At 50.3% G+C, this 68,142-nt stretch overlaps 1 protein-coding gene, 1 long non-coding RNA gene and 1 pseudogene across 2 annotated transcripts; 2 read left to right on the top strand and 1 right to left on the bottom strand.

Annotated features, from left to right (window-relative positions):
• The window catches only part of LOC119093440 (cuticle protein 7-like), a 3,674-nt pseudogene extending 1,653 nt beyond the window's left edge, over positions 1 to 2,021 (top strand).
• Positions 2,022 to 28,148: 26,127 nt separating this feature from the next.
• Positions 28,149 to 30,409, top strand: LOC119094616 (uncharacterized). The gene is made up of 3 exons (XR_005093771.1): positions 28,149 to 28,189; positions 28,639 to 28,833; positions 30,267 to 30,409. It is a non-coding gene; the product is annotated as an uncharacterized LOC119094616 (long non-coding RNA).
• Positions 30,410 to 36,085: 5,676 nt separating this feature from the next.
• LOC119093439 (glutenin, high molecular weight subunit DX5-like) lies at positions 36,086 to 50,289 on the bottom strand. The gene is made up of 4 exons (XM_037216394.1): positions 50,158 to 50,289; positions 38,244 to 38,375; positions 37,304 to 37,924; positions 36,086 to 37,093 (listed from the first exon to the last, which is right to left on the bottom strand). Exons 1-4 carry the CDS (start codon positions 50,287 to 50,289, stop codon positions 36,086 to 36,088), a joined length of 1,893 nt encoding a protein of 630 aa, XP_037072289.1.
• Between the last annotated feature and the right edge of the window lie 17,853 nt (positions 50,290 to 68,142).

Genomic DNA, 68,142 nt, shown 5'->3' with positions numbered 1-68,142 from the left:
AGCTATTTTCCTTGCAGCGCTAAAGGTCTAGAATTTGTTCTACCTAAATATTTCATTTGGGTCAAATGCGTAAAATGTTGTTTTATGCTGCTCTGATTCATTCAGTATTCTTATTTTGGCCAGGAGTTTTCTCTGTAGGTTGCAATTATTCTGTGGATGTGTTGCCTTTGCCAGTATGGCATGTGAGCACGCATAAGTGTGGTATTTCTTATAATGAAAATGCTGTTCTGGCCTTACCATCCATATGTCCATGATGTCCACTTCGTCACGCTCGAAAACAAAGCATGAAGTGTAAATCGTTCAGCCATTTTGGAATGATTTTTTTGGGAACACAACAAAATAGTTAAGGACTTAAAACTGATCGATAATCGCAGAGACGGCACCAAAGCCATGGACTAAGGCGTATCACTTTTGGTCTATGAATACACCCGGCCACAGGTGTAACCGAATGAGGGACAGCTCTGTCCGCAATACGGCTAGGTATCTTGCCGACTTAAACGTTAGGGTACAGCCGAGACAGGTTAACTGCCGCCCACTATCCCATGCCTTGCCACTGCGTTTCTTTCCTGGCTTCCAAGAAGTCCGCATGGGTTGACCGATTTACAACCGACCCGTACCACGCCACGGAACGAGGCGATCCACGGTTACCACAACCCCAGTCTGGCCGACAACGGCCCACAGCGCTGCGGTGAAGGCCTGCAGAGTTCCGGTGTCGCTGACCTGTTGTCTGCTTCAGGTTGTGATCACCCTGGTGCTCGTGGGCACGGCGCTTTCCGTCGACCCGTACCAGCCGGAGCCCGCTTACAAGCCGGAGCCCGCTTACCCAGAGGTAAGCTCGATCGCTGGGTGGATCGCTCGACCCTGACAGTTGGAATGAAGACAGTTCACTGTGATATCATATCTAGCCTTGGCGGTGCCGAGTTGTAAGTTATGCGGCATCAGCGCAAGACGCCAGGCCGGCCACAGCTTCCGAAGACGACTGAGGGACACCTGTTCGCACCGTATGCGTGGAAACTGTGAACTGTCACTCCAGCATCACTTCCTTGTGTGCCACATCAACTCAGCGGTAACTGTGTGCGTGTGGTTCACAAGGGAACTCTGTTTACTAAAACTCGTCTATCCATGTAAACTCCAGTTATCCCGCACACCGATCAAGTAATCACTCATCGCCCGGCAGTTCTCGCCCAGCCGGCGACGTAGCCGCACATTTTCGCATAGCCCTGCCGCTGATGCCCTCCCTCCCCGTGTCACAGTTCCAGCACAACTCCGCCGCTAACACCCCTCCTCTTGTCACAGCTCCAGCACAACTCCACCGCTAATACCCCCCCTCCTCGTGTCACAGTTCCAGCACATTCCCCGCTAACACCCCCTCCCGTGTCACAGTTCCAGCACAACTCCGCCGCTGATGCCCTCCCTCCCCGTGTCACAGTTCCAGCACAACTCCGCCGCTAACACCCCCTCCTCTTGTCACAGTCCCAGCACAACTCCTTCGCTAATACCCCCTCACCGTGTCACAGTTCCAGCACAACTCCGCCGCCAACACCCCCCTACTCGTGTCACAGTTCCAGCACAGCCCCGCCGCTGACGCCCTCCCCCCCCCCCTCCGTGTTGCAGACACCGGCCAAGTACGCCTTCGACTACGCCGTGGCCGACGAGTACTCTGGGTCGGACTTCGCTGCCGACGAGACGCGCGACGGAGCGAGCACGACCGGCTCGTACCGCGTCGCCCTGCCCGACGGCCGCGTCCAGACCGTCACCTACAAGGTGGACGGCGACTCTGGCTTCGTGGCCGAGGTCACGTACGAGGGCGAGGCCCAGTACCCCGAGACGACGCATCAGGCGCCGACCTACAAGCCGGCCCCCGCGCCCTACAAGCCCGCCCCCGCACCCTACAAGCCCACCCCAGCGCCCTACAAGCCCACCCCCGCGCCTACAAGCCGGCCCCCGCGCCCTACAACCCCGCTCCTGTGGCGCCGCAGTACCCGCAGTACCCCGCGCCGTACCTTCCCCACTCCTACTAACAAGCCTAAGTACGCACCGGCATCAGCCTCTACCTCGCTCACAACCCGTCTCACTCAGGCCACTGAGGCCGCTCACATGGCCGCCGCTAAAGGCGTGCCCCCTCCGCTCCGATGCCTGAGGCCTCTGGCCTCTTTCTGTCCCAGAGCGGCTGCGGTCTGCTCGGCCTCCGGGCCGTGTGATCACGAGCAGTCCGGTATATGGATTTACCTTGAGTCTGTTCTAGGTCCTCTTGCCAGTATTTAGTGACAAGTCCGTGAGAACAAATAGAACATAACAGCTGAATCCGGCCGGCATTTGAGTGGGAATTCCTTTGGCTCACGCTTGCACGCGGGAGTGCTGCCGTGGTGAGGGTTACTGGTATGGTCACGTGATCTCAGCGTTCCAGAGTCACGTGATGCCACACTATTGCGATATCGTATGACTTTGTTTAAATAGCTGTGTCCGTGTTTAATACTGTGTCTAAATCAGACCCCCGCATTTGCACAAGCACCACATGATTACACAGGCTCGAACACGGTCCACCCCACTGAAAATCGCCCATATTTCTAAGTACAACACGTGGCGTTGCCGACACTCCCGAGTTAACCCTCCGGTGCCAGAACGCCGCGTGACTTCTGGACTTTCGGACGCCTTTCAATCTAGGGTGAGAGCACGAGCAGCGGAAAGAGCAACTTACACAACCAGAGAATTTGCACGCCGGTCAGAGCGCTCCGAAACGCCCGGGGTCATCGCTGCCGAGGCATCTGAAGGAGGAGCGGTGCACCGGCTGGCTCTTTCTGAGGCTGCCTTGTCCTAAAAACCGCTCGCATGCCCCTGTCGTGTTGCAGGCGATGTATGTACTTGCCGCTACAAGGATTCGTCAATCCTTAAAAGACAGTATGCACGTATCGGCTGAGATGCTGAAGTTCGAGTTTATCAGTCGTTGAACTAGTGTCGCTGCGAACAGCGATTAATCTATTGTTCGGTAGAGCAAATACCCAGATGTCTCTTACGCGAACTCCACATCGTATTCAGCTGCTCAAAATACATTGACAAATACACCGTGAATCTCAGTCAGATGAATTCGCTTAGGGGCTTTTACACTAGTAACGCTTTCAAATCAGCCCTGCCGTGTGGGGTGAAACAGATTAAATCAGCCCAATTGATCAAGAGTCAGATCTACAACACCCGAGCTTTAGAGCGAGCTCGAGACTCACGTTTATGGGGCAGGCTGGTCTTATGCGTTTATTTCGCGTCTAGACCACATTATAGACTAAGTTTTGCCATTTGCAGGAAGTGAGCACCCTGTACCCACCACCAAGGAACGCAAGGACCAGCTTCGCCTGGCACCATTAGCCTGTGAAAAGCGCTTCGGCGGTCACAGCTGTTGGTAACCTGGTGTGTTTATGAAATGTGTTTAAACGCTGGATATACTATGCAACAATACCAGTCACTGCCCTAGGCAGGTGTGCTCCAATACGATGTTCAAATACATCCTGTATCAGGTTTCCAGACAGCTATGTTAAGTTTTAGTTATTGTGTTTTATTTTACTAATTAGGGTTTTCATTATGCTTTCCCAAAGTGCTACGGTTATGGTTCTCAGAGTGTTACGGGGCACTTATACGAATTGAAAAGCTGCTCCCAGAGTGCTACAGCTATGCTTCTCAGAGTGCTACAGGGCACTTGCACGAATGGAAGAGACTTCCGAGCTCTTCTTTTCGGCGGTGGTGTTATTGTGCGTACTGCAAACAATGCAACTGTCGGGAAACAGTCCCAGTAATTGTTGCATGTGTACGTTCGATCAAAGCAAGATCGCGTTTCATCATGCATAGCTGGTAGCTACAACCACACTCTCCGTGCACCCTCGCATGCAGAACTATAATCAGTATTCTTGATTTTGCTCAACGTCATGGTTTTAGTAAATAACGGCATGCTGCTAAAAAAAAAAAACAGTAGCAGCTGCATGTATAGGGACAGCAAAATAGACCCCTGCTTCTTTCCTGAAGCTGTTTATTCAATAACAACGGAATAGCGAGTACGCACGCATTATACCAACTGCAAAACCGAATGCGTGCTGATCGTTTCGCGGTAAGCCCCTACGCAGTGACAAAAGGTACATTGTTGCACTACCACGCACATAATTATGACAACGGCTCATGACGAATAACTTAAACACGCTCGGTTCACATCGCTCAACAAGTGGTATCATATCGAATAAACAAGTTCTCAATTAAATGGGACTCATCTGTCGTATTTTTGATTTCCTAACATCAAACACACCTAATTTCTCAACGCACAAATCAATTGAGCCATATGGGAAAATGTGAGAACATAAGCCAACTCGCCGCCATATTTCGCACAAAATAGTCGGGCAGAGCTTCATCAAACATCGGCTCCGTTCGGCCGCACCGTACGGGACGCAGCCAGAATACGCACTGCAGTTTTGATGGCTGAGCCGAGCGTGACACCATGGCGACAATGAGACAGCAGACTGCAAGCCGCATCGCCTGTGTGCACAATGTTGGTTGCGACAGCATCTTCACGCGGCTGCCTTTGCAGTAGCCGTGCGAGACTCGTCTTTTCGGACACGTGATCCGGGGTCAAGACCTTTGTCACCGGACGCCGACACAGCGCGTACATGCTAGCCAAGACGCCAGCACACAGCGCGTACATCACAGCCAAGACGCCGACACACAGCGCGCACATGTCCGCCCGTGTCGCCTGTCTTCCGGCGTTCGGTACGAGGCGACACCCAGAGACTGGGGTCGGGGAAGGGCTGATTTGGGGTGCTATCCCATGACGGTCACATCTCGGAGTTCAAAGGTCATGAGCCGGATCGCGACGGACGGAACGGAAATGCCTGGAGAGGCAAAGGATGTGAAGGGCTCTGGTTATAGAAACACGTGGTTTTTACTTCACACCGCCTCCTTTACGCTTACCTCATCGCCACCACTTATTTCCGTGTTCACACACTTCCCCTGTTAACGACAAGCCAAACTTTCCAAAGCGCCTGATTTCGCTGGCGAGACGCGCTCATCCCGTCCACCAGTCCTCAGGATTGGACTCACGGCTAGTAACGAGGCGGCGCTCTAGGCCCCGCCCTGCGGCCAGTCTTCTGCTGCCCGAGGGGCTCAGGCTCCGGTTGGAAGTCAGGCTGCGGACCCGCTTGGTAATCAGACTGCGGCTGTGGCAGAGACTGGGGGCCAGGCTGAAAACCAGACTGAGGTTCAGCTTGGTAAACAGCTTGCGGTGGCGTCAGAAAATCACGATGAGGCCTCAGACCAGACTGTGGCAGCGAAGGAGGTTCCGACTGAAATCCAGACAGAGGCCCAGCTTGGTAACCCGCCTGTGGCTGCGGCGGGGTCTGGGGCTCAGGCTGGAACCCAGGCTGAGGCCCAGCTTGGTACCCCGCCTGTGGCTGCGGCGGGGCTTGAGGCCCAGACCGGTACCCAGGCTGAGACCCAGCCTGGTAGTTCGCCTGCGGCTCTGGCAGCGGCTGAGGCTCAGACCCGAAGGTTGGCCGAGGCAGTGTGGGGCCGCCTTGAGAACTGCCAATCGGCTGGTAGATCACCGGACGCCGTGACAAAGATCCGGCGGCAGGGCCACCCTGGTAGCCCGGGCCTCTTCCGCCCTGCGGGTGCTGGGCCTCTCCCTCGTACTGAACATCAGCGATGAAGCCGCTCTGGCCGTTCACGCGGTAGTTGACAGTCTGCCTCCTGGTGTCTGGTAGCTGGACGTAGTAGGTGCCTTCCACCTGGGGCCCGTCTCTGGCCTCTCTGTGGCCGTAGTCGTTGCCGAAGATATCTCTCACGCCCCACTGGAAGTTGTATCTCGCAGGACCCTGCCAAACACACCGGGGCTTCACTTAAGTGGCGCAAAGAGAGACCGCCCGAATTTCCGGGGGTCGAAAATATGAGATTGAATTTGACCAAGGATACATTTGTCGCCTCTCGTCGTCATTCTCACAAACACGCGTCGTCACACCGACAACGGTAAACTTACCTCACCGTAGGCAGCGCCGCTGCCGACTCCTGTTCCCAAGCTGAGCAGCCCAGCCTGCGGACCCGGATAGCTCGGCTCCACCTGCCGTCCAGGGCCAGCCGGGGGAGGCCGGTCCCCGTAGCCCTGGTCGATCTGGGGACCAGGGCCGGGAAGTGTTCCGCCTTGCGCGCCGGGGTGAGGCGAGGGCCTGGTGTGCTGCTGGGGGACAAGACCACCGCTGGGCGGTGGGTAGGAGACGGGACCGGCCTGTGACGGGAACTCAAGCTGAGGTTCGGGCGCTGACGCGTGACCCGGGGGCGGGCCGGGAACTGACGGGAAGCTGAGCTGAGGCTCGGGAGTGGCGCTGTGAGGCTCGGGAGTGGCGCTGTAGCTGGGCTGGGGAGCAATGGTGACACCAGGGGGGCCAAAACCTGCCTGCTGACCAGGCGAAGAGTTGAGGCCGGGCAAAGGGCCGGGTGTCGAGCCATACGCTACTTCCGGATTGGCAGATGTGTCAAATGTCGGCTGCGGGGAGTCCAGCGCCTGCTGGGGGAAGATGGGTGGTTTATATCCCTGCTGAGAGGGAAGAGGAGAGTCATACCCCTGCTGCGGAAGGGAAGGTGAGGTGAACCTCTGTTGTGTGGTGGGAGGAACATCAAATACCTGCTGGGGAGCGGGCGAAAACCCATGTGGCTGCTCTGGGAATGGAGATGAGTCATACCCTTGCTGTTGACGAGGGAAAGAATCAAGCCCTTGCAGCGGGACGGGGAGAGATTCAAATCTCGGCTGTGGGGTAGGATTGGCACCATAGCCCTGCTGGGGCAGATCAGGGGGGCCAAGTGGCTGTTGTGGGCTACGGCCGGACTCGAGCTGCTGTTTGTGGGGGTGGGGGAGCGGATTATACCCCGGCTGTCGGGGAGGAGGGATGTCATTTTCCCGCTGGGTGAAAGCAGGGGAGCCGTATCCCTGCTGCGGGATTGGAGGGGAGTCGTATGCCTGCTGCGGGGTCGGAGGGGAGCCGTATGCCTGCTGCGGGATTGGAGGGGAGTCGTATGCCTGCTGCGGGGTCGGAGGGGAGCCGTATCCCTGCTGCGGGGTCGGAGGGGAGCCGTATGCCTGCTGCGGGATTGGAGGGGAGTCGTATGCCTGCTGCGGGGTCGGAGGGGAGCCGTATCCCTGCTGCGGGGTCGGAGGGGGAGCCGTATGCCTGCTGCGGGATTGGAGGGGGAGTCGTATGCCTGCTGCGGAGTCGGAGGGGGAGTCGTATGCCTGCTGCGGGGGTCGGAGGGGAATCAAAACCTTGCCGCGGGACCGGAAGTGGGTCATATCCTTGCTGCGGTATCGGCCCGTCCTCGAGCCTCTGCGGTCGCCGCGAGCCCGGCACGATGTCGCCAAACGCCGGCCCGTCCTTGGCTCCGATCGGGAGGGGCGTCGGGCTGTAAGGGGTCGGCGCACCCGGGGGGTGGTCCACCTGACGCCGAGGCCGGCTGTCGCTGATAGCGGGCCTGGCGTCCACTGACCACGGCCCAGGCAGCACCCATGTCGCCAACGCAGCTAGGATCACCTGCGAGGGACCGGCCGCCGTGGCGTTAGGCGTCACGAACACGGTTCTCGTGTTCGTAATGAAAGGGCACTGGTCGCTTGGAAACGTAACTGACGGCCGAATACCGGGTCCGAAGATTTTATCGGCGCTGGCTGAGGTCGTCAGGTCGCTGAAGCAAAACACGAACAAGCTGATATACAACAGAGAGACTGACAAAACATCTTCGGCGCCAAATCCCTGTTCCGATCGCATCCCATGCAACATAAAAGTCCAGCCTTGATAATGTGAACTTTTCAAAGCCTCCCCTTTCAAGTGTTTGCACTGCACATGAGGCCCACTTCCAGCGCACGTACCTTCCACATGCTGTTGAGCAGCTGACTCTGGTAAGACAGGATGCTCTAGTCTCGGAGCACCAGGCCTTTATACGTCTGCGCTCGCCCGTCTACTTTCGCAGTTAACCCCGGCGCCTGCGCCGCCAACATGTAATTGCAGGAAGTGAACCTCATTGTAGGTGGAGAACGGGTCGCGGAGCCGCTGCACGTGCGCTCAGGTGTCATTTTGGGCGTCGTCAAGACATCTCGTGGGAGTTTGTGTCAAAACCGTGTTAATGTGCGACATAGTTTTTGATGGGCTTGGGAGAGCGGATTGAGGATCAGGGTTTGCGGACGGGGTAAGGGGCGGAGGGTAAGTGCCCAACATGCCGAGTCCCCGAGAACCAAGCGTGACGTGAACGACTTTGCAGTTTGCTACTGCAAAGTCAGCCTGAGCGTCTTGGATCTGTTCCTGCAAGTGATTGAATTTTTATCGCGCAGCATAATTGGTCATCGTTGCAAGCGGAGCTGCACAGCCCGATACGAAAACCCATTTGGCGCTACGCAGTCCCGTTGACTTAAACACGCCCAGCACGTTGCAAGCGATTCAGCTAAATGCTACCTGATCAGTGTTAATGCTACTGTTGCCATAAGCACATGGTCAATCAAAACCACTGAATTACCCAAGGTCGTGCTCAGTAACGCCTTAAATATACTTGGCTCTTTAGCAATAACATGGTGCTTCCAAGTACCTGCAGATCCACACGCATTTAGCATAGATTATTATTCGCTTAGATATTTGTTTGCAAACACTTCTTGAGAGCAAGCAAAGTTACGTACCATCAGGAAAAATGAGACTCTGTGCTGGTCTCGATGCTCAGTACCAAGTGGCATTTGCTTGCTATGTGGCCGTCTGTGCAGGTCAGGGGAAATTCATACAGATTGCGTTGTGAGAAGTTGATAATGACGTTGATAACGACGCTGATAATGAGGTTGATGGTGGGGTTATGACATGTGCATGACTAATTGAAAGGGATACTTGTAGGCATTTACAACTGCTGTGTTATGTAGTCATTCACCTGGTATTGTGTCTGATACCATGGCAAACGGCATTAATCGACGATAGCTTTCGCGCAAAAAGCATGATACACACCATATTCAACACCGAAGACATTTTTCTGGACCGTCGTTTTTCTGTTTCATCCCCAACTTAGACACTCTGATTTATTGTTGTGGTAGTCCAGGCAACATCCTCGCAGTGGCCAGCTCTTTGTAGACGTTGTAAAGTGGCATTTTATACAAAACATTGCACATGACCAAAGAGCACGAAAGGGGGTGCTGGCAGAAGGCGTAGCCTCATCGCCTACCTCTGTATGAAATACAATGAGACATGTGGAAATGATTAGAAAGATGCAGGCGGCGAGCTTTTCCCACCGTCCTCTTAGAGGATGCGCCGCTGCAGGACATCAGCTTATTTCACGCTTTCCTGCATTTCCAACTATCCATGCGTAAACATTTCACATTCGTCACTCATCCGTCTACAAACAGAGACAACCCCAATGAGAGCGCATGCCTACGGAATCTTGTTTTGGTGTATCGTCGGTCGGTTTAATAACTCGATTAATGAAGTTAAACAGCTCACAACTGCAGCTTAGAACTGCTGGAACTACCTGACGCCGCGCTGGGTTTCAATCTTGGAAAGAGATCGTCCGCGCGTGGGCCGTTTATTGGTGTGGCTCACACTTGGCGGCAACTTTGAAAATTCCCTACGTTTTTCTTGTCTAAACCTCATTCCTCCCACATTGGAATTTGAAATACATGCATCTTTGTGACGTAAGGTTACTCCATGAGGAATGCAACCAAAAGTGTAACTAAATACAAGAGTGTTGAATAAGTGTACTTGTGCAAAAGAGAGGCGAATAAAAGCTGTAAGATCCGGGCACACTCAGTACCACACCTCAGTACCAGAGACCGATTCCAGCGCAAGCACTCGGCTTATGTTCAATATTCGAATACTGAAATCAAAACGTTGGCTTCGGCCATTGAAACCTTGACAACAAAATCAACTTGCATTCAGATCAACACAAGGAGGCCGTTACGCTTCCTCATCTCGTCAATTGCATTGTATGCTCGGGGAGAACGATCGGCACCAAAGGTTAACACGGGAAATCTGTCAGTTTCATGTGCACCTCAGGTGACTTCAAAGCAATAGCACAGGAGGAACGTTATCATGTTCTTGCACATACTTGAACGCAGCGTCAATTCTTTCTCATTCCTACAGAACGTTTTGTTTTGACAGTCGTTAGATCTTTATAGCGCAAGTTGTCCGCCAAGTGTTGTGTTCAACGAAAGTCCTGCCGAACAACATTTCGTCCATCTCCTGTCGGACAACATTTCGTCCATCGGACGACAATATGGACAGCAAGCTCCATCCCAAGCTCTGATCCTATCGGCCACTTATCAAAGGCAACGGCTTGTTCGATGTGCAACTGATGTTTGCTTAGCTACCCGAATATTATCAAATTTTGGAATATGTCCTGGTCGTATAGTACTTGCCGACCTAAGCTTTAAAAAAACTTAAATAGACTGTTCCACATTTGTATGGGGTTTTAACTGAAATAACCAGTTTGAAGGTCATCTGGTGCAGTCGCAGCCCTACCCTTCTAAAGACCTAAGTTTTTCTAGTTTCTGAGCTGCACACCCGCAAAGATGAACAGCCTATATCGTGTAGACTATTTTAGATCATTTAGGCATGCATACACATTTAAAGTCATTAAAATCCTTTCATCACAACTGGTCATGTGGCGTTGAAGACCAAAAAAAAAATGCAATTGTAAGTCCGTTCATATCTGGTGTGCAAGAGCACGGTTTACAGATACAATGCACCTCAATTTCCATCAATGTTGAGCAGGCTGTGCAAGTTTCAATCACGAACCACGTTTTGTGCTACATATTATAAGAAGCTGGACATGGGTGCTAGTACTTGCAGAGATAGGACTTGTTATCGAATAAGTTAGGAATAGCGCCATAAGGGAGTAAGTGAATACCAGTAAACATCTTAAAGTCGCGGATAAATATGCAAGAACACCACGGGAAAACGCCAGCAACAAAACACAAGCACATAACGACATTTGGTTCAGCGAACACCTCCGGTAGCGCCTTTGCCACTTTGCCACCAAGTAAGTGCAATTTCGCCCGGACAATTTGGCAGCACCTGAATATCGTACAAGCGTTCAATGACGTAATCAACCAATGTCATATAGAGGAGCTTCGTTACTAAATACAAAATTATATTGCCTAGAGCAGTCTTTTTTACTTTAAAGTACACCAATACTTGTAAGCGATCTTATTTAATTTTATATGATGGTCGTTTCAATATCTTATATTCTAAACATTCACTTTAATAAACCGAGTCCAAATGGCAGCTCTAAAACACATGAACTATCGACTCCAGTCAAGTGACGGGTAACCACGAGTCTTCGCATAAAATAGGGTGCGAAGCTTCCTCGCAGTGCACGGTCTCCGACTTCCGGTCACAGCCCATCTGCTCATGCAGGTCAGGCGTGCCAGGACACGAGCAATGACCTGACAACCAAGAGATGAAACCACCGCACAAAACTCGGGCGAAAAGAAATTTTAATGTCGCCGAATCCGAGCATCAGTGCGCGATGATCTGTTATCACCGAAGCTGCCATCGAAAACAACCTGGAGAGAGGCACTGCCGGGCCGTGTGAGCCGGCGTCGTTCCCAAACGGATCCCACACACCGCCCCAATATCCTAGCAATCCTGGCCATTGCGCCACGGCGGTCGGGTTCCGGCAGCCGGGCGCCGCCGCCGGCGCGGAGGCGCGCCGCTCGTGACGGGGGTGGAGCGGAAGTGATCCGCAGCGTGCTGGCCGCCTCAGCGGCCCGGCCGACCCCGCCCGGCTGCCGCTCCCAGGGAAGTTGCAACACGACAGCGATCACCGGCACCGGCGACCGCGGCCGCGCCTTCCGTGACCTGAGGTCAGCCGGGCAGGTGGCCGATCTGGAGCGCAGCACGAACCCTCGCCACACACGCCGGCAGACAGACAGGCGGCTCCAGGGTGTGATTTGTTGGGGAAATGAATGTTGGGGGAAATGTGAGACAAAATGTCCATATCCCAGAGATATGGATGTTCTGAAACAGGAACTGGTTAGCTGACAACACAATGCCAGACTGAAGCAGCACTGGAATACACGTGGATGTTGGAAATAACCTAATGACAAACTGATCACGTGGAAGATGATTGTGTGGCAAGAGGATGAATTAGAGGGCGATCGATCTTTTGACAAAGTAAAACGAAATGCATCAACGGGCATATAGACTGAAACCGCCAATGATCACACGTCAGATTATCGACGGGATGCCGTTAAGCAACGGCAACGATTGACTTTGAAACCAAAATGGGCCAAAATTGTTCCGTCCCGATAGTTTGGTTGGTTAGCCTCCCTGTTTTTAGACTCACCCACCCGTGGCAAGGTGGGCTCGAGTCACTTATTAAAGGACTCAAAACGTGCCCCTGACAGGGATGGCCTGTGGTTTTACCTGGCTGCCCACGTCAGCTATTCTCAGCGACTTGCGAAGACAGTGTAATATTTTTAGTAGAGGTTGTCGAAAGCTCCTAATGACGAAACACTTGCTGGCAGTGCACTCATAAACACATAGTAAAACTGCCCCAGCGGGGGCGCTGCCAGACGGTGAGATCGCGAGAGGCGTGACGGCCAGCTATTTTGAGGTCTCACGCCGAGCAGTATACATAATTATGCGGTTTCTGCCGCGTGACCGTGCTCAATGTGTACGCAACGGGTGGTAAAGGTGTATTTTTGACGCCGGCCCAATTTCTGCATGCAAAATTGTTTGGTGTTTGACATAAGAGGGTACTGAAGCCCTTGCCTAGTAGGGCCATAAGGGATCGACCGATCACCGAAAACCTCTTTCATCACCGTAAGTTTCAATATAATGCACACAACCAAAACGTTTGTTTATACATCATTCAACTAATGTCCGGATAACTGCTACTGCTAGGAAACCAGGCACACCGATCCTAGACTATGGGATAGCCCACTCACAAAACAGTCTTCTACCAGCCTCAGAACTTGCCAGGGCCTCACATTTAAACTTGATCTACGGCTGGATTTACTTTTCTTTACCGCGAAAAACAACGAATGGCATTGATAGACAGGGTAGCTGAATACATGGCAGGATTAAGGCTGATGGCAGGCAGCACTGGGAGAGAGCATCCAAGATGTGGGCCTCCCCGAGGCCATCTTCACTTATTAGAAATACGCGTATGATGTGAATCCCGCCTCAACGGTCATCAAGCTCTACACCATACCTTAGGCATGCTCCAAGCCTGGCGCGACATGTGCTGCCTGGCGGGCGCCTTTTGCCGTGTCCCAGCAAGTAAATTGTATTGTAATATGTTAATAGCTTCACGTCAGACTACTAACTCTTTCTGAACAACATGCTAGCGCTGACAGAAGATGGGGGGATGTGACGCAATCCCCCCCCTAAGGTTTTCTGAAGACACCCGTCCGACATATTGTGGAATCGCGCTCAAATCTTTGGTAGCCTCTGGGATATTCGTTGCTCATGCGTTGGCGCAAGTATCCCTAGCTTTCTGGCTCCGGAGAGGCGGCGGCTGTTTACGACCGCTGCAAGACGGTCCAAGGTCGGCGTGGACGATGAGCGGCAAGAAACGATTCCGCTGACCGCGCGTAGAGGGCAGACACTGTTATATTAACGAAGTCTTGCATTACAGATATGGGCTCACAACAGATAAAACTACATACCATCGCACTCATAATCGAACAAAAAACAAACAAACAAACAAACAAATGCCACTCTTTGTTTCAAGCCTTGAGCTGCATGGTTCGCAATATTAACATGCAAAGCTAAACTAGTTTGATTTTAGACAAAAAAGACCTTATACTTGGTTTAGTGCGGTCAGTTATCAACATGAGATTTACTACCAACCACGAGATCTCATTAAGAAAATCCCCTGCCTTTTCCACCCGAGACTCTACCTTGCATTGCTTGCAAACGGCAGCCGGTCGCTCCCTCCCCACTTATCCGTCTGCGACCTGAAAACCGGTAAATAAGCGTAACGGCTTAGATTGTAGCCTTTGTTATTTTTATACATATACTGGTGTAAGCGGCTGCATTTCAGATCATGAAAAATCAGCTGTTACAGCAGAATGACACATTTCGTTACCAACATTCATACATTGGTTCAAATTCCGTCAGCACGCAAAAATTGCTTCTTGCACGACAAGTAGTGTGCAAATGTAAGCTTACCTGTGATAGTTGCCACGTAAAATGTAGGGGTATCAATACGTATTAATTTCTGGGGCCTTATTCAACTCTCATGTTGAATTGGGCCTCCTCAATGCTGTTACACCTCACGTAATACTTCTGGCTGGAAGAATAAGACCAAAATGTGAGAAAAAAGCTAACGGCAACAAAACCTATCTTTTCTCGGCTTTATTCACCGACCGTGACCATTACGCCGCTCAAATGTCAAAAGATAAAACAGAAGAATTAAGAACATAAATTGCCTGTAATCAAGACAAAGCAGACCAAATCTGTTGACGAGCACATTTCAGACAGGGGAGGCTGTGATGCCCATGAGTTGCTACTTCCCTTAAATCATACATAAAAATTGGCATTCCTGTCATCACGCCACCACCAAACAAACAATATCTATCTATAAAGGCTGCATACAAAGTAAGCTGTCCGGCTTTACAATCTGCGCTTAACGCATATCGTGAGTTTGCCTAGGGCTCCGACACGCCAACTTTTTACTACATTGGTGACAAAAACAATAATGAAACATCACATTTGCATCCATGCAAATGTCATGCCCACAAGTGCAAATTACATATGTCTATGAACGAGCACTGCAGAATGAGTCACTTCCAGAGCTTTCCTGTTATAGCAGGGACGCTATGGTCAGCAAAAAGCCAAAATTGTCCTCAGAGAGAACCAAACGCAAATTTATTACTAAACTCCTATGGCAATTAGACCAAAATCCCACAAAACCTTCTACTATTTATAAAAAAAATCTCTCCATACAGCGGAAGGTGGCAATTGAGTCTACCCCTCTCCCCCGTCCTCATTGGCTACATTTTCTACCCCAAATAACTTTTCATTGTCTTCCAATTACATACATCATGGTCCATGATTTAAGTTTCCAGCAACCAATATTAAAATAAAAAGGTTGAACTTTGAATACTTGCTGTTTAAATACTGAAAAGACATTGATGAAAGCATTGCACTTCAAGCACAGGCATAGTCGTTGAAGACAGGATGGGCAAGCATTGAAAAATTATGCAATCTACCCCGAAAATATGAATACCTCCCTCCCAGATTCGCACTCTTCTTCACAAACTGAGGAAGAAGGGCTGAATCCCTGACCTGGATAGGAAACTAGTTACACCCCTGGTTTGTAGGTCTATGTGACTGACAGCCATTATTACTCAGGACAAGGGTAAAAATGGAATAAATTGGCAGTTGAGAACCATTCTCACCTCCTCCCATTGCCTTTCATGAGTGCCATCAGCCTTTGACATCGAACCCACGGTTCTCTTCCAGAGGAAAGAAGGCTAGTCGTCTGCGACTGTTCTAGAGAGTCAACAGCCTACTGCGTGCATTGAAAAGGTGGTCCGGATAATCACAGGTCAATTTCTACCTCGATCGGATCATCTCGCCGACTTGATCTGAGTTTTCAACGCCTCCCGCCGCTGAGGATGGGATCAGTGAATCGCAGCGCCAGCAACGAAGCAAACAAGATCAGAAGCAAAAACTAAACCATAGGCAGGTATTCATGACACTGCACAGCGAATGCACCTTGCAAAGTCGTAATGCATTAAAATTCACCGCCCACCCCATATCAGTTGCATCGCAACGATTGAAAAATGCCTTTGCAGCCAGATAAAGCTCAAAAGCAAGATCTTATTCCATACTTAAACCTGTCTAGTTTGGGACGGTGGGAGTCGGCTGATAAAACAGCGGGTCGGTTGATCGGTCGGGTCAACAGGAAACACACTAATTGTTCGCTGATCTCTCACCGAACCGAGTGAAACACTAAATATCAATAATAAAGTTGTAGAGTACGGTAAAGGGTATTCAGGGAGAGGTTTGTATTGTGTGGGAAATGTACCACCTCGTAGCCATAATATATATATATATATATATATATATATATATATATACGCTTGGTTAACGTTAGGCGGCGACGCCACAACGTCGCAATGGCTCGCGCTGCGGCGTTGCCTGCCAACGTCGACTGCGTCGCGTGGAAAACAGTCGTCACGCGGAAATGCTGTGGTTGGTCTTGTCTATTATCGTTAAGGCCGTGTAATACCAATGTAATGTATCAAATGTAATATTGCGATTATCGTCCAGTATGGCATCAAGTTTGTATTGTTGTGTGGCCTCAGTGCTTGCTATTGTTCGCGGATGGGATAATTTTGAACTGATGTGTGGGCGAGGGGCAAAAGTGAGCATCAAAGGCAGTTTTTTTTTTGGCAGCAAGATGCCATCCTGTGAAGTGGTCCGTTGCAAGGATGTAAAACGACACAATAAAGACATTTTTTACTTTTCCAAAAAACCATCCAACTGTCCTGAAAACATGAGTGCACCGTTGCTCTTGGACTAACGCTATAAATGCGGAGAATGCGGTAATCTGATCCGATCATTTTCAAGATTATGACTATGATCCTGGCCATCTAGTTAAGGCCAGTCTTATCCCCAATGTTAAACCATGCCTTCGACCAAGTGCGGTTCCTTCTATGCGACTGGACATCGCCGGTACGTCGAAGTGAGTACGCGTGCGCTTAAAAGGAAAATTTAGATTAGAAAAGATTAAAAATTAAAAAAAGAAAATAAAAAATTCCCCTGTTTTATGCAGAAATCTTTGAATCCGAATCAGTCACCAATGCATGCGTAATCCGTGCCTCTCTGTGCAGTTTGTAGACTGCAATACGAGATTCAAGCGAGATTTTCCGACCATAATCTTGCTTACAAAGTGGGGCCTGACTACCACACAAGTGGCACAGCCATCCATGCTACACGGGCGAAGTGGGGTGGGGGTCAGGGACGTAGTCAGGGTCTGCGGCGGGGGAGGGTAGGTTTGCACGAGCGGGTCCCAGCCCCATTGACAGTACATCTATGCACTGTGAACTGACCAACAAACCCCACAATCGTTAATAGGTACAGTACCTAGCGCATCAATGAGCTTCTAATATTGGTTTACCCTGGTGCCTTAGTTCTTTCTCCTGCGTACCGTACATGTTCACTCGGCTTTTTGCTAGTCTTGCTACTTAATATCCACTTTTGGGCTCTTCGTGTTGCTGTTCATGGCAGTGTCTGAGATTTCAAATAAAGGCTATTTGCATAGTCACCAAACTCCGGGATTACATCCAGTAATATCGCGATAAAAAACCGCTGCTGTGCCTAAACCATAGGCCTTGAACCTCACGGTCGGAGACGAATGGGGGTGTGTGTGTGTGGGGGGGGGGGGGCTGGAGCCTCGGAGGGCCGTGCTGTTCTCGTGTATTTTTGCGTCGAAAAACAGTAATGGCGGCGCCACCCCCCTGGGGCAGCCGATGCAATGAAGCGGGACCACGAAACGGGTCCATCCAGACAGATTCGTGGTTATGGCCAGGAGCGGGAGATATCAGAGTGGCGCACGCAGTGCAGTACTCGTCGGCCGCTGACCGTCCTCCTTACCCGCTCGGATTATGCCACGCTGGACCACGAAAAAGGTGGTTGTGTATAAAAACAAGCATGCGATAACGAAAGAATGGGCATGTCCAGGTCCAAGACGTTTTGCTGTCGTAATGAAAAAACAAAACTGGTGAGTTGTAAAAGGGTCTGAGTAATGCGCCTCATACGTACGCGGAAATGACTGTTTCGTTGTCTCGCAGATCCAAGATCCAGCTGTGGGAGAAGCGGCAGCATTGCATTGCATGCTTGCGTGTCTGTCTGAGGCATAGACGGTTCCTTCGCACACAAGCATTTGGGTTGTTTCAGATTGCTTATCATGTCGCAAAACTCTGCATTTATGCTGACAAATTTATAGCTGCGTTCTCCGTCCCCCCCCCCCCCTGTTTATTTTGGGTCCTCGCCAGTTGCACACAATGAAGTGCATGCTGGGTGTAAGAATCGTTTAAGTAAAATACGGCGAATTATGAGTCATACGTGTGCTCGATAAATTTGCTGCATGACGTGACGGATATCATCTTGATTGACGCCATGCGCCACGACCTTCAGAGGCTTCGTGGCATAGTTGACGCGATGCGCAATGTCCACAACGTCGTATGTTCTACCAGGCAGCATACTACTTCCGTCGTCTCAAACTGCCTCAATCGCACACCAGTGCAACCCAGCGTGTTATTATGCATAGTGTTGAGGACCAACGCGACAGGTCGGATGATGATCCTGGTGCCGCTCAGTTCTTTCTTTGGCAGTGGCTGGACCTTGGGCAAGTTCGCTAACCTGCATTTGAGTAGCTGTGGGCTGGCCAACTTCAATGCATTGCCACAGACTCAATGTTTGGCATCCTCGGCAAATGGGAGTGCCATGGCACATGGGTTGCTGGTTCCTTGGCCTATGTTTGCTGTTTTACAACAGGTGTGACAAAAATCCCCTTTTATATTTCCCCATAGTACTTCTTGAAGTGCCCTGTGGCGATCACCAGATGCATTTGTTAGTAGGTGCACCGGCGTAGCAGACGCGAAGGTAATGCAAGCGGCGCGGTGATGCCAGGCTGAGACTTTGTGACGTCATTGTAATGGTGAAGGAAAAGTGCCGGAAAAATCCCCGAATGATCATATCTTTTTATATGGCCTTGGCTATACTCAATTTTTTTTAACCGGCTCAGGACCGGTTCAAAGATTTTGGTATCCGATTCAGCTCATGGCTCATAGCTGTTCCAATATTTTTTATTAAGCTCAGCTCATTCATTGCTTGCATTAAACCATTTGATTTATGGATCACGCAGCTTGCGAAACCAAACATCCGATTCAGTTCCAGCTTGTGGCCCTATATGTATATATGAATATTAGTAGCAGGCTTGCCGTTTGAACCTAGCAAATACAATGCAGCAACAAAACCTTTCCTGTAACCTGTTACCAACCAACTCTCTTCAGCCTCATCTTTGGGCTAGCACATTCTACCTGGCACCTACCCCCCGGGTGCATTGTACATTTGTCATATGACATGCAATGTGGACTAGCTGCACTTAACCTCACAGTTGGCCGTCTACACCCGCCAAGTGCCAGCCAAGTGCATTCATACGTAGGTAACCACATTTCCAGTAGCCAGTACTAGCCGCGCCGTTGGCGATGGCATGTCATCAATTAAACATCGGATTGCAGTTCTTGGCACAGCGGTTAGCTAGCATCATTTACATATACATCATAGACTTACCGTGCCCAGATAACAAGTATTACGAATTAAGATTACAATTGTCAGGAATAAGTCCAGCAAAAAAATCCATGTGAGGCCCCCCCCCCTTCTTCCGACCAACAGAAAACTGAACTAAACTGAGCTAAACTGAACTAAACAACTGAACTAGAGCTAGGCTAACGTAGGCGCCCACTGTGGTCTCCACCAGAAGACCTTAAACCTATCTCGTTAGGTCACTCTATGATGAGTAAGGAGACAAAACAGCTTTCCACGCTGCGTAGAAATTAATGATGTACGCTGTTTTATCCGCATTCCAAGACTTCTGAGGTTGGAGGCTAGATTATCACTTCAAGCTGTGTGTTGCGTGATGAAAGTTATCTGTGCAATTCCCGGGACACATTCTGCGACAAGCTATGCGCACATGAGACGAGACAATAATGCCACTATTGCTGTTTATTTGATAAAGCCTCGGCAAAAGTATGCTTACAGCAGTTGTAATAGCAGAGAATTAGTGGTCGGGTATGACTTAGTTCATTGCTATGACAATTATCAATGAAAAGTATGACTCTTCGATTTTATAGGTAACGGTCAATCTTTCACTGATTTTAGCATAGGACATAGGACGGACGGATATAGGAATGTAGGACGTCTGCACCATGTAATATTCCCTGATTCCCGGCTGACTGGCAAAATTCATGTATGCTTAACAATATTTGCGTTGGCTGCTTAGAGATTGCAATAACAAACTTTGGGCGGATTTTGCGACACAACTTTTATAACTAATGTTGCAAGCTGTTTGTTTTAACACTCTGAAATGGTCTGTTAATTTGTCTGGGGCATGCTGTGTTTCCTCCTGTTGCCATTTTCATTCGAACCATGTGACTCACTGGCACAACATTGCTGGAAATGATTGGCTTACGATTCAGGTTATGGAATTCACGAGGAATGTAACTCAGCTTATGACTAAAAGCAGTATTTTTCCTAGTGAGCTGACTCGGCCCACGACTCATCCAAAAACGATTGATCCAAGAACCGATTCACGATTCAGCGCGAGAGAAACTCAAGTCAGTTTCTAACAGCGCTTAGCATTTTTTGCCCTTAAGAGATCTGGCAACGTGAGCGAAGTAGATTGAAAAACATGAATCAGAGGTGAAATTTGCCTTATAAAAGCATAGCTGATACGATACGCCACTTTCACCAAACGGCTGATGTGTACCATTTAAAGTTTTGATGGGTACTTTAACCCAAGCTTTCCGTAACCTATCCTTTAGATACGCTAAACACACGACAGTGCAGCACTTGTTTTCTTTACCTTCCCCCTGGGTGCATCCCTAACCAGACTTTTAAAATTTTAGGTGTCAAAAGAGAGTAAACGTTCAGGCGTGCATTTCAGATTAGCTTGACGACAAACATGGGCCAAAAAATCCACATCTCAAGGGGATGGGAGAGAGAGAGAGAGAGAGAGAGAGAGAGAGAGAGAGAGAGAGAGAGAGAGAGAGAGAGAGAGAGAGAGAGAGAGAGAGAGAGAGAGAGAGAGAGAGAGAGAGAGAGAGAGAGAGAGAGAGAGAGAGAGAGAGAGAGAGAGACCGAGACCGAGACCGGGACCCAGAGACCGAGTATTTGATGCTCCAGCATGAAATTACAGCGAAATTCATGCCACGAAAATCGGTTAAAGCCGATCGTACCCACATGGCTGGTAATACACGTGGAGTATGTGTTCATGTACATATGTGAGTCCTGTAATAATGAATGAAACAACGGTGGGACCGGGCATATTTCAATCCCGCGTGCATCATGTAAACTTGTGCGATGGTCCAGGGCCATTTAGACGTGTCTCATGTGGTCAGGGTGGATGCAGTGAGAGCAACAGACTCTCAAGGCGGCGAAAAGGCATGACCTGATATTACAATGTTTGATGTAAAAATGCATGCTAGCATACATACCTAACATAGATCTATTTCAGGCATTCATATCTGAGTTTAATGCATACACACAAGCCGTGCTCAAAATATATTTTGTGTTAGAATTAGATTTGAGATTAAAAATGTTATGTTTATGTAAGAAAACGCCGGAATGTGCCACTGATTAGAAACTGTTGCGCCGAACTAGAACAGCAGTTATGCACGTAATCGAATCCCACTTGCCACCTGGTGACAGTTCTTCAAACCTTTAGTAGCATGTAGACCTGACTGATGCTGACTATAACTGAGGGGGCCTCCCCCCCCCCCCCACACATGAAGGCTGCGAGCTCCCGGCTCTACTGGCCATCTGGGGGTAGTTTTTTAAAGCTTCAGTTGAAAATCAATTTGTGTGGTGTCGCCTGGGGCAGAGCGGAGGCATACCATAAGCGATGAAAAATCACCAACCTAACAATCTTCTCCGAGCACTCGGGATGCATTTTTCACCTGGCAACTGACCATAAAATTACAGGAAACCCTGGATTTCAGAAAATCTTCAGAAAGCGAGATGATTACGTTTCAAAACACCGAAAGCAAAGTGGCAGAAATACGTCGCCATTTGCATTATTCAGTGTTAATAACATACAGTTTCCATCGGTTCATGTCATCCTCTGTCTTGCTTCATCCTGTGTCCTCGCGACACCCCGCTTGTCCGGGGCAGGCTGCACACGCGCCAGCCCTGAGTGGGCCGAGAGCCCCGTGGGAAGGAGGACCCCGATCGGGTACCCAGCGCACATGCGCATGTTAAAGCTAGGCGGTTGGCCCTCCGGGCGCATGCAAATCTGCCCCATCGTTAACCATTTTCCTTCATCCCATAGCCCTGTAATGATGAGATCTGGTCGAAAAGGCTTCAGTACAAACAACCAAATATGCAGTTCTATTTTACCCGCGGTCCCGGGGTTCATACTCTTCTAAATTTTACTAAAGCAGCCCGCATTGATGTCTTTGGGCTCAGACCTCAGCTTGAGATGTGCCTCTACTTATCCCTCAGCGAACTGCCCATTTATGCGCTAGACATTAAATGCATGATACAAATTGCAAGTTACTCATACCTACCTTGTTTGACACTAACGTATCGAAGCCGAACACATGGAAGCGGTTAGGCACTAATTCCTAATTAATTGTTATGCTTCTCCGGACCGGATCAGGTTTAATTCACAAATTTGTTACAATTGGACCGTCTGGTGGATGCTTGCTCGGTTGATGCAATCCCTAGAAGTGCCGCCTTGTTTGTGTAACGCAGCGTGTAATGGGCCTTCCCTGCATACGTCTCCGCTCCAGCGTTCTCCCCCCTCTTCATGCTTCCCTGCCCTGCCAGGCGGCGCTCTGACGTCCACGCCGGGCAATGCGGCCGCGCTCGTCGCCGCCGCTTTCGTTCCCGAACTACCGAATTGCAACGATGACGTCACGCGGAAGCCGCAGGTCGCGACTGGCAAGCCGGCAGCACCGCTACAAAGGCGGGTCCAGGGGTGGGTCACGGGGGCCAGAGGAACTCACGTCATGGGCCCGGGTGTGTGCTAAGATCACCTAAATTCAGACTGTTAAGTTGGACTGTAGTGCAACTTGCATCAAATGATAGCACCAAATAGTATGAGCAACACGATCTATACAGCCTAATCCCCTCCCAAAATTATATGCTGAATCCGCCTCTGAGTCGCCGTGAGGCGCGAAAGCCGGAGGCGTCCGTTGCGAAAAGCAAAGCGGGAAAGGACACAGTGGATATTTAAGGAAAAGCATGCGCCAATAAAATTTCAAGGGGATGGAGAAGTCGGAACACCTACATTATGACAAGGATTTGGGAGCAATACAGCAGTCGTCACACAAACATGACGCAGCAAAATTCAGCATACATGAGCATCAAGTCTGAGGTCACAGGGCAACGCTTCCGAAAAGCGGATATAGTCGCTGGTGGCGGCTGAAACGGCATGGTGGATAGGTAGTTCCCTCACAGCTTTGAGAAACTCGGCCATCCGGGGGACATAAGCCGTTTGGGGAGGGGAGGGGCGTTCTAAAGTCCTAACATTTCTCAAAGTCCCTCCCCCACTGCATCCGGGCAGCCTGGCCTTTCATCGGGACTGGCTTTGCTTCTGGCCTCAATGCATGGCGCCGCCGCTCTTCCGTTGCATTACGACCGCCACAAAACAGCGGGCAGCATGTGGCGCACGTGCAGGGATTGCCATTGAGGTCAGCTGGCGGCGATAGCAGTTGCACAGCAGCTGCGGCGAGACGAGCGTCCGTGCATTGCTGTGCAGGCGGGCTTAAGGGTCGCCCTACGGACAAGGGAAGGCGGGTGGGCAGTAGCATGGTGGGTGCCACGTCGAAGTCGTTTGTGTGGGGCTGAGTAAGCACATGGTCTGAATTTTCTACCACCCCTATCCCCCCGAAATTTAGTGGCGTGGAATGGGATTTCTTATCGCTGGGCGCTGACCATGTTTCGAAGGTGTTTGAATACCACTGAGCCTATCGTTGTGAGATAGAATAGTTCTTTTCCCATGTTCTTCATCGATAGGGAAGTTTTTGGTGGTCATGCAAATACACGAGGATAACACAAAAAGGTGCCCACGATTATTCGCATCCGTCAGCTGCATGGAAGACAGCCATTTCACCCCAAATTCAGGAATGTAACCGCTCGAATCAAAAACTTGTCCGGGAATCCACTCCGGCCCGGTCAGTTTTGTGCATGAACCACTGGCTTCAGTATTAGTATGCCAAGACCGCAGCAATAACTGGTTCAGGCGGGCGTCCAGTGCAGCTTAGGTGATCACAACGAACCATCGTCCGTGGGCGAGACATTTTCCTAATACTGCGCAAGACATCCTGAACTGCATTTCATTTACGTGCGGACCGATATGATCCTGTACTGCGGCTCACAAGGATGCTAATGGTAGTTTGAATGCTCGTCTATTGCGCATCCAACAGAACGTGGTGAAAGTGCTTCAGTTCAGTGGAAAACCATGGGTGCTCTCTACCAGCCGAGTAGCGGACGTTACCAACGGGATGACGTCAGAAGGAAGTGTCATTGGAGCTTTGCGACGGACTCAGCTGCTAAGGCTGTAGGCTGAGGCATCTCCCGCCTCTCACCCTGGCGGGAAGGGCGTGCACCGCCGGGATCGGCGGCCAGTAAAACAATGCATGATGCACGATAGCATGACTTGATGCAATATGAGACGAGTTGGCTTCTTCCGTCTTATTTTAGCCCGTCGCTGGGAATCTGGACGTTGTACAGTCGTCAGCGGTCAGTGGCGCAACCAAAGGCACGGGGCTTGTGAGGCTTAGCCCGCCTCCAGCCGTCAGGATCGGGCGCAGTATTTCACCGCAACGCTATGGAACATGATGACAATGTGGCGATCAGGAATCTGATGATGTCTTAAAATCTCATTTGTAACCATGGCCAATGGCATGTCGCACCCAGCAGCCGTAATTTAGTGACCAGGTCTGCGATGGGACGAATGGATATGCATGCGGCATGCATTGAGGCAATTCTTTTCGGCGCTAGGGCAAGCCAAAATTGATAGCATACTGACGCGTTAAGTACTGCTTCTGGCAGTGTCTGTGAGGGTGATGATAGTTTAAGAGCATCTTGGTCTACTCACAGTGCACGTGCATTGCAAAGAGGGCATAGACTGGCTCGCCAAAATTAGCCTCTCCCCCCCCCCTTCGCTGATCCTGTCAGTGATAACGTGACCTTGTGCTGAACAAGATGTGCCAATCTCGTATGCACGGCACTATATTTTGTAGGACGCGTGGCATAAAAAACCAGCATGGGCTGCATTCAAAACAAGTTCGTTGAGCACGTACTCGTTAAGCATACTAAATAATCTTCCCGAAGTGATAAATAAGCAGGCAGCCGTAAGAGCTCATGCCTGCCTGTTTCGAAGGATTGGACAGAGTTGCAGAGTCTGTTAGCTGTTCTGTCCGACCTGCTTTTTTCTTTCTGCTCTTATGCTCTTTACTTTCCTTCTTTCCTTTCTCTACTCTGCTCTCTCCTGTCCTGTCTTGTTGGCTGTCGCAATCATGCGAATTGATGCGACAGCCATCCCCCTATACGCGCGCATGAGCGGAGCAGACCTGGCTTCAGTCCGTATGCCCGTGCCGCGACTCCCTGTCCGATAACCGCAAGCTACAATGCCACAATCAATGGTCATAAGTCACAATTCCCTGAAGGGATTAAACAGGTGCTATCGAGAGACAAGGAAAGATCCTTATCTGCAAAAGCGGCACTGTCTTGACACGCGCGCTTCATTCGTGTTTGCACTTACTCGGCGGGGTCAGAGGTCGCGCGGCCACCTGCATCGGCCGGCGGTCGGCCCGCTTTGTCCTGGTTTGCTGCGCCGAGCCCCGCATGTGGCCTCCGCCCTGAGCGAGCGCTTCTGCTGACTCACGGCGGCGGGCGTTCCAGCTGCACGGGAGATCCCCTACCCCTCCCCCCTCCCCCGACCGCGCCGCGCCAGCTAACAAGCGTCGGCGCCGGGTCACGCGTCTGGACTAGAGGTGCGCATTTATATCGCCTTGCGGGCGCCCTGGCACCCTTCCAGTGGGCGAGGGTATTAGTTTTCCACACGAGAGGTGCACCAAGCCGGCCTGCCCTACCCATCACTATCTAGCACGAGGTCCGCGCAGAGATGAGAGAGACCTTGAGGAACGGACGGTTCACCGTACTAGAACGGACGATAGCGTTGGATCGGCCGCGTGAGCTTTCTCGTCACATCGGGCCGAAGGCAAGATTGGGGATTAGAAAACATGTGTGCATCTGGACAGCAGTCATTTGCACTAAGTCGCACATGTGATACGGGCGTCGCAGTGTTCGAACAAAAAGTCGAATGGGGAACTCGAGAGCGAAAAATGTCGGCAGGGAGAAATGCCGGCAGAGATGACAGCCGAATCGGTAAAAACTCGGAGGGCAAAAAACGACCGGGCCATACAAGTCCATGGAGACAAAAGTGGAGTTGAAAAGGCGCTGAAGGGTTAAAAGTCGACGGGGATAAAGCATCGAAAAACACATAACCATGAGAACCACAGCACCAGCGGTAACTATGAACCTTTTGCCCTGGTGTTTGTAAACCTAGTGGTTGTTTGGTGGTGTTACCTGGTGTTCATATAGAAACCAGACAGGTGAGGGAAATAAATATCGTGGTATGTGGGGGGAGAGATCAGGCCCCCCTTTCCCCGATACAGTTGAGAAAATTCAACACAGGAGATGGAAAGCTTGGCAAGACACTCTATGGGTACCTACTATGGGTATCTACTACTAGGTATGGGTACCTACTATGGGTACCTACTACTAGGTATGGGTACCTACTATGGGTACCTACTACTAGGTATGGGTACCTACTATGGGTACCCTCCTTGTAGGGTACCCATAGCAGATCGGCCACCTGGTGGTCACCTTAGCAGGGTACCCATAGCAGATCGACCACCTGACAGCTTTGGGGCGTGTTGTGGCTTCCTGCCAGGGGCGTTTACCGGGTGAGTGCAGGCGGGCCCACACTGGAGGACCCAGGGATGCGAGGTAGCGGAATCACCGAGTCCGCGGGCGGACTCGAGTGCAGTCGGTAACATCCTCATTCACGCCCAGGGCGGATCTGAGTGCAGTCGGTAACATCCTCCTTCACGCCCGGGGCGGATCTGAGTGCAGTCGGTAACATCCTCCTTTACGCCCGGGGCGGATCTGAGTGCAGTCGGTAACATCCTCATTCACGCCCGGGGCGGATCTGAGTGCAGTCGGTAACATCCTCCTTTACGCCCGGGGCGGATCTGAGTGCAGTCGGCAACATCCTCATTCATGCTCGGGGCGGATCTGAGTGCAGTCGGTAACATCCTCCTTCACGCCCGGGGCGGATCTGAGTGCAGTCGGTAACACCCTCCTTCACGCCCGGGGCGGATCTGAGTGCAGTCGGTAACATCCTCGTTCATGCCTGGCGTCAAATTATTTAGGCTCTCTTGCCTCAAATTCTCTTCCCTTAGTTAAATTCTCCTGTCTGTTTGTTTTTATCCCAACCGACGTTTTTCGGCTGCATTTTTTCAATATTTCTCCCAACTCGTATTCTGTCGACTTCTATCCTTTACGACTTTCTGATTCGACTTTTACCCCTGCCGGATGTTTGCTTTATAAGGAAGGTTTTTACTTCTCCCACTGTTAACTTTTATCCCTTTCGACTTCTTCCGATTCGACTTCTATCCCTGCCGACTTTGTTTCAGTCAATTTTTGGTCGATGGACTTCTTCAGATTCGACTTTTATCTCTGTCGACCTAAATCCCAGTAGTAGATAAGACAGTAATAATAGCCTTATTCCTCGTAGAAAGCCAGCAGAATGGAAAACATAGATGTTTTGATATTTTGGCAAAATGGTTTAATCGAAATAAATGTCAGCAGCATATTTGGAATTACCTGCCGATCAAACTTGATTTTTGAATTTTTTAACAGCGAGCCACAGTCTTTACATGCCACCAACATACAGGGCATTAAAGAAGGAGCAATGCTAACCATAATATATGCACTGTATTACTACGATACAGTACATATATAACTTGATATTGGAATGCAAGAAAAATACGTGAACGTGCAAACGAATTCAATCAAACAGGCGTCACACAGCACCCTTTTTCAAACATGCAAGTGATTTCGTCAATAGGCATCACGCATCACACATCGATTATGCATGCAAACGACATAAATTAGACGGGCATCGCGCATCACATGTGCATGCATACATGTTTGAAGGAAGCGTGATGCGTGGTGCCCGTTTACTTTAATTCGTTGCATGTTCACGTATTTTTCGCGCATTGTTATTATTAGGTGTGCACTGTATCGTAGAAACAGCTAACAATTGCTCCTTGTTTAATCTCCTGAATGTTGGTCACTTGTAAAGACTGTGCTTGCCGTTTTAAAAACAAAACTGACAAATCGAGCAGGATCAGCAGGCAATTTTGAATCTTCTACTGGTCTTCGTTTCGATAAAGGTATGCTGCCGAAATATCAACGCATTTATCTCGCTATTCTCTTGGGTTTTCTACGAGGATTAAGGTTGTTACTACTGTCATATCTACATGCATAATGTTCCTCGCAAAAGCACTTAGTAAGACTGTTCGCTTTCCTTGTTCGGCTTCTTCCATTTTCTCCTCCACATTTTGTACGGAAACCTGGTTCTTCTTCGTCTGCTGGTCACAGCAGACATGTGAGCAAAAGAAAAACTGTCTCGGACCAGACCGGCGGGGCGCAGCGGCCGGCGCCCACCTACCGCGCCGACTTCAAACACCGCCGGCGGAAACGGCGCCGGTAAACTCGCCGGCGCCTGCGGGCTCGGTCGCCGCCGACGAAGGTCAACAGCGCACGTGACGTCACTCATGGCGAGACGCAGATTCGCCGCGTGCGGCACGTGACGCGTCCGCGGGGACTTTTCGAACTGCAGGAAAGCTGATGCAACCCTGAGCGGTCGGCGCCGGCGTATGAGGCAGCGGCTGCGTCAGCGCCGCGGGCGTACCCCGGGTCTCGCCGCTGCCGGAGCTCGGCCTCAGAGCTGCACGAGCCTCCACCGCTGCTGACGGCACCCTCACCCGGACAGGCGCACTTCGCAACAGGAGCTGAACGTCTCGAACCGCAACAGGTGGGTAGATGTCTTCTTCGGTTGAAGACGAAATGTGAGGAATTTTATCGCGGCCAGTGAGCAGAAAGGCGCGATTGGAAATGAACAGTGGTTCGGTGTTTGAGGAGACATCAGGCATTGGTTGATGACACCTAGGTCCGGTATTTAGCGTTTCGTCTAAAACAAACACTGAATGGATACGTCATCTGATGAAAATGCAGTACAATGTCGTTGATACGAAGGTGCTTGCGACTCTGAAGCAGCGTCCCGGTTGCCTGCACTGATTTGTGGGAGCGCGTCGTTCAAGCAGAGATAATTCAACTTTAACTATTCAGCTTTTACATAACTAGAAATAGCGTGAGTTGTGTCCACCAAATGTTCTGTGGGTCCAAGTTTGTGCCTCTAACATATGTGGCCTTGCTGCTGGTCTTTGTCGATGAGCGACGTACTGGTTCCCAACTGGAAGGTTACGCGAATATGCATTGTAAGCACGGGGAAATTAGCACGGCGACAGGGCATAAACAACTGCCCAAGCCGGGACAGCTTTTCAAACCACAACATACGCAAGGCTCTGGTCCCCATGCCGTCCCGCCCATGCCGCCCACCAACAGACGAAGCAGCGCAGTTCATCGATCCACCGCCCTCATATCAGGCCAACCCAGGGAATCGATTCGGTCTGGACACGCTGAACCTCTGGAGGTGATTATGACGAGTGGCTGCTGCTACCTGCGACGTGCTGAACTCCGCAGGGAGCGTCTGCAGACGAGCATGCAGATGCTGGATCGGTCATGGAAATTGCACACTGATTTAGGTGCTCTGCACGTTGTATTGTAATGTATGCGCATTTTCGTCTTCTCTGATTGCCACTTGGTCATATCGCCGATCGTTGTATCAGGTTAGATAGAGCATTAGGCACCTCCGCGCGACCCTGCTCATTGCGTGCCCATGTTCTTCAACGGCCACATCATGCCGTCGGTGATGCAATACCGGACACCCAGCCTGATTAGCTAACTGGGCTGGGACGGCGAACGCAGCCACATCCCGGCGGTGCAGGCCGATGGCCGCGCCCCTGTCGAGCGTCCGCGGTTCAAGCACCGGTCAAACACGCGCGCTGTTCAGGCGCGCACTGAAGACGGACGGGAACGGACGTGACGGCGGGACTCTCCCGTTCCGTCGCCGTCGAATCTGTGAAAGACTGCGGACTGTCAACAGGCAGGGCTACGGGCGATGAGACATGCGGTGTTCTGGCATATCCAATAGCGGCGGTTGGTGGGTAAGGGTGGGCAGCGTTCGGGCGGTGAAATAGGCGCTGCTTTGGAGTGTAAAGTTGACAGTGCTTGGGTATGTACAAATTGGCAGCGTTCAGGTTGCCCAAAGCATGCAACGTTCTCAAAAGAGGCTCAGGGATTCACTTTCACGATGACCTGCCTTATCACTCGATCTGTTGATTTCAGCCCGCCGTTGACCATGACGAAGTCTCCCCGCTCGCCCCTGTTCAGCATGGCGACGATGAAGAAGAACCCGGCGCTGATCCCGTTGGCCACACTCGTGGGCCTGGCCGTGCTGGGTGACTCGCTGTTCGCTCTGCGCACGCTCATCAAAGTGCCCGAGGTGCAGTACAGGAAGCGCGACACTGAGCCCTGGGAGGACTACCGCAACAAGGAGTACAGCCTCTACAACCCGCGCGGACTGGAGCGCGACAAGTGCCCGGCGCCCGACTTCTAGACGGGCGGGCGGGACGGCGGCGTCGAGTGTCAATGTAGTCCGTTCGCCTTGTTGTTTTGGTGGGAAGGCTCGACCAAGTTAGATGGATTTCGTCGAGCTTTGACTCGCCCACTGTGGCACAGTGAGGTGAAGGGTGACGTGTACAAAGAGCGAATGCTTGCGGGTTATGCCGGTGATGTGTTTCGGCTGTGCTTTCAGACTGTTTTAATCGCACCCTACATTGTTTGTGTTTCGCAAGTATTTCGTATGGACTTCTTCGCGTGAATGCGATAAATTGAATTGCTGAGCTGCTATATCTTAATGCTGAAGTGCTCTTTTCTTTGCTGAACGCAGGAAACGTGCTTACGTGTGGTTTTTGCTGCACCTTAAGCCACCTTTATTCTGTGATTACGTGGAAACGGCTCGCATTTTGTGTAACAAGAAACGAAAAAAGGCTAAGCATGATATAGCCGCTGGGGAAGCAGCGTTGAGTGTCCGTTGGCAGTTAGCACAAGAAACATAACATTGTGCGTTGGTAGTCCTGTTGGGCGTTACGGCGTGCGCTGTACTGTGTGTCGTGTTGTAGCACTACGGCATGGCACACGATGGTTATTAGCGTAAAATAACTTCCTCAAAGCCACAAAACAAGGCAAGCCAGGGTGCGCACAACCAGTCGAAACATGTGAACGAACGGTGCGCCTCGAAGCCAAAACTATTTTCAGCACTTCACGCCCGCGCGGCGCCTCGCTTGGTAAGGGACGAAGCACGTGACGACATAGGCAATGCTATTACCATGCAGATGATAGCATGCAGCCCAGATTGGATCACACCTGTCTGGGAGCTTTACAAATGTATCCTGAAATTAGCCACATGGTCTGCTAATCTATTGGCCTACTGGGGAGCTCATCAGAAAAAGACGGTCATTTATTTGTATTTCTATTACACCACTTAACACATAGCATGGTCCCAGACTTGTTCGACGATGACACAGACTATTTCGATTAAAGAAATGGATAAAGTTGCGTTGTTTGTATTAGTTGGTTATTACAAACGTATTCATGAAAGCCCAGCATGTTTAGTGGATATTGGCCACAACTGATTGTGTCATACGTTCGTACGCTTTACATGGCCTATCGCTCTCGGTTTATACCACGTAGCAGCTTGCATCGAGACCGTTTTACTAAAAAAGAACAGGAGTGGCTTCTCGGGAGATTCGCTTCTCGGGAGATTGGTTTTCTGTTAGCTTCTGGTTCACCTCCGGTCGAATAATGTGGAACTGACTAAATCGCGACCGATAGATGTGTTGTCAACGCATCGCTTGGATCCCAGTCTGCGGCCCTGTAGCAATGTGAAATGGCTGCAATGGCATTGTTTTATGTTCTAGCGTTCATTCTGATGCTTGAAATCGTTCACCCATTCTATATGCTAACCATCACGAAAAATTCCGTCTGGCGCTAAGGATGCCCCGGAGTACTGGGCACGAGTCTTAGGCGGGGGGGGGGGGGCTGTCCCATCGCGGGGGCTGTCCCATCGCGGGGCTACCCCACCGACCGTCATCGAGAGGTCAGCTGGTAGCTTCGTAGCTATGTTCACGGTCATGGGCGAGCAAGGTAAGCACAACAATATGACTGAGTACTAAGGCACGTGAAATGTAGAAAATTTTCGAATCTGTAGCTAGTCAGCAGCAAAATACCCAACTAATGAAGCAGTTGAGCTCCAATATCCTAATAGGAGTTGATCCAGATAGGTGATAATCCAGATGTGAGGGCTCAACCAAGGCTTAACTTGAGTCCTCACATCTGGGCATAATGTCCAAACGTGAGAGCTCAAATTACTTATTATTATCATATATTTCTACAGGAAATACCGGCACAAGATACATCATTGCCTCTCACATGACCTGGTTTTCTGAACCTTACTTTTCGCGAAGCCTTGTTCATCTGAGATCGTGGATACATACAGCATTACGTCACATTTTCTCAGCATAACCAACGCTTGTTTGACAACGCTATTGAACCCGTAGCTCCCGGTATATTGAAGGCTGGCTGTTTTCAGTACACAGGCTGCCATTCCATCGCCTCAAGGTAATTCAAGCCTGGTAATGCATGATTTCTATTCGTTGGCAGGTGACCTGCTGACCAGACCCACACTGACGTGACCCACACTAAAGTCATCACGATCGTCCTCTCTTTCTCCGGTTCAATCGTGTTGATTCTGCGTTGTTAGGAGCGCGGGGTGCAAACATAAGTGCCCAGTTACAGTTTGTGCTGTATAGTTTTTCAAATAACCAAATTTTATGTTGCCATTGCTGATCGAATGGAAGTTTCGTTTGTGGTCACATTGGAGCACTTCAGAAAATCACGCCAGACAAAATAATTTGTAACTAGTTGTCTTGACAATATTGGACCAAAACTTGCAAAAAATCGATCTGTTCCCCGCTCAAAATTGTTAGACACGATAAACAGTATGTGGAAAGGCATTCAACTGTTAGAAAGATGGTCAGGTTCTAGTCGGGCTGCACCGCCGAAACGGCACGATTTGCCGTTTGTGAATTGGTGTTTAGATAAACTCCGCGCTCATAACTACACATGCAATCTACCAGCATTCTTGCTTATCATCGTCAAGGCCAACCAGTGGCTTCGCGGCAGCATTCCAGATTGCCCGTAGTTTCATGCATACCCCTGTGCGTCACGTTCTCGGACGGACTGTTCCGTCTTCCAACCGGATCGATTAGTCACTTTATTATGGTACTGTGCGCTAGGTGGTACTGTGCGCTAGGTGGTACTGTGCGCTAGGTGGTACTGTGCGCTAGGCGCTGGCGTCGCGTGGTATCTGGACCCGAAAAGTATGCAGACATGAAGGTATCGGAAGAAAAGGGCGTTGCATTTTTGTTTTTGTGTGTACGACCATAGCATTTTTGCCCTTGCTCTCGCAGTGAGCAAAATTATACATCGCCCTGGCAGGCGCCGCATTCGGTGCATCGAAAGCTCCAATGCTGATGTTGACGCACAGACGGTCATACCAGGTCAGACTTGGTACAGCTTCTTGGTGTTACGGCCGGGCGAACGGGGTGATTTAGGTGCGCTTTGGTGAGCGGCGTATATGTTGTTCCAGCTGATTGCTGCCATCGTGGCAACTGGGTGCGGCCAGACTGGCTGCGATTGGCTAGCCTGTCAGCGACCAGGTCACCCTATCACGTGACGAGCCGAGTGGTGCTAGCTCGCGGATGGGAGCGTACATCATGAACCCACCCCAGTCAATGGACCCTATGAACTGGAATGGTCCCAATGGAGCTTCAGTCCATGTCGATGCTATCTGATGCAGCAGGTGAATAATGGGCGTATTCCAACATCAGCTATCTGTCCTTCACTGGCACCGGTCCAAATCGTCCGCATGGAAATGTGATGGGCAACGGCTCGATTACTTCCGCAGACTTTTGGGTCACCACCTCACGGCTTCAGTCACTCACGTGAGCCTGATCAATCGCTCATCGCCGGTCAGGTGATGTTGAAGCGGCGTAGCGTTGGTCACACCCCAGGAACCCACCGTTGTGCAGAAGCCAAGCTCGTGTGCAAACATGCACATTCCGCTGAGCTGTTGGGCGTGCTGCCCTCGCTAAGCCGACCAGAGCCGTCTGGTCTCGTCTGCAGTTTGGACGGGATGTGACGTCACAGCCGGTCGATGATACTACGCCATGCAGGTGATTAGTGCGTTCAGTGCGGCGCATGGGGTTACATCAGGCGTGTTGCGTCATCTTGTGCTGCGTGCTTGTTGATATCGCGCTGAGCTTCCTGTTACTCCACAAAAGTCTCGGAAAATGCTATCTTACACGATGATCTGCCATGTCAAACCACAGTTGCGCAAGGCCACATTCCCCGCTGCTGGAGCCGGGTCTGGTCAAAAGGAGCATCTGCAAACACGTGCGCTGTATCGAGCATCCGCACCTACTAGATGCCGCGCCATGCCAGAATGCCAAATTCCGTCAGACACTTGCACTTTCAATGAGCCAGATTTCAGAGACACGTGAAACAGATGTTGTGACTCCGAAATCACATTCTATCCCGGGCACCGCAAAACAATTACGTGCTTATTTCATGTTACTGTCATTCCTTTTTGTCAACAGGAACAATAGATAACAGAGACCACCTTTGGGCATGTTCAGACTCCGGTGTCCGAGGTGGAAATCCCGTGCAATGTGAACCCATGAACCATTTCTGTATTCAACCGCCAAGGGCTCATCCCTCCGCATGATGATAGTGATAAATGAATCACTATCATCCTCCGCATACCTTATGTTTGAGCAAGTCACCGGCGCCCTCCGTCTCCACCGACCCATTGCGTATCCCCCAGCCCGCAGACGCACCTCCACGGCGTGGCATCTCTGTCACCGATCCATCATCGACAGGCGCGCAACCGACAGACTGATCGCACCGCCCCTCTGCGGCTCTAGCCCGGCGCGCTCTCACTCGAACCTCGCGACCGAGGCTTCCCGCCGGCGCGAGAAAGGCTGGTGGTCGTCAGCGGTCAGACCGGCGGCGTCGCGCACCAGCGGGCAGCTGATGCGTGTCACGTGACTAACCAGCTGAAGGACTATTGGTGGATCAAAGTGACGGGCGGTGTTGGTTGAGGGGTTCTCACGCGCGTTAGAGAAGTCGGCAGCTTGCGGGTTATGGGTGGTGGAGAAGCTGGCGCGAGACTGCTGGGAATGTTTCAAAGTGAGCGAAGCATTTGAAAACCTTGAAATCTGGCTTGTCTTGCGCGTTTCCAGCGCTATTTTATGACGACCAACACCTAGACATTAGGCAGTTATGTGAGTAAATAAGAATATAATGCTTCACAGAAGACGACATTCGGCAAAGCTTTTGACTTGTCTGCTTCAATGTGTCACTGAAGGCTTAACAAACCAATAGAAAGTTTTTAACATCGCACATTAGCACATCGGGAGGTGTATATCCAGCGCTTCCCAGTCGGCCGTAAGTAATGTGACGTTCGCACAACTTCCATTGAAGGTACCTTACGAAGGTACCCTTACGACTGAGCCGGGGCAGGATGCAGCAAACATCTTATAAAAAACATGTATTCGTGACAAATGCGTACTCGTACATAACGCACGCACCATCATGCCTCGTTAACCATGTTCCCTGGCGAATCCTAAAATTCCCAGGATCTCGAAGGAATATCGGCCGTTGAGCTTTTACGTTGAGCACCTCACCGATCAAATAAATGCAGTGGGTATCAGGGCGTAACTCTCTCAGGATCAGCAGAGCACAGCGCCCCATGAGTAAGCCATCGGCGAAAATAACAACGACAAAAGGTCATCTAGGTACAGTACCGCCACAAGACACCAGGGACTAGACACCCTCCGGAAGCCGGAGGCGCCCGTCCGGCCTGGCTTAAGGCAAACACGGTGACTTAGAATACACTGAAACAACGGAGGCAGCACAGCGACAGGCACATAGCACTCACACAGCGCCGCGACTCCTTCCTCAACCACTAGACGAACATAACACTGCTCGTGTGTATGGCATCACAACCGCACTCGCCAAGCTGTCGCTGCCTCTCCGCCTGCTCACAACAGTGACGACGGCTTCGGGGCCGCGTAACCGCTGTTGTCCTCGATTGGCTGGAAGCCTCTCTCGGCCTCCGGAAAGCTGTACCTTTGTCCAGACGGAGGCTGGGCAGAGGGTGGCGGACCAGACTGGTAGCCCTGCTGCTGCTGCTGTTGAGGAGCAGGCTGGTAGCCCTGTTGCTGCGGCTGCTGCTGTTGCTGCTGCTGGGGAGCAGGCTCATAACCCTGCTGCTGCTGCTGCTGCTGCTGTGAAGCAGGCTGATAGTCTTGCTGCTGCTGTTGCGGCTCGGGAGCAGGTTCATAACTCTGTTGCTGGGGCTGAGGAGCAGGCTCATAGCTCTGCTGTGGGGGCTGAGGAGCAGGCTCATAGCTCTGCTGTGGGGGCTGGGGAGCAGACCCATAGCTCTGCTGCTGTTGTTGCTGTTGTTGCTGCTGCTGCTGCTGCTGAGGTGCAGGTTGATAGTTTTGCTGCTGTGGCTGGGGAGCAGCTTCATAGCTCTGCTGCTGCGGCTGGGGTGCAGGTTCAAAGCTTTGCTGCTGAGGCTGGGGACCAGGCCTATACCCCTGCTGCTGCTGCTCTTGCTGTGGATCAGGCCCATAGCCCTGCTGCTGCTGCTGTTGCTGGGGAGCCGGCTGATAGTTTTGCTGCTGCGGCTGGGAAGGAGCTTCGTAGCTCTGCTGCTGCGGCTGAGAAGGAGCCTCATAGCCCTGCTGTTGCGGCTGGGGAGCAGGCTCATAGCCCTGCTGTTGCGGCTGGGGAGCAGGCTCATAACCCTGCTGCTGCTGCTGCTGTTCGAAAGCAGGCTGGAAGTTCTGCGGCTGAGGTCGGGGACCAGGTTGGTAGTTCTGTTCCTGAGGCTGAGGACCAGACTCATAACTCTGCTGCTGAGCTTGAGGGGGAGATTCGTAGCCCTGCTGCTGCGGCTCGGGAGCAGGCTCATAGCCTTGCTGCTGCTGCTGAGGCTGGGGAGGAGGCTCATAGCCTTGCTGCTGCTGCTGCTGCTGCTGCTGCGGTCGTGGCTGAGGCTGGGGACCAGGCTGGTAATTCTGCTCCTGGGGCTGAGGAGCAGGCTCATAGCTCTGCTGCTGAGGCTGAGGTGCAGATTCGTAGCTCTGCTGCTGCGGCTGAGGTGCGGGTTCATAGCGCTGCTGCTGCTGCTGGAGCTGAGGAGCCGGCTGGTAGTTCTGCTGCTGCTGCTGCTGCTGCTGCTGCGGAGCCGGTTCATAGTTCTGCTGCTGTTGCTGCTGCTGCGGAGCCGGTCCATAGTTTTCCTGCTGCTGCTGCTGCTGCTGCGGAGCCGGCCCGTAGTTCTGCTGCTGCTGCTGCTGCTGCTGCGGAGCCGGTTCGTAGTTCTGCTGCTGCTGCTGCTGCTGGGAAGCCGGCTGGTAGCTCTGCTGCTGCTGCGGAACCGATTCATAGCTCTGCTGCTGCTGCTGCTGCGGAGCCGGTCCATAGCTCTGCTGCTGCTGCTGCTGCGGAGCCGGTCCATAGCTCTGCTGCTGCTGCTGCTGCTGCTGCTGCGGAGCCGGTTCATATCTCTGCTGCTGAGGAGCCGGCTGGTAGCGCGCCTGGTCATTGGACGCCGTTCCAGCGGCCGGCCCGGCCTGGTAGCCCTTTCCTCCGCTCGCTTGCGGGTACTGCGCCTCACCTTCGTACTGCACATCCGCGATGAAGCCGCTCTGACCGTCCACGTGGTAGTTGACGGTCTGCTTCCTGGTGTCGGGCAGCTGGACGTAGTAGGTGCCCTGCACCTTGTTTCCATCCCTGGACTCCTTGTGGCCGTAGTCGTTACCGTAGTCGTCCTTCACTCCCCATTGGAAGTCGTATTTGGCTGGCTCCTTGGAACGACCCAGGCAAACAAATTAGACCAACACAGGTATCTGGACTTAATTCTCAACTCGAAATTCGTGCAATTATGTTAAAACTGAATGATGAACCACAATAAAGCGCAGGGTGCTTACACAATGGAAAAATCGTACAAAATTACACTTTCAAATGCAACATTTTAAGCTTCTGCGATGCAATTTATTAGGTCAGCATATTATCGACTTTCTAAGTCCTGTACAAGCCTGTCTGATCTTTGTGCGCACTCATCATTCCTACCACCATAGTTGTCCAACCGATGCTTGTCGAGCTGGCATGCGTCAAGTCACTTACATCACTGTATGCCGCGGCGTTGTATTCCACAGGCTCATCGTAGTCTACCTCAGCCGCTGGAGCGTAGCTCGGCTCAGGAGCGGGGGCTGGGGAAAAACGCGGCTGAGTAGCAGGAGCTGGGGCGTAGCTTGGCTGGGGAGCAGGAGCTGGGGCGTAGCTCGGCGGAGGGGACGAGGATGGTGCGTAGCTCGGTTGGGGAGCAGGAGCTGGCGAGTAGCTCGGCTGCGGAGCAGGATCTGGGGCGTAGCTCGGCTGAGGAGAGGGGGGTGGGGCGTAGCTCGGTTGAGGAGCTGGAGATGGGGCGTAGCTCGGCTGAGGGGAGGGGGCTGGGGCGTAGCTTGGCTGGGTAGCAGGAGCTGGGGCATAGCTCGGTTGAGGGGCAGGAGCTGGGGCGGAGTACTGTTGCCGCCTCCGCCGAAGCAATTGCAGGTGTGTGCCGTTTGTCCGCGACTGGGCCATCGCCCCCGCGGCCAGGTAGACTATAAGCAGCTGAAACGATCACAAAATAGTCTATGAATTACAGCCACCCGTTAGGTTAAATGAAAAACATGGGCTGCTAGAAAAAGAGCAAACATATACTAACATGTCAACCATGCTACGATGTCAACACAATGCTATGCAAAGTTCCATGCAGTTTTAAGGGGTAGAATTGAGCATCGTTTGCCTGTTGCGTGTTTAAGATACCCATTGGCACGCATGACCGGTTGTGTGCATGTTGCGACGATACTCGTGGAAGTCTCTCGAACCGAGAATATCAAGAAAAGCTCAGCATCCTCCGGGCGGGTTTGTCTGGCTGGCTGCTTACATTGATGCATCTTAAAGTAATGCTAAAACAAAGACTTTACTTCACTCACTTTACTAGTACTTTACCCACAAACCGCCGCGCAGCAACCGCGAGTATCAGCAAGACGAAGATAGTATAGTCGTTGCCAACACAAAATGCTTCGACAGCATGCGTGGGGAGCATGGAAGGGGGCGACACTCGTAGTAAGTGTCCATACACACCTAAATCAGGCCCGAGATGTTGCTTGGGAACAGACCAAGCGGTTCAGTCCCCTCCCCTCATCGCCTCCCCTCGTCATCGCGAGGCACTTCCATGGTACTTGATCCCTGATTCACGAAGCAGTGAAAGTGAGCGCAACGCAACGCTTGGCGAGCCAAGATAGATACATCCTGGATATCGTCACGACTTCCGCGCTGGCTGGCAGACCGTGCCTCCGCCCAGCCGTGCCCGAAGCCAGAGCCGGAGTCGGAGCCGAGTGGCGCGTCATGCCCGCGGGGGGCAGCTGCCGTCATAGGCTCAACAGGCTCCAGCGGCGCCGTGGGAAACAGACACCATCGATTGGAAGTGTCCAAGAAATAGTCCACCGGCAAGTACTGAAACTTAACAGTTCGATCGCTTAACGACTGATGGCTTCACGAATGTTGCCGCGGCCTCGTCTGCTTGCTTTCTGCCATCTCCCCATCCACCTCGCTTTCTCACCGGGTCGAGCCGCGGACCGCTGGGTAACAAGCCCGGCGCGCCACCAACTGCGCCAATTTCGTCGTCTCAAATGAGAAAAGCGTGTGTCACACCCTGGTCAAATCGTGCACGCGATGTCTTCAGTTAGAATAGTGGGGAGTTACACGACACCTAAAGAGAAATAATTTGAAGAGAGCTTGTCGAAGCGCATTACCTCTGTCGCCTAAACGGAGAGAAGGTTGAGAGCAAACTTCACACCTGCTTGAGCCATAGCAACTTTCGTTCGGAGACAGATCTTACAGATATCACGTAAGGTTTCTTGAGTGGGTAGGTGACTTACACGCTTTCCCCCTTTTGGAACAAATCTGCCAATTTTCTAGCATCCAGAGTCGTTACATTGTTGTAATTTGGCCGATATCGTCATAAACATGCCCCCGTAGTTTTTTGCCCTGCTGAACTGGAACCTTATAATACTATTTCATGTTTAGAGAGGCACATCGCCAATGGATCGTATATAGCTAAGAGATAGGGACATACACGAAAAACTGTTTGACAGAGGTGCTGTCACAGCTCATTACAACTTCGTGAATTAAGAGAGTCGACGCATTATGACACTAACTCGCTGTGCAGTCAAAGGCAATGGCACCGCTCCTCGAAAACTCCGCTACCTCCACGCAGCATTATGCTCAGCAAAGTAGCTTTCCCCAACGGTAGTTCGCGGCCAAACACATCCAACCAAACCTGGCTCCTAGCAGGTGGCTCGCAGCAGACGCCACGCTACGCTCCGCCGACCCCAGCAGCACCAGCACCAGCACCACCGCACCAGCACCAGCACCGCCGGCACCACCGCGCTCGGCGACGGCGACCTGCTGTACCTTCCACATGTTCTCGCCGCTGTAGTCGCTGGGTGACACGGTGCCATGCTGCCAGCGCCCCGGCGTTTTATACTTTTACTCTTACTCGTGCACTTTCGGCACGGGCGGCGGCGCGAGGAGGGACGTCTGACCTACCCCCGGGCGGTTTTGACCGGCACAACGCGGTCACCGGCGTAAACGAGCGGTTAGGCCGACGAACTGTGCCGCGTTGCAAGACACACCACTAATTGATGCGTTCATCGCAAACGTGATCTGAATTGATTCGCGGAAGGCCGTCGCTAGGATGCTGGGCGAGTTGCTCAATTTGGCAGCGAACTGGTGCAAGCGATGTGTTGATGTGCTTTGTGATCCATTCGCCGGGTATCAAGACGTGTTGCACATTACGGGGTGGCTATTGTTTTCCTACTTCGAAGCGTGCAGGTGAAGGTGCTTGCATGTCCATCTCCCATGGCGTCAAAGCATGTTGTCACTGGTCTCTTACCTCACTAGACGAATTGGGGGAGTAAGGCACGTTTGACAAATTGAATTCTGCGATTCGACGGTCACCACGGTCGGAGGGGCTGCAGGAACAATTGCGCTTCAACCTGGGTATAGACGAATTGCCTCCAGAGTCAACGAAATGTCTGATGCGTGTTGGTATGTTTCCCTCGGATTTATTTATTGTGAGCAGGAGTTGGCGTTCAGTTGTCGGTGGGTCCGAGCAAACAGAAATATATACGCCACATATAGTATGGTATGATAGCTTGGTGGGGACCAACTGAGCACATCATGATATAGCTGCAACACTATCAAAGCAATTATCCTGTATGGATCTTCTGAGTGCGTTTTGAGTCTGAGTCGGGACAGATTCATCAGGCGAAGAATGAAGCATATATAAAGCAGGAGGATGATATATTACAAATTATCTCGAAAGTAGTGTGTGTGACGTTTCGAACTCCTGGTGGTGTGGCTCATCTCTTTAACGAAATCAGGCGTAAGTATCGAGGAACCTCCAGGTGTTTCAGGTAACATCAATAAATAGCGGACGTTTGGCAAGATCCCTACAGTTACATCAGCTGACTGGAAATTCCAGGTAATTCACGAAACAGTCAGTCAGGCAGCGTAGGATTAACAAAGTTTTCGCAATGGTCGCATGTTTAGCCACGCCATAAGTCGTCCAATGGATGCTAGGTTTACGGTGGAACTTGGTCGTGGTTTAAAAAAAGAACTTGGTGCGCGTCGAAGAGCTTTAAGAGGCGGCCGAATTAGAACAGAACGCAAGAGAGAGAGAGAGAGAGAGAGAGAGAGAGAGAGAGAGAGAGAGAGAGAGAGAGAGAGAGAGAGAGAGAGAGAGAGAGAGAGAGAGAGAGAGAGAGAGAGGAGAGAGAGAGAGAGAGAGAGAGAGAGAGAGAGAGAGAGAGAGAGAGAGAGAGAGAGAGAGAGAGAGAGAGAGAGAGAGAGAGAGAGAGAGAGAGAGAGAGAGAGAGAGAGAGAGAGAGAGAGAGAGAGGAGAGAGAGAGAGAGAGAGAGAGAGAGAGAGAGAGAGCGAGCATCGACTAATGCCAGCAGCCTCGTGCTGATAGCGATACCTTTTGTATGGCAGCATCGCAACTCGAAGGAGCTTTAATGGCGGCGTAGAGGAAAGATTAAGCAACCCGAAGACGCGAATGACGACGAGCCGGCAATGCAGCCTGACGCAGCTCAGTATCGGAACGCTGTTAATGCTATTAAGGTGGACTGCGACCGCGTCTGATTTGCATCAACAGGGCGGTGGAGCGTGCCTGAAGGCCACAGAGTTTGGCTAAGACACAAATCGAAACATAATAAGTTGTTTGATGCTTACCATGACAAATTAGGCGCATTTGTTTCACTGGAAATGCTGCATTTGTTTGTCAAAACAGATTTGCATCTACAGGGTAATAATGGAACCGTGTCTGAGGGCCACGAAGGCTGGCTAAGATGCAATTCAAAACCTAATGTTTCGTTCATGGAAAAACAACCAAACGTGAAATCTGGTTGCAACTGACAGGTATCTTAGAAATATCTGCAACCCGCCATCAGACAGCTGGAGTGAGCTAAAATTCAACGCTGTGGATATTGAGGAATGCATTCCTCATTCATAGAGGAATTTGAACAAAAATATCCAGATTACAGTTCGAACAACACAGCCAAAATAATATTTATTGAAACCAGTCTTTTTGCTCCCAAGGTTGGATGCAGTACACACAAGTTACCTGAGCACCAGATGTAATGTACCACGTGATCGGGGTGACGCCCAGCGCGCTGAGTAGACATCAGTGTCACAATGCACCAGCATGGTGCACCAGGACAGAACCTTTCACAAAATAGTGGTGCATGTGTCGTTTTCTGGCGGAAAAGAATGAAGAATAAAGAGCAGGTTCTTTTCAACATTTTTTCAACGGACTCTTTCCAATATTTCCCCTTTCCTGAGGCTCACAGACGTCAAATAGCACTTAAGTATCGATGCTTTCAGAGGATGTATTTCCATAAAGCCGTGATGGTTGCATGATTTATTCCTAACTCGGTACATAAATAAGACAGTAACAATAGCCTCATTCCTCGTAGAGAGACTTGGAAGATAAAGAGATATATGCGTTGAGATTTCGGTAACATGCCTGTTTCGAACGGGATAGCAGAAATAAATTCGAAAGTGCCTGCCGATGATCTTACTCGATTTTTGAGTTTTGTTTTCAACAGCGAGCGAACAGTTTGCTTGAGTTCGTTTGTGCATACATGTATTTTTGCGTGCTCTTATTTCTAGTTATTTATGCACTGTATCGTGGGGATGGTTAGCAATTGCTCCTTGTTTAATTCCCTCAATGTTGGTGACCGGCGAAAACTGTGGTTCGCTGTTGCAAAAAAAAAGAACTGAAAAATTTGGCAGGAACATTGGCATGAAATTTTGAATTTACTTCTGCTGTTCCTTTTGATGCAGGCATGCTGCCAAAATATCAACGCATCTATATCTTCAATCTCCTGTTTTTTTCTACGAATAATAAGGTTTTTACTACCTTCTAATGCATGTACGTAATATTCCTCACAAATGCACTCAAAAACTTGCATAACTTAAACTCGGTACAGGTTTATTAATTGTGCATTACTGTACACATCACTAACACTCATCTTGGACGGCAGGGGCAAAAACATTCCGCTCATAACCGATCAAGGCATCGGTCAGGGGCCCTATGGGACTGTCAATATAATTTGATCAATTTTCGCCAAATTCCCAGAGGACTTTACTAGTTTTAGTAGGAACTTGACAACATTTTGGAGCACTCAGGACTCAAGGACTCAACCTCAGCCTGGAGACACTCAAGCGCCATGATAATGATAAATGCCGAAAAATCCTCAGTCGATATACAAATTTAACGAAATATCCGAAATGCTCCGTAGAAACGAACTATAATGCGATATCATCTGATCTATTTATATTTATACTCGTGGGATCTATTATGAATAACGATGCATTTTATATTCATGCGATCTATTATGAATGACGGTGTCATTTTAAGACAACATGATTTTTCACCGTAACTTGAAATGCCACCGAATTTATTTAAATGCCAAATTCCGTCAAACAGCTGAACATTCAATGAGCAATATGTCGGAGACGCGTCAAACAGAAGTCGTGACTCCGAGATCACATTCTATCCCGGGTGACTCTGTGAAACGGCTCTCCATACACTTCTATAACCCGCATGAGTCTGTGTCGCACTCCAACTCGTGCCAATGACCTATTGTGACTTGGACTGAAGTTAATTGCCTGCTATTGCAGATGAATCAAACTCGAACTAGCAGTCACTCAGTACACAACTGAAGCCTCGGACTCAGACTCGGATCCTGACTCTGGACAGCAGGACTCGTTGTCTGACTTTGACTCAAACTTATATGAGATAAGTTTTTTAATGGATTAGCGAGGAGCATTAGTCACACAGATATTATGTTTATATATATTATCACACACACACACACACACACACACACACACACACACACACACACACACACACACACACACACACACACACACACACACACACACACACACACACACACACACACACACACACACACACACACACACACACACACACACACACACACACACACACACACACACACACACACACACACACACACACACACACACACACACACACACACACACACACACACACACACACACACACACACACACACACACACACACACACACACATGTATATATATATATATATATATATATATATATATCATACTATCACACAGTAGTATTAGCCTTAGTTTTCGGAAAACCCAGGAGAATGGAGATATAGTTAGGTTGATATTCCGGCAGCATGCCCTTCTTGAAACAATGGCAGAAGTGAATTCAAAATTGCCTGCCGATGATCCTACTCGACTTTTTTTGAAAGAGCAAGACAGTTTTTACAGGACACCAACATTCAGGGGATTAACCAAAGAGCGATTGCCAGCTATAACCAATATACAGTGACTATCTAAGAAGTTACAATGCCCGGACATACGTGTACATGCCAATGAACTCAAGGAAATAAGCATTACCCATCACGCTTCGTTTGAACATGCAAGCGAGTTGAAGTAAACAGGCATCACACATCGCGCACCAATTATACATCCAAACGATTTCAATTGAACAGGCACCGCACATCGCACGTCAGGCATCACTCACACATGTAAACGATTTTAAACTAGAACACATCACACATAAAGCCACATATCACCTTCGCATGATTGGCCATGATGAGCTCTGTATATTAAGATTTGGCTGCCGAATTTTGATAAGACTTGCAGACTATTGCTCGCTTGCAGTTCGTATGAAGCGTTATGCGTGATGCCTTTTTGCTTAAATTCGTTTGCATGCACACGTATGTCCGGGCATTGTGATTCTTAGATGGGCACTGTATCTTGGTAATGGCTGGCAATCACTCTTTGTTTAGTTCTCTGAATGTTGGTGTGCTGTAAAAACTGTGGCTTGCTCTTTAAAAAAGCATGAAAAATAGAGTACGATCATCGACAGGCAACTTTGAACTCATTTCTGGTATTGTTTCGAGAAAGGCATGTTGCCGAAATATCAATCTAACTATATTTCTGTTCTCCTGGTATTTTCGATGGATAAGGCTTATACTACTGTCTTATTTATGTGAGAAAAATGGGTAGTCTGCGCTCATATTGGTGGAAGTAAAACCGAAAGGAGTCAGCATATTTCACCGTGTGGCACTTTTCAGTACAGGTGGCCAGATAATCGGCTCTCCGGTCTCCGAGCTCAGACCTGGTTGGAATGTATCACGTTATGCATACGACTTTTGGAGGTCGAGATAGTGACATGAAGTAACTAGGTTCGGGAGAATAGATACAATCAAACGTTCCCTTTCGATTGGTAAAAGCTTCGAGAGAATTTAGCAAGCGGCTGTCGAGTTCGACCTTTGTTACAACGCTAGAAGGGTTCTCTGCGGTTTTTGAAGGTGAGGATGCTGGTGTGATGCGATCACTTTCGAAATCAGTGATGAAACCGCAACCTTGCCATCGATTGGAAATTATGTGACGAATATTGGTTCAATGATTGCTGTGTTTAGAGTCGACTGCACCTGCCTCAGCGAAGTAATGTCATCCAGTTGCAGCGCCATACACGCGTAATTTAATTCCCACTCAAAAGCCGGTAAGGGTGTCGAGTGAAAATGAATTTTTCAACCCATGTGGGAATCAATTTCCAGGTGCGCCGGATTGGTTCGACACCCACTCCGGCGCAATGAGTGCCATACAGATTGGTCCGTACTTCTGGAAGCACGCGTCCAGCGTACACTGCGCTTCAGTGGTAGCGAGGACCGCCCCCACCGAGCGGTGATCCTGTGTGCCTGTTTCCAAGCGTACCCGCCACCGCCCAGTCGGCTGACCGCGACTGTGGAGCCTGCGCCGACCGCAGCGGACCTGCGCCGCCGCCGCCGGCCGGCCGCGGTCAGCTGGGATGGCAGCTGATGCAACGGAAACGACACGCCCTTCGGCGCCGCCGAGAAAGGCGGCGTGGGGGCCGCTACCTGCTGCCCCTGCCCCCCCCCCCCCTCCCTCCTCCCGCGCGCGGCGTGCGTAGTGGAGAAGCGGCGCCCCGTCCGCAGTCACCGCCAGATGAAAGCTGCGATCAGGTGATAGCGGGCGCGCTTCCAATTAGGGCGCTACCGGCGGAACTAACCGGGCCGTTTCGCGGAGTTTTATTGGGTTTTTGCTGGAGCGGTGTGGTGCGCGAGTCTTCGATGAGCACGGGTTGTGCAATATGCTGCACTAGAGTCACGTATCATGCGGGAGAATGGGAGGGCAGTGACTAGGGATTTAGATTCGTGTAAGTAGTGCCCAGCCCAAGAGTTATACGTTGGTGCGGTTTCCTGACATTCAGGATCGCGCGGCACAGCCGATTCTTCCGTGTGAAAAAGAAACACGCTGTCATGGATGTCAAAGGTGTTCTCCACCTTTGCAAAGTAGTCCTGTTTTTTTTGGCGTTGAAAGCATTGCAGTATTACGTAGCATGGGAATCGCATGTGTTCCATCTGCTTCATTTCGTCAGCTAAACGGGTCATCTCTTATTTTCCAACGCCGTCCAGAATGGCACGCCGAAGGGGATCACCTGGTCAGCGCGACTCCGCCATACAACAAACGCAAGTCAAAAAGCAACTGTTCTTCAAACTGTGCGTGGCTCTTGCCTTGTTGTGTCAGCCATTGCAGCGCAAGCGGCGGCGAAGTGTTGCACATGATGGCCATCAGCATTCGCATGTTTTTCCCACCAAGACCGGCCCTGCTCCACAGACAGCCAAATGATACATAATTTCCCCACATTCCCATGGGCCCCGGAGATTTGCACATACCATTATGTGTGACCTAAAAAGCGCGTGCAGGTTTAAAACTGACCGCCATGACCTCTTGGAATTGACCACTCAGTTCTTGGGAGAACATATGCCAGTGGATGAGCTCCACATTAACAAACGTGCAGGTGGCCGCTCGAATGCCCTTCGCTCAAGCGGGGGAAGGGGTCAGTTTGACCTCCTGAGATCTCGGAAACTGATATAGCCAGAAACACTAACTAACAGAGTAGATTGCCCTATACGTGAACCAATTGTGTCGAAATTCGAGATTCCTGGGTCTTAACCTTTGTGGTAAATAAGGTCAGAAAGGTAAAAGTCTAGATTGATGTCTCAAGTGCTCCCAGACCTCCCTAGGCAACCGCCGTGAAGCTACATCCCTGCTCAAAGCCAAATTTCAATGTGGTTTTTCAACCTTGTTTCACCTTTAAAAGGTCAAGGTGATCAAACCTTACGAGATCGCTCCTATTCTGCGATTAGAATAACCATCAGGAATTACGCTGGGTAGTATGTTTCTAAAAACAACATACTTACATGGGTCATTTAAGGTCAGTGACCTACTCTGACCTTTAAAAAGTGCATAGTGCATGTCTGTTGCGGCCCCTGTCATTACTAATTGTGAAACAAGCGCCAGAAACCACCCCGTTAAGGCCAAGCACTCGAGTAAAAAGCAGGGCAGTTTTGACCTCCTTTTGACCTTCACACTCGACTCTATGTCAATGTAATTGGTTGAATTCTAAACTCAACTGGTTTGCTGCCTAAGGAACTACCTCAGACATGTTGGATTCGTCTAACAACCCGTTGTTGCATCACATTGAACGATTCCCTGCAAATGCCCTTCCCTGACATCCATGACCTGACCTCGACCTGCCTATATCTATCTATCTATCTACCTATATATATATATATATATATATATATATATATATATATATATAGTGTGTGCAAAGGTTGACAGCATATATATGCATATATATATATATGCATATATATATATATATATATATATATATATATATATATACATATGTATATGTTGGATTAAAAGTAATTGCTGACTCAGCATTGACGAGCTTTTTGACGCATTGCTCTAGTTTTCGGGCCTTTGACTTGGCATCATCGCTTAGATTAAAGATGGCTCGCACAATATATATCTTAAACAGCGGTTTGTGAATCACTGAACTCAGTTCAATGACCAGTACGGTGAGCACATTAGCGGTATGGTAAAACGTGATTCCTTCAGCATTGTAATTGTATCAGAACATGACTTAAGTCACTGCAGAGGTTTTGTAAAGAAGACGATAGTTGATCTAATGCGATGCAAAAATAGCCATAATGCGTGTAGTTATCGCCATTCAATTCATACATGGTCGATTTCACGTCTGTGTCAATCCGTAAAGTAGGGTGCAACATGTTTTCCAGGCCAGTGGTTTGAGCGGTCCTGCAGGCCTCCGATGGCAGATTCTCCGGAAACCTATCACTCATCACTAACATATCGTGCACAGCGTTCGAATGTATCGCGTCTTGGAAGCTCTCCCTTGTGAATTCAGTCCATAAAACGCCGACCGCTCTGAAGTCGGCAGCTCTGAACCCACTGCTATTGTTCCGGCTTTCCTCAAGCTTGCAGATAAAGTGGTCCAGCGCCAACGCTACTCCTACATGTTTGCCAAGCACATTTTCTTTTCTTCCCATAAGTGTTCCACTGTCGTCTCTGCAGAAACAGTGCTCCTTATCGCATTTGAATGCGTCCCTTAAGCCATTCTTATTGATGTGACCCAATGATTCCACGCGATGAGCTATGCGAAGCTCCGTAAAAGGAACGTATGACATTGGAAAATATTGAATGAAGCATCAAATATGATGATACAAGTGCACTTCTAGCTATTTATTCATTTTTAAGTGGAAAAGACTGCTTTAGACAGCAACATGATCTGTTTAGTAAATATGCTCCTCGATGCGTCATTGTTTGATTACATCATCGTACCTTACACAACATAGATTTAGAGCCAATTAACGGTTATTATATCTGGAAATCGCGCTCACGAACGCCAGATATGAACGCCTCGACAATGATATTTGTCTTGCCCATGATCGTCGCAAAATCCATGGAATGGCAGGATTTGAATGACATACTTATAGCGTCATGAATGCTGAGGTGGATTTGAAATGCTCTCCCCGATGTACATTCCCATTTTCGCGGGCGATTAGCTCAGAAACTAGCGGGGGATTAGGTCTTGAAGGGCGGGATTGTGAACAGCACCGAAAGGTCTTCGAGATCGCTTTCTGAGTTCAAACCCCCATGCAAATGTGGAACACTTCCTTTAACAAACACCGAACACAAATGGATCCAACTCATGGTTCTGTTTTCACCCCAGTGACCTTACTCAGTCTTTGGAAACAGCTGATGGACGCAGCAACGGCAGTTATCCTAGCCCCGTCCAATCCCATTGGTGTATCCCAACGTTCCTTGCTGGGCACTCTCCTGCTCCAGCTTTTTGCCGATGTCGCATCCGGCGAAATTCCGCGAGGACATCGTGCGTGGGAAACCCTTTGTTCACAATATGAGTGCGCTTTTCGACAAACCTCTCGCAGGGCCATGGCGTAGCTGCCATGATCAAGAAGTGTAACAGCATCCTCATCGGCCTAACCCACGTATGTCATCAGATTCCTCTCTCCCTTTTTACCTCTTTGTCTTGATTTTTTTTACCTCTCACCTCTTTGTCCTTTACCTCTTTTACCTCTTTGTCTTTGTCAATGCCGTGGCCGTCTCGGGCGTTCGTTACTGCGCGCCGGTGGTCATCTCGCGAGTTCACTGCTGCGCGCTTGGGTGGCCGCTTGAATACCATTCGTTAGAGCGAGGGGCAATTTGACTCCGCTGAGATCTCAAAGACTAAGAGAGCTAGAAAGACGACATTCACAGAATGGATTTATCTGTATGTGAGCTCACTTGTGTAAAAACTTGAGATCTGTAGATCATAACCTTTGGGTCAATAAAGGTCAACCAATGTGAAAATCAGTAATGGTATCCGAAGTGTCCCCATGCCTCGTCATGCGACCGTCTGGAATCTAAATACCTGTTCTGAGCAAAATTTCACTGCCATCAATGTTAGGTCAGTGACTTTCTTCTTCTTTTATGATGTCACAGTGACCAAAAAACTTATCAGATTGCTTTGATACTTGAATTTGAATAAGCGTTAAGAATAAGCGTAAACGGCACGTTCCCTAAAAATAGAGGGTCTATGTGGTTCATTTATGGTCACGTACCTACTACGACCTTTAAGAAGCCCATAGAAGATGTCTGTTGCTGTACCTGTTAGCAAGAAATTCGAAATATGCATCAAAAACTACCCCATAAAGCGAGATCTCTCGTACACAAGAAGATTCATTTTTACCTAGGTCTGACCTTTATACATGACCATGGGTTAATGAAATTTGTTGTAATCTCAAATTCGACTGCTTTGTCGCTTAAGAAACTATCTCAGAGATGCATGGCTTCGTCTAGCACTAACACGTCTAACACGTTGTCGCATCAGATTAAAAGATTCGTTAGATTTTCGTTGCTTGAATCCCTGGTTTGCACTTGGGAGGACGTGACCGACTACCACATTTTTACCATAAGAGTGCCTTTCCTCCACTCTGCCAAAATGTGTCTGCCTCATGCCGGTGAGACACCTGGCGTTATCACCTTGGCCGGCTTCTACCCATGTTGCACAGCTTTTTTCGAAAAGGTTACGTTTGGTGCATTTTGACTTGCAGTGTTTCAGGAAAATCACACCAGATCAAGCAGATTGTGAGTAAATGCTTTCCAGCCTTTAGCGCAGGTTTGTAAACAGCCACTCTTGCTATTGCTCAGAACAGCTAAGTACTGCGATCCATGTTTGCAAGGTTATTAGCTTCTAGAAAGCGTAACGCCGGCCGAGCAGGGCCACTCATGCTGAAAAAGTTATCACTGTTGGAGTATGACCCGCACGACCCGTGATTTCACTTGTAATGACACCGGGAGGATTACGGATGGAAGGGTTATTAATAATGGAAATATTGTCCCATTCGGGTGCATTAGAATATACACAACGTCCCTGACAGTTAGTTTTCCTGCCGCCGCCAAGTGTTATTGAGTAGTGACGGAGTACACAATGCTTGGCTGGCTGTCAGCTTAAAGCGCGTCTCGACTCAAATTTTCTCTCCAGAATTTCTGGAAGTTGGAAGCGTGTCTTCTGATGGCGAGTACAGCGCTCTACCTCTGAGCTAAATGGGAACTCTCACGACATTAGAACTGGTACGCTGTGTGCGTTGCTTGCTATCAATGATGTTTACCTCATCCCATGTCGGCCGGTGATGGCCTGCTGACGACGTATGCTCCGCCACACCAGACTTCGGAGTCTCACCCCGGATGACTGCCTCTTCCAGTCTGTGCTATGCTTCGCCTTCTATCCCCCCCTACCGATCTGTCCTGGCTGCCTATGCCTGGCGAATAGGTTTGCGGCGGCACCCCCTGCACGGCTGCCGCCGCATACCGTATCTGCCGTGGCACGCAACGGTGTTAAGCTCATCGTCGTTCTGTATTTGCTTGGGTTGAATAACTGCTCATTAGAATTTCAATGTTCTTATGGCTCCACAAACCACAAAATTGTGGAACCTTTTCTATGGGGCAGCCAATTCGTTTTTCATCTCGAAATGTTTAGACATACCTACATGTTACCTCTTGAATCTCACCTCGGGCGGCTCCGGACCCTCTCTCCCGTAAGGTTTGCCCGTCTCAGCATCGAAACGTTTCGAATGGAGAGCTGGAATCTGGACACCTTTCCCAGTTGTCACTTCTGCATTTCCGTATGTGGAATTGACAACTGCACGTCTGGGAAACCGGAGGTACGGGGTTCGATTCCCCGCGGTGCCCGTCCTTCCTGCCAGAGTGAGAGGCAGTCGACGCCATATAGCCTCAGCAGCTGAGTGCGTCGTAAAGCCCCAATGACACACACACACACACACACACATACACACACACACACACACACACACACACACACACACACACACACACACACACACACACACACACACACACACACACACACACACACACACACACACACACACACACACACACACACACACACACACACACACACACACACACACACACACACACACACACACACACACACACACACATACACACATACACACACACACACACACACACGTATGTGGAATTGGGCGTCTTACCAGGGCTAGGAGCGGTTTCATGGCTTATATGTGAGACAAATGCTAAGATAGGCGACGTTTTAATGACACACGCGTTGTTACATGACTTTTGCTGATAAAAAATACTTGCTTATCGTAGGAGGCTCTAATATTATCAAGCATCGTACACATCATACAGTATCTAAGGTATGTTTTGACGGGCGTAGAGAATGCGGCTAATGTGCAAGAAAGTCAATAGGTGATAAATTCATGCTGACTTTAGCTCTAAAACACACATGTATTTACAATGGCTGCTGCGTACTTTATAGCTAATCATGTACGCAATGCTGAATGTTCAATCTTTGCAGCAGTGGCTGAATATGAAGATGGCGTGGGATCCTGGTGACAGTTGTACGAACAACGATGTCTCAGGTATTTCTTAATAACTGCAAGGATTTCTACATCGATAATGAACTGGCTATGCTTTCCAAGCAGAACGCATATGACAGAGACACTGGAACACCAAAGCCGATGTAGTCATGGGGGCGGTGCCAGTTGGAGCAATGTGGAGGAAAAGCAAATTCAATGAGTTGATTGAATAGCTGGCATGAAAAACACCTTGCTGGCGTTCAATTTTTGTCTGGATTATGGAAGTGTGGGTAGAATAGATAGATGTCAAATCATTAAGTATCCACATTATGCCAAAGTTTCATTGCTGGATGCAAAGAATACCTAACTCACATCAAAGAGGTGGGTGGGAAAGCTACTTCTGGTCCTTGGTTGTAGAGGACAACGCGCTTATCCTCTGAGATATACGTAGGAAGGGGTTTACCAAATAATATGTGATGATGCAGCAATCTGCGCTCTAGGAGACACATCGAATTCGATTAATTGAAGCAGCATGCTTAAGTTGAAACATGTGTTCAACTCACATCGGGCCGACCGGCTAGAAAAACAAAAGCCGTGGGGTCGACGTGGAGTTAGCCTTTCCCAGACAGGAGCTTGAATTTCAAAACTCTGTGGCCTGTTTTCTACCAACAAAACACGCCCCCGCCTTGGTTTTCAGCTCTGAAATGCAATGCTACCTACTGGAGTTACATGGGCTAGCTGGCATGAACAGGAGTAGTGGTAGCTATGTGATGACACCATGGATCAGCAGACTACTAGACATTGCATTTACCTGAGAAGGAAACAGCTTTAGCTTACCAAAGCCCCATAAATTTGTGCGTCATGTCAATTTGTCAATATGATCTGTTGGTCAGGTTTTTGTGTGTAATATGTGACTGAGTTATGCACTAGAAGCCTTTTGCATCGCTTGAAATTGAAAGTACCAGTATTTCATTCGTTTAAAGGTACCTTTCTGAGTTGATGTCTCAATTGGGTATTTCAATGACCATTTGATGGTAACTTCCATTTGATGGGTTTTCAATCTGTTCAATCAGTATAAGCTCGAAAATTCGAAAATCTGGTCCGGTTCTCATTCATGTTCTGGTCGAAATGTCTGTTTTGGTCCAATCCGAACGGCAAATAAATCCACAATCCGTGGATTGACCCAATCCATGAAGTGCTCTAACAGAGACATGGAGTATGTGCCTTCGAGAGAAGTGCAATACCTTCGATCTTAATTCTAGGACATTTTTTTCCAACTTAACTAACACTTTGTTGCATTTTGCATCATTTGTTCGTTTGTGTGTTTTGTGTTGCATTCTTTATTTCATCCTTGAAGATATGTTATGTTGTCTTATTCATGTTGTATGTTTTTATGTAACGCAGTCATGTTTTTTGTTTCTATCTATATTTGAGGCACAATCACATTTTCTACTTGGTTTAGAAAAGCAGGCGGAAAATGGCCATCTCATGATCTCAAAAGCACAGTACAAAACAGAGCATTTAATTAAGAAATTCATTTCGTGAAATAAAAAATCTGCGATATCTCAGTTTCCTTTCACCCGAATGTGCCAATTCGGTTCTTCGAAATCTTCCTCAAATTGCTGACTCAATTTGCAGCGCTATGAACAATTTCGGACCTTGTCCATCAATATCCGTTAGTAGACTACGATATTTCGCGAAGGACTTGGCTGAATCGTCCCCGAATTTCGCCGCGGGTACATTGGAGAGCATCAATGTGTGCAGCCACGTGCGGTAGCATGTGCTCGAGTCAAAATGAATGCGTGGCACGAAAATCTTGTTGAGAATGACTCCCGCGCTGCGCAAATGAAGGTATCCTTGCGGCCAACAATACTGACTACACAACTTGCGAGGTCGTTTGATATTACCCAGCGCAGCGCAGCATAGCATCGCAGACGACTACTTGGCCGACATTCCGAAGCTGGCACGCTTCCCACCATGCATTTCACCCAGCTGTGAGCAAACTGCCCATGACACCTGGGGCATTGAGCAACGGCGGGACGTAGTCGCGCGTTATGGAGCCAGCAACCATTGCAGTTTATGTTGGCTATTATTCGCCCGCGTGAGCACCCACGCTGGCAACATCGACGCGTGACTACACAGAATTGGGCTGGCATTGCCGGAGCCTTACTTTTCGGCGATTGTATACGCTGGAAGCTGCTCTGGCAGTCAGCTAGGCACCAAGCCAAAATGCATCCTCTGTGAGGGACGGTTACTGGTGAGGCTTCTTCGCCTCCAAGCAGTGTCATCCAGTGACTCCCAATCAGCAGCCCACTGTCCCGAACGGGGGGAGATAGGCCAAAACTGCGACACATCCCAGGACCCCCCGCCGGATCCTAACCTCAGCCTTCGCACTGTACCGAACAGGGAGAGATAGGTCAAAACGGCGACACATCCCAGGACCCCCGCCGGATCCTAACCTCAGCCTTCGCCCCTCCCGCTCCTGTTTCCGACATCGCTGCCGTGAACAGATCGCGCCACACCTGACCCAGAGCACTCCCCGTCACCTGTGACGTGTCACCGTGCCCGTTTCGGTTGTGCGTCCTGCGGAAAACACGCGCAATCTGCGCGGGTCGCGCGCGCCGCCCCGACGGCCTTGGTCACGCAGAACGTCTCGAGGCGCTGCGAGAAGCGCGCGTAACGCACGGGCCGTGACGCCACCGCCAGTCGAGGCTCGCTGCGGGCGCCGACGAAGCGCCCTTCTCGCTGACGAGTGCCGGCCGCCGCCAGAGACCGGCTGCGTAACGTCACGAGCGTCCCGTCACGAGCGTCACGCCTCGAGCCGGGCGGGCGGAGCGCTCGCTGCCGGAGATTGAATCGGTCGGCGGGATTCCGGGGATTTTTGCGGGGAGGTGGACGCATGGCGCGGTCGCGAACAGTGATGCAGCGCCCAGCGGGCTCCGGCGCTGGGCCGGTCATAAACAGGTGATCTCTGGTCATGAACAGGTGATGTGGAATCATTTGGAAGTCGTGACCGTTGGATAGCCCGCTGACAAGTCTATGTTCATAAGGCTGCACGTGCAGGCTACACATCAGTACATCACTATCTCATCCCGTTGTCTGCGTGTGAACATGCGGCGATAGCTGGGGCTCCGGACTGTGGCTAGTTGAATTAACGAGAGTAAAACAAATCACGTCAATTAGGTTCTCGAAGGTCATTTGGCCACGGTTTCTTCATGGCTGCATAACAAATGAAAATATCTACGCTGTGTTAAATGTATTCAACGTGTTTGCCAAATATGATGTTTGCGACTCATAATAAAGTATTTTCCCCATTTCTTAACACTACCACGAAAAAACCGTTGTCAAGTAATCACTAACAACCACATCGCATGCAATCACGTTTCTCGCAACGGTACTGATGGAAACAAACAAATTGAGTTAATTTGCAGACGTGCTCATGTGGTGCCCAGCTGATAAACTCATCTGAAACATACCTATACAAATTTATATTCTTTTCACGCATAGAAGGCTGAAGATCTACTCACGAATTCCGAAAATCGCGGTTTTGCGGTGCACCCTCTGCTATGCTCTATCCAACTTTCGGTGATGTTCTGCATGCAATCTGGCGATCATTTTTGGTCGAGCCTGCGATTGCTAGCTCCAGCGTCTCGATCCTCTGGAGCTGACTCATTCTGCACCGTCATATAAACAGCTCACCACGCCCTTACAGACAGACATCTGCACTTTTGACGCTTGCAACCTAATGTCTAAACACCGGATTTCTCACGAAATCCCGCCCGGTTTCGCAGTCGCTGGAGCATTTGCCTGCGACCGTCCGCTGCGAGCGGCTCTCGCCTCGCTGTTCGGGGCCGCGGAGCCGAACATGTGTAATCGCTTACGTCACTCGGTCTCTGATTGGCACTGCCACCGACTCGGCCACCACCCTCCTCAATCATCACAAGTTATGCGATGGTGAGATTGGAAGGCAGCAGCACTTTGTCGTGTTTTGTGTCGCCACGTCGCCGCGATGGGAGATGGGCTCCGCTGGGGTGCTGACGTGTTACCGGCAGACCCCAGGCGGGGACGACCTGGGCGCTGGACGCTGCGTGACATCGCGCGTTGCCGCAGAGAGGAGTCATCACGTGCGTCATGCCCTCAATTGGAGTAGGGAAATACTGATGGGGAGAACATCGCACGTGGCTAGGAACGAGCTGGTACTTCGTGGCGACCGTTATGCAACACTAGGGTAAAGTGGAATATTTTTATCTTATTGCATTGTCTCCTTTCGACCTATCTTTCAGAGTTTTAACACCTTTGACTGCAAGGGCAGTCCTCTTTGCTAACAAAAATCCTCCCATTTTGCAACATCTACTGTAATTTACTTCTGCGAGGACTTATTCAATAAGCAAATAATCGCCACGACAGCATTCAGAGATAATTTTTATGGAAAGGCTCTGCTTTTAACAAGCATACGAAGAAGAAAACAGTAATACTAGCGCTGTACCAATTTACTACAGGAGTAATGCACAATATCCCTCCTATCCCTATGGATATAAGCTCCCATTCACGCATAGGGTTTCCCATTGTGACTTTACCGCTCTGAGCTTGCAAAATTATTTGCATAAGGATTTCGTTCGTAATCAATCGTAATCGCGTGGCAGTGTGAGATCCATCATCCTCTGCATGCATGGGCCTTTAGTTGTAACCAATGTACACAAGAACGCCTCCGCACATCCCCTGTAATTCCAAATAAAAGCCATCAGACTCGTAAAGGACATTGAAGGGCAGAAAGCGACATGAACACGCGTCGCGCACAGGAGCCAGCTCAGACCGTTAGTCAGCGCTGTCTCCTGACCGTGGGTTGTGGGCGAGACAATTGACCGTAAACGGACAGCCGGGGAATAACGCAACGCGCCGTAGCTTACTCGGCCTTCAGGGTCGAGCCCGCGGCCCAGCTCGTGCGTAAGACCCTCCGCTGGCGCCCGGCCCGCCGCGCCCAGCCACGTGATAGGTGCTCCACATGGGAGCTAATTGCGCGCGAGATAACGCGAGGACAACACGTGCCTGGTACCGACCACTGCGTTGGAAAGGCAGCAGCGCGATGCGCGCGCCGGACATGGCGGCTGGGTCACGTGGTCAGGGCTGGGGCTGTCGGCCAGGTCATTTCGCCGGCGCTGCCGCTGTTTGGGAGATGTCGCGCGGTCAGGGCTGTGACCGACAGGTAGGCCACGTGGTCAGGGCTGGGGCTGCCAATGAAGTCGAGTTGTCCGTACCGTGACGTTGTTCGGGAGGGTGACAGGTGGTTACGGTTGTGATCGATAGAGCAGGCCAGCTGAACTGCTGGATCTGCCTAATCATGCTCGGCTGTCATTTGCTGGCGTGGCTGTAGTGTGTTGCGCAATTTGTTTATGCTGCCTAGCTGGTTGCATCAACACAGATGCAGTCTGCATACCCAGTTTACAAATCATGTCAACTGTAGGCCTCACGGGCCGGGTAAACCCGTGTGTTCTCATACTGAACGGGTAAATCCACGCAGGCACGACATTTTGAAATACATTGTGGACACGGGCATGGAGATGGAAACATGAACAAAGCTTGTAATGTCCGTGGGTCGGAGTGACTGTAAAAATTGAGTTGCTTCCAGGATTGCAGAAATGGTTAAACATGTGCTTTCATATCGTTAATTGCTTCTTGAGGCATTGCTGCACTTTTTGTACCTACTTAATTTGGGAAGAGCGAACACCGGCGGGTAAATGGGTGCGCTGGGCCTTTCTTACACGGGTAATGGTTGGGCATGGGCGGATCAATGCGTGCACAGCGTGGGTTTGGGCAAGAAAATATTCACCCACGAAAACCTCCAATGCTCACTATCAGCCCTTCGAGATGAAAAAAACCTGAACTGTATGTCAGTTTTCAACAGTTTATAGGCCTACCTACATCGTTATTCTTGGCTCGCTTGTACTTCATGCTTTGCCAGTTCAGCGGCTGGTTTTCATACGCTGAGCAAGCGTACAGCTGATGGGGAATGGTCTCCTAAGCCTGGCACCGCGGCCTTGATCAGACTGGCGAGTCCACGCCCCGGGCACGGCCGGTCACGTGACGTGGTCGTCTCGGTCGCGTGGCTACCGCCTGCCCCGTCCCGTGTCGGGTAGGAGTGCTGAGCCCCTCTCCTCTTCATTACAGCATTGGAAGCCAATCAAGCATACAGCTGCTCGTGCGAGACGCCTTGTATGCGGCTGGCACGTGTCGCGTGCTGATAAATCGTGTTGATGCTTTGGTTATAGCATAGTTTAACTGGGTGTGAACCTGACGTGTGTATAAATGTATGAATGCCTACGCAAAGGGAATGATTGGGGTGTTTTCTGCGACGCGGGACACGCGAGCCATAAGCTGTCCTTGGCTTGGACATTTGGAGCGGTTCCACCGTATGTGGTGTTGGTTGTTTTTAGAATTACTGGCGTTTGCTTTGTGTGTTCTTGCTGTTGTCAGCCATACTGAAATAAGCATGTTGAGACGATGCCATTACAAAGACAAATCTAACTGAAGTGTCAATAAACAACTAGTTTACATCTTTCCGCGTCGAGCTCGAATAAAACAGATAACCGCGAACTGTGCCATTCCGCAAATTTTGCCAACGATCGAGCACATTCATAGGCAAAGCTTTGTGCCTCATAGAGCTTTCTCTTCAAAAAAGGCCCTTTAATTCTTGCTTATCCCAAACTCCATGCAAGCACCGAGCCCCCCGACAAATAGCTAGAGGGCACCAAAATAAGCTTGAATAACAATTCGCCGTTCAGCCCTTCTGTGATGAATTTTATGAAGCCCCGCCGTTGGTCGTGATTTCTTTGCTGGCTTTATTTACCTATGCTACGGACCAAGCGTTGCATTGATCGCGAACAATGCACTGGATGTGGAATATTCAAACAGTCCTGCGGGACAAACACGCGTGCCAAATGCGCATGATACCGACCAGTACCCCGGCACTGAGCCATCACGGCCGCCTGACGTGCAGTGGCAAACCAGCGACCGTTTGATGCATCCGCACATGCAGCACTTACTTAATAGGTTGGTGTACCGCGCGACAATTTGTCCCAATGCCAGTTTTACTTTTTGAACAGGTAAAGTTTGCACGGTCCCATGAGGGCCGACGACTCTAGCTTAAAGCTCCCTCAATGCTGTTCCGATGTTATAACGTTTGAGCACGGCAGGTCACCGGGCTTTGGGCCCGCACTTGATTGCGTGTCAATGTGTACACGGAAAACGTGGAATGTCAACGCTACACTTCGTCCGCATTTCACAGGACGTCCGTGGTCTCTTTTCTCACATAGACCGTCGAACCTTTACCCCACGTAGCCATCTGCGCTTTGATAACCCTCGGGTGTGCCCGCAGCACAAAGCCCCGCACCATGCCCACACTGATCAGCCGTCCGGACGACAACCTTAGCACGTCACATTAGCCCAAGAGTTGGCTCTTCCCCAGCACTCCGACCCAGACATGGCCAGAGCCCTGCATCCCAGGCTGTGGCGCCCCCAGCCGTACATCCCCACAGAGGCAGCGAGAGGACAGGTGAGGGCAAGCCCAGTGCGTGAGTACAATTCAAACCCCTTGCCTCATCTCAGTCGGTGCGCCCGGACAGTGCTTACCTGGATACCATTTGGAGCTGCCAGAGGGCAGTGATTTACTTCAGTCTCAGCGCAAGCAGCACGGGCTGCTCCCTGCCGACGACACAAAAAAGGTAGTTTACAACCAGACCTCGCCTTTGGCTGCAATTAGAATGGTCCAGGGAGTGGAGTGTTGAAACCCGGGCGGACACGTGTGCACAGTATATTACAGTGATGACGTCAAATTGTCAGGTGAAAAAGAATCACGTCTGGCTGTGCTAATTCGTAAGAACATCGTGTACTGGTTCTAAATTGATGCTTGCTTGTGTCGATATGTAATTATCTCTGCATGCTATTTCGGGCATAAAGTAGGGAGACACGAGATCATTATCTCGTGACGTCCCACTGTTGTGGGATGCCATGAGATAATGATGCTGTGTGGTTCCTATTACAACAATTAACGAGTAATTGAGATAGATAACCATGCTCTATCTTGGTCACTTTCATGTTTACGCCCCGAAATTAATCGTGGCCCGAAAGGGGTTCAACAAAAACCACTCCAACATCACAGGATGTTTCGACGTTAAACAACACACACCACGCCGTAAGCCCGACGGCTGCAGCGCGCAACCAGAATCAAACACTGGTTTAGTATTGGTCAACTGTTCGGCCACACGACCGCCTCAAAACACTTCATTCTTACATCACACAGCGAGCCAGATCGGCCCTGAAGTCCGCCACAAGTGCGTTATACCTCGATGCCAAAACAATATGCCCACAGAGAGCCAATTGAACCTGTGACGTCATCGGGCGGCCAGCTGGCATCCGCTGGACAGCTGGCCGACGCTCGACTGCAGTCTGTCTCGCGCAGGGCAGCGCGATCCGCCGACACCACCAGCTGGCGACAATCGGTCCCGAGCACACCAGTGACGTCATCGCAGCTGCATGGCGACAGGGCGGGCTGCTCCAATCGCCGCTGGAATGGCGATTGCCACCAACAGTCGAAATCCCGGATGTTCGAGTAAGGGCGGACAAGCTGACAGATGAAGAGGAAGTGGATGCAGGGTGCTTTGATTGCACTCCTCGAGCGAAAATAGAAGGAATGTGATATATAAGGTGATTTTATTTTAGGTTTTATGGTGTACTGTATCATATATGCGTGCAAATAATAGCAAACTATGTAATTCTGAAGTACTTTGCCCTCCCTCGACCAAGTTTGTCTCGGCTGCAGCGATTCTGAGTCCAAATCGGAAGACACAAGAGCGGCAGTCAATATCCGCGCTGGTGAAAATCTGCTAATCCCCGTCCCCCCTCTCTCTCTCTCTAACCCTCAGTCAATTTTAGGAAGCGGGCACCTGCTTTGTTGGCCGAGCAGTATATTTGGTTTGGGTTTGATTCAATCCCCTGCTGCCGGGAACAGCCATTGCAGTGCAGCTATATTAACATGTAGGTGTTGGGACGCAGCTGCCTCCAGGGTGACCGTGAAGGATGTTCAGGGTTGCAGTCAACTAGCAAGTTTCGTTAGCAAAAATGCATGTGGTCTAGGTTCGGCCGCATCCAAATCGTATCTTGTGACGGGCCAACTGATGACGCGATCAACAGAACAATTCCAGTTTCAAGCGCAGTAAACAATGAGAGCTGAGCTACCGTTTCGACCCAGCTCAAACGTCCGTTGCCGGCCGGCGCGCGGCACGCGCCGGTGGCGCCCTCTTCCCCCTCCCCATTCCACCCCCTCCGAGACCGGACGGCACGCCGCGCGGTCCATGGGCCCGGCACAGCCCTTCCCGCCTGCTGGTCAGCAGAGAAACCGCGCTGTCCGTCACGGACCGGTGGCTGGTGACCGGCCGCGGCCGTCACGGGCGAGCGGCAGAGCTATGGCATTCTGCCGTGGTGGCATGGTTCATCAGCCACCACACATCCGCGCCACACTCCGTAGGCGGAAGTTGCGCATGTAACCGCACGCGCGCACAAACACACTAAACAGATCAAGCACGCCTGGTCAGGCAGCGCGCACAGACATAAAATGTGGCAGTTCCAATAGTTGTTGTCCCATCTTGCCTGGTACGGTTGCGTGAAACCAAGCCTTATAGTTTCACGGGCTAACTCAGTCATCAAACAACATGACTGCACCCCGTCACGACACGACCGCGGTCCGTATGAGGACCAGGGTAATCGTGCTGGGGAGCGCATCTCCTCAAGCGCTAGTTCGTCTGAGAAAAGATTTAAATTCCAAAACTAGTGCACTAATGGGCACCATTCAATACGAACGTTTACTTTTAAACTTGTGCGAATTTTAGACATAGGTCGTGCCTCATAACAATTGTACGGACCAATTTCATGCATACATTACCAACAGTCGAGTATGCCTTCTGTTCGTTGAAATACGGCGCGGCCCTGCAGTAGTGTTAACCATCACCAATGGTTGCGAGTGTTCTGCATATGTGCCGTATCATCAGCATCTAGGTCATTCCCGTGATTTGTGCAGTCGTCTGAATGAATAATAGTAGCATTGCAGGTAACTGTGAGATGCTATTCATGGCTACAGTCGTGTTTTGCTTATAAAATCGGGCGTCTTTTGTAAGCATGCCGCACTCCGCCTCGGGCTCCGCAACACTCTCCTCACACTCCGCCCCGGGCTACATAACACTTTCCTCAAACAACTCCCAGTCATGACCAGCGGCACGCCTCTTCAGCGGCAGTGCCGGAGGAGGGCAGCGGCGATAAGCCATGTACGTCGGTGATTGTCATTCCTGATGGCTGATCAGCACGAACACTGTATTCTGGTCACTGCCAGTCCACCACACGGTTCCGCATCGGGGATCCGCGTCCATCTCGCCGCCGCCGCAACGGGTCGGCTTTTTGGTCTTAAGTGCCGATCGCTCCCCTGCCCCCACCCCAGCACTCCACGCCCAAGTGGTCCCACGCGCGCGCAGTGTGCCGCTCCGTCAGAGAGACAGTGCGGTCGCGCCTGGGATTGGCAGACTGTTAGCGTGGTGACGTTAAACGTATCAGGGGACCGTCAGCCAGGTCACATAATACGCAAAGGCGCTCTCGGAATAGGGAGACCGTTCCCGACGTCACGGTCGCGCTGGCCGTTGTCCTGGGCGGCCCAGCGATGCAGCGACTGTGTCCCCGTCCAGGGGCGGTACCACGAGCTTTGTGTTGGGAGGCGGGGCATTCCAAGGAGCCTCCCCGACAAATTGAGGCCTCCTTACAAGGGGGGGGGGAACTCCTGCGTAACGTCATATTCAAGGGGAAGGGCACCGAGGGCGTTCATTAAACTGCTTGTGTATCATATTCATGAAAATAAATGCCCGCTGTTAAAATGTAAAATGGGCGTCTTCTAACTATCTAGCAAGGATCTCACTTATCAAAAAGAGCACCCCCTGTTCCAGAAAAGAGCCTCCAGATGCAAAGAAGGACCTCTTAATCTAGGACAGGATGCCTACGATTCATGAAGGGACCTCTAAATCTAGTCAAGAGGCCTTGCTATCCCAATGCAAGACATCTTGATCCGGAACCGCAGCCATCTGATGCATGAAAGGGGTTAAATGGGGCCTTCTGAATATAGAGAGCGCCTCCCAAGTTAAGTCAGGGCCTCCCTGTTTGTAACGGGGGTCTCCTGAGCCAGCAAAGAAGCCTCCCTTACACTTCTTTGGGCCTCATGATCTCGAGCATTAGCTAACTTATCCATAGAGGTGGCCTCAGGACCCAGAAAACGGGTCCCTTGATGTAGCAAATGGTCTTCTGAGCCCGATCTAGCTCAGCTATGGGGCTTCATCTGTCTAAATCTTGATGCTCTACATGAAACTGCAATGCCCTTAGTTCCAAAAAACGGGCTTCCCAAAAAACTGAGGGAGGCATACTCTTGCTCCAACCATCCCCTGCCCACCGGCAGAGAGTGCAGTTGCCTCCTCTGCCCCCTCCCCCGCCCTACTGCGTCGCCCAGGGTCCCGTCGGTTACAGGAAAAAAATGCCGAATTCCATTCCGTTTCCAATCCCAGCTCCACAAAAAATGCCGAGTAGTCTTAAAGCGAAATATATTTCGCCAAACGTTAAAACGGTAATACTTATTGTCTGTACTCCGCAACTCCTTTCACGCCATTTTAAAAGGCGAGCGACTGAAATGCGAAATGCATATTGGTGACATCTTTTTACAAATGGGTAAGATGTGGCAACGCAAAAAGTGAAATTACTCACCAGTAGAAAACTATCCAGCCGAAGTACTCATCAGCCGAGTGGCAGCCGAGATGAAATTTCGGCAAATGCTAAGCTATTGAGAGACACCGAATGATGAATTAACCGAACGTGTTTGTGTCCAAATTTGAAACTGATGAACAACACTTGATTGGATGTGAGCTCGTCGAATTGACCGGATTGTCTAACTGATTTTGTAGAATTGCCAGTTGGGCAACTGAATCCGCTCAGAAGCCCCCACACCGTCAGTAACCGTCCATAAATTGCGTTCCGCCGCATGGCTGAGGAGGTGGCTAGTGGAGCGGCACCAATGTTGCTAAGAACATGAAGTAACCACGGAAAACTGCGTAACAACAGAGGAGAGTAGGGATTTGGAAATTTAACAAATATGTGTGACATTACGTATGAACATTTCCTAAGGGCTTAAACCAATACTTTAAGAGAAGGGAATGGAAGTGATTCACTTGCCATTTGGCCTCAAACTGAGGCAGCGACACGGCACAAACCAGCGTTCGATAGCTGTGAACCGAAGGAACGCAGCAATGTCCCCTTCGGTCTCACCAGGTTAAACATTAGTATTCCAAGTGATGCCATTATTTACGTATGCACGGTAGCAAGTGTATCTTTCGGGTAAAAATGACATTTCAGGAATGAAGTAAGTGGGACTCAGTCGCCACTTCCATCGTGTTTTGCGCTTAACTTAGCACAGAAAAGTTTATCAAGTCAAAAAGTTCGTCCTTGGCATTGACCTCGTTTAACAGTGCACGTTTCAATGACTTGTGGAAAGTCACAGAAGTCCAGGCATTCCCTTCAGTTTTTATTCGCTCCCTTACTGTAACAATATTAGCGGCGTTTGTTTTGCACCTCTCAATGGTCGGAAAACAAACGTGGCCACAAGGGGGGATTGATCAAGGAATTCTGACTCTGATCTGATAGGCAGCCCACATTGCCATGCAGGTTGAGATTTAAATAACCTGTGTTCAGTTTAAGCCTTGGCAACTAATAACCTGCCAAACAGATTCCACCTAGAACCTATAAAGAACGTTTCAACTCAGGAGCATTCAACCAAAGAACACTCGTTTTACTTACATTCGGCTCAAAAACATTTCGGCAGCTTGGCATTGACCAAAAACCATTTAAACAAATTCGCATTTGACTAAAGAACTTTTCAACAAATCAGCATTCTACCAAATAGCGTACGCATATCGCATTTCGACTTATTAATGTTTCGTCAATTTGGCACGTTGATAACACGCCGTGTGGCCATAGTACAGATCGGATACAGACATAGATATGTTTATTAGTTAGGGACCTTCACTCGAAAGGCACCCATGTTAATACATGACAGCACATTGCAGTGTCCACAATGTGTCCACAATACATGATGATCAGTGCGTGATAGTTAACACGCATACAAAAACAATTACAATTATCCTGAAACAATAAAAAGCAGAGATGACAGGGGGAAAGTGTAAAGTTGGTTCATATCACCTGAGCCCCACTCACCGAACAACGCATAAGGGACTTTGCTGCCTTATTTGCGATAACAGACCATTCCGAGCGCTCCCTGCCCGGTACAAAAGCTATGAGGGTCGGATTCTGCTGGCACTCTGGGTAGCTGCAGCTGGCGGTCTTCTGCAACACGCGCGCGGCGGGCGGATACGTCAGAGCGGCGGAGCAGTCGCTCACGCAACAATGCAGGTATGCAGGGGCAGTGATGAGATGCCGCATGGTAACGTCACGATTGGGAGTATTTCCTAAAATTTTGACCACCCTAGCCCTTGCGGCGATGGGGTCACAAGGTCGCCCCGGTTAAGGCCAGTCACAATACGGACGCCGAAGTTTGATCGCCTTCTGAACGCCCTATCTTTGCGTTGACGTACAATTTCCCCTCACAATTATATCACAACGTATGTGGGGAAAGACGAGAGCTTCTTCCAGCAAACGTCTGGCACACGTCGGTATCTTGTGGCGGATTCTGGCCAGTCCCACCAGAACACAAGAGCACCGCTGGACAACAAAAGCTATACGTGCATTCCGCGCCAGGTGTGAGTCGATGGCGACGCCCAGGGACGGTGACATTTCAGCATTCCCAAAAAAGACCTAGACTTTACATCGAAGTGTTGGCGCCGAGACTTTAACATGATAACTTCCGTCTTAATTGATTAATTTTAGGTCGGTTCTGAGTGAACCACTGAAGTGCCTCAAGGAGGAAACATTCCATACCAGTTTTAGAGCCTGGACGCTTGTTGAACATTCGACAACAGGGAATTGGGCCTCGTCTGCGAACATAACGATCTTTACATGTGGGATATGCTGCGGCAAGGCATTGGTGAAGATTAAAGACGGCACTGGCTCCAGGATGGATCCTTGGATCATTCCTTGCGCCACATCCGATGCACACAGGCCACCTCGCACAGTCTGGGCACGTCCCCGCAGCCACGCCGAGAACCAATCCGGATGGATGCCATACCAACCGACCTTGTCCAGGAAACGGTCATGTTCAACGCTGTCGAAGGCCTTGGAGGTGTCAGCTGTGACAAGTGACGTCACCATGCCTCTGTCAATGGTGTCAGTAGCGAATGTGACAGCGTCAAGCAGGCCCCCCTCCGTAGACATGGTGGGCCGGAGCCCGCACTGCTGCGGGTGCAGGAGATGGTGGCGTGTCAGGTAAGTCATTGACGGTGTGCACACCACTCGTTCGCACACCTTGGCAACAACAGGGATGTCTTATCATGGCCTGCGATTATTAGGATCCCTGGTGTCGCCTTTGTTATGGAGCGCGGTCACGGTAGCCGCTCCCTAATGACCGGGAAGGTCACGAACGATGCAGCGGTTTACCAGTCCAAGCAAATGGGACCCACGACTGGGAACGTCATTCTCAGCACCTGGCTAGTGATGCCGTCGGGTCCACAGGCACAAGATGTGTCCACGCGCTGAAGCGCCGCAGACAACTCCGCAAGAGCGGCGGGGCGTGGTGTGAACGCACCGGCGCCCATGCGTAGCGGGCGTGGCGACAGCGGCTCTCCAGTGTCGCCCTCCGCCAGCGCGCCTGCCACGCCAGAGCCGACAGACGCGAAGAAGCGGTTCGTTCGGTTGGCGTATTACGGGTCTGCGGTCATTACACAATGTCGCCCACTATTTAGCACTTTGCCTTTGGCAACCTTTCTGGCCTCTTAGCTTTTTGTTTTGACATGATGGTGAAAAGGCACGTCGATAAAATTGCACTTGCCTGAATGCATTCGATAACGCGCATTTGGATAACCGTCTTCCGTTTACTTGTTCGCATATCATGCCAGCCCAACCACAGGTCCCCACACCCGTCCTCCGCCCCCTCCCCCGCCCACCTCCATCCAACTACGCCGGAC

The sequence above is a fragment of the Pollicipes pollicipes genome, unplaced genomic scaffold, assembly GCF_011947565.3.
Source record: "Pollicipes pollicipes isolate AB1234 unplaced genomic scaffold, Ppol_2.1 Scaffold_4002;HRSCAF=4701_pilon_pilon_pilon, whole genome shotgun sequence".
In the NCBI taxonomy this organism is placed as follows: domain Eukaryota; kingdom Metazoa; phylum Arthropoda; class Thecostraca; order Pollicipedomorpha; family Pollicipedidae; genus Pollicipes; species Pollicipes pollicipes.
Note: the sequence above shows the minus strand (reverse complement) of the source record. Positions and strands in the feature narration are given on the sequence as shown.

Coding starts and splice junctions, on each gene's coding strand:
- LOC119093439 (XM_037216394.1), bottom strand. CDS start 50,289: ATGGTATTCAAGCGGCCACCCAAGCGCGCAGCAGTGAACTCGCGAGAT. Junction 38,376..50,157: donor AAGAGGTAAAGGACAAAGAG/GTGAGAGGTAAA, acceptor CCTGCTCCCCAG/CCAAGCTACGCCCCAGCTCC. Junction 37,925..38,243: donor ACGCCGCGGCATACAGTGAT/GTAAGTGACTTG, acceptor GGTCGTTCCAAG/GAGCCAGCCAAATACGACTT.